At 31.6% G+C, this 55,131-nt stretch overlaps 3 protein-coding genes across 5 annotated transcripts in view; 1 reads left to right on the top strand and 2 right to left on the bottom strand.

The window, feature by feature from the left end:
- Positions 1–10,865: 10,865 nt before the first annotated feature.
- On the bottom strand, positions 10,866–23,995 carry LOC134725663 (nuclear receptor coactivator 4-like). 2 transcript variants are annotated; one of them, XM_063589675.1, is made up of 7 exons: positions 23,836–23,995; positions 17,525–17,623; positions 17,037–17,227; positions 16,240–16,489; positions 15,648–15,966; positions 14,976–15,166; positions 10,866–12,118 (listed from the first exon to the last, which is right to left on the bottom strand). In XM_063589675.1, the coding sequence occupies exons 2-7, from the start codon at positions 17,612–17,614 to the stop codon at positions 11,462–11,464; spliced, it is 1,698 nt and encodes a 565-aa protein (XP_063445745.1). In that variant the 5' UTR covers positions 17,615–17,623; positions 23,836–23,995; the 3' UTR covers positions 10,866–11,461. The 2 variants fall into 2 exon arrangements, with proteins under 2 accessions (XP_063445745.1, XP_063445746.1); XM_063589676.1 differs by lacking the exon at positions 23,836–23,995 and adding an exon at positions 17,717–17,740.
- Positions 23,961–37,077, top strand: LOC134725664 (uncharacterized). Of its 2 annotated transcripts, none has more exons than XM_063589678.1 (9): positions 23,961–24,149; positions 32,145–32,269; positions 33,265–33,364; positions 33,822–33,916; positions 34,390–34,444; positions 35,324–35,451; positions 35,736–35,912; positions 36,784–36,895; positions 36,958–37,077. In XM_063589678.1, the coding sequence occupies exons 1-9, from the start codon at positions 24,041–24,043 to the stop codon at positions 36,963–36,965; spliced, it is 909 nt and encodes a 302-aa protein (XP_063445748.1). In that variant the 5' UTR covers positions 23,961–24,040; the 3' UTR covers positions 36,966–37,077. The 2 variants fall into 2 exon arrangements, with proteins under 2 accessions (XP_063445748.1, XP_063445747.1); XM_063589677.1 differs by having other exon boundaries at positions 23,999–24,350; positions 36,958–37,075.
- A 10,163-nt stretch (positions 37,078–47,240) lies between these two features.
- The window catches only part of LOC134725662 (dual adapter for phosphotyrosine and 3-phosphotyrosine and 3-phosphoinositide-like), a 23,127-nt gene continuing 15,236 nt past the window's right edge, over positions 47,241–55,131 (bottom strand). Inside the window, exons 6-9 of the mRNA XM_063589674.1 lie at positions 54,490–54,537; positions 53,484–53,635; positions 52,879–52,966; positions 47,241–50,782 (exon numbers count right to left, since the gene is read on the bottom strand). Coding sequence (XP_063445744.1) covers positions 50,741–50,782; positions 52,879–52,966; positions 53,484–53,635; positions 54,490–54,537 — 330 coding nt within the window. The 3' untranslated portion in view covers positions 47,241–50,740. The remainder of the gene's footprint in view (positions 50,783–52,878; positions 52,967–53,483; positions 53,636–54,489; positions 54,538–55,131) is intronic.

Here is a 55,131-nt window from a genome sequence, read left to right as displayed (position 1 = left end):
GTACCATCATAACGAATGATCAATTGTCAGCTCAATTCTTAACCATCTTGAATCGAAAATTCTTATCAATACCTGTCTTTTGTTTTTAAACCACAAAAAAAAATCGACTAGAAGCCTCGCCTAGATCAAAAGCGAGGAAATAATAATTCTTCCCAAGAACAATGAGAGATTGTAATGCCCTAGCTATCACATAACACCACCAGTGCTGATGATCTTGAGAATTTTTCTAGACAACACATCTACATGAGATGAATAAGACAATTAGACAATTTGTTTTTGACTTCGTTGTACATAAAATGAGAATGGAATATTGGGGAATGTTTCAAAGAGACAACAACCCGACCAAAGCGCAGAAAATAGATCAAGGTCATCAAAGAATCTTCCAGATCCTGACTGGCCATCTTTGCCAGATTAACATTTCTAGCTAGACCAATGTCTCGCATTCTGATATATTCGTCAAAAGCAAGACAAAAAGTGTCTACAGTGGCAGCTTGGGTACCTCAGCTATTCCGGCGATTGCTTAAACATAGTAATACGATGATATTGTTTTGAAGCGAACAAGTGTTAGAAATGTCAATGAAAACTCCCATTTTGGCATACTATACTTGTTATTATCATTTATAAAGTTTATAATAAAACAATGCAGTACTTATTCAGTCACTCTTTGCGTTGGTATTTCTGAGGGATAAACATTTACTAGTGTTCATTACATAAAGTTTAAAGCAATAGTAAAATGCTGCTCCATTTTTTAAGAGTTAATCTTGTTAATCGTTGCTTACTGTGAATGATATTATACTACGTGAAATTTTCTCTCTTTAAAATGTATCTTTAAAATTGTACAGTGACCACTATTAGAGTGTAGTATGACACTCGGGCCTTAATCTAGGATAGTGATGTACCAGCAAAATGATTGTTACTGGTTTTTTAAAATGTATTTACATATGTAATATACCATGGATGATTTAGTATATTTCATAACACCTGTGTATTTTTGAAGGTTCAATTGTTTCCCCTAAAGATTTATTGTGATTAAATTAATAATCTCGTACCAACCGGCGAGGTATTCAAATTCATACGTTGAACACAAACTGACAATGTCATGGAAAAAAAACGTAAAACGTCGAAAGGGACAAACAACAATATACAATGCGCAACTTAGAAGACTAAAAACTGAGCAACACGAACCCCACCAAAAACCGGGGTTGGTATTTGGTGCTCTGGAAGGAAAGCATAGCCGGCGTGTCCACATGTGGCCACATATAGACAGCTTAAAGAAAATTATAAATTGGAAACCTATTTATTGTTAAATATAGACAGAAAAGTAATAGGGCATTTTGCTAAAATTCATATTAGTAATAGTGTTCTTAGAATTGAACAAGGGCGTCACACTAAAACCCCTGTAGAAGAAAGAATTTGTCCTTTGTGTCTTTTAGAAGTAGAAGATGAATTTCATTTCACTTTAAAATGTACAAAACTAAATATAATTAGAGACCAACTGTTTTCCAGAATTAGTGAAATAGTTCCCTCTTTTTTCAATATGACTAATGAAGCAAGATTTAAATTTTTGTATACGTGTGTTGAGACTGATATAATTAGAATTATTGTTAAATTTATAAGCGACATGTACATTTCTAGAAATGCTCTATTAAGCACTAAATAACTTTGTGGTACCACCTCCTCATATAATGTTTATAAATTTGGTATGATATATATATGTTTGTATGTTTGTGTATAACAAATTTGTATTGTCTTGGTATCAATCCTGTAATTTTGGATTTTAAACCAATAAGAATTACTTACTTACTTACTTACTTACTGTGTCACTCATTTATCATCGAAGGGAAATCCCGGTGATTGTTAACTTTGGTAGATCACATTCGAAGAAAATGGGATGGGACTGTGGTTACTGCAATCGGAATATATCTATCATCATTTGTGAAACAGACTAAATATTTCAAGAAAAGAAAGAAGAAACACTATTTGGCAAATGAAACCAACACGTAATCAACGTTGAACTTTTATAATATTACCGACAGCAAGTGCTCTTATATCGGTGCTTTGCCTTGTTTTTGTGTCAGTTATTTTTAGGGGCTTCGTACTTGTTTTCTTATTTTTTACTGTTTTACCACTGTCCCAAGTAAAGGGGAGTATTGGGGAATTTACATATACACACGTTTCACAACGACACATCTGTTATGTGTCTGTTGCAAGTCAAGAGCCTGACACTGAGTGTTTGGCGTTTCTTCATGTCTGTCATATTTGTTTTTGCTTTTCCAATCAGTTGTATTTTACTATATTAGGCAATTAGTTTTCTCATTTGAATTGTTTCACATCAGGGCTATTACAGTTGAGTGAGCGGTAGGGGGTTTTGTCTTTTTTTTTTAAGGCTGTACGATAACCGTCCTATATCTTCGTCAATATAGATTTTTTCTTATTGGCAATCATACCACATCCCCTATTCTCATGGAGTTTGTCGAAATGGACATGTGCATTGGCGGATCTAGGGGTGGGGTCCGGGGGTTGGAACCCCCCTTATTAGCTCACCTGGCCCATAGAGCCAAGTGAGCTTTTCTCATCACTTTGCGTCCGTCGACGTAGTCGTCCGGCGTCGTCTGTTAACTTTTACAAAAATCTTCTCTTCTGAAACTACTGGGCAAAATTAAACCAAACTTGGCCACAATGATCATTGGGGTATCTAGTTTGAAAAATATGTGGCGTGACCCGGCCGACCAACCAAGATGGCCGCCACGGCTAAAAATAGAACATAGGGGGAAAATGCAAATTTTGGCTTATAACTCAAAAACCAAGCATTTAGAGCAAATCTGACGTTGAATAAAATTGTTTATCAGGTCAAGATCTATCTGCCCTGCAATTGTCAGATGAATCGGACAACCCGTTGTTGGCTTGCTGCCCCTGAATTGGCAATATTAAGGAAATTTTGCTGTTTTTTTTATCTTGAAAATATTTATAGATAGAGATAAACTGTAAACAGCAATAATGTTCAGCAAAGTAAGATTTACACAAATAAGTCAACATGATCGAAATGGTCAGTTGACCCCTTTAGGAGTTATTGCCCTTTATAGTCAATTTTTAACAATTTTTCGTAAATCTTTTACAAAAATCTTCTCTGAAACTACTGGGCCAAATTTAACAATACTTGGCCACAATCATCATTGGGGTATCTAGTTTTAAAAATATGTGGCGTGACCCAGTAACCAAGATGGCCGCCATGGCTTAAATAGAACATAGGGTGTAAAATGTAGATTTTGGCTTATAACACTGAAATTGAAGCATTAACGGCAATCTGACGAGGGTTGAATTGTTTATCAAGTTAAGATCTATCTGACCTAAATTTTTCAGACGAATTAGACAACCAGTTGTTGGGTTGCTGACCCTGAATTGGTTATTTTAAAGGGAATTTTGCCGTTTTTTAGTTATTATCTTAAATGTTATTGTAAACTGTAAACAGCAATAACGTTCAGCAAAGTAAGATCTACAAATAAATCAACATGACAAAATGGTCAGTTGACCCATTAAGGAGTTACAGCCCTTTTACAGTCAATTTTTTACAATTTTCATAAATTTTGTAAATTTTTAACAAAATATTTTCCTCTGTAACTAATGGGTCAAGTTCATTAAAGATGAAGATAATTGTAGGTAGCAAGAATATTCAGTATAGTAAGATATACAAACACATCACCATCATCAAAACACAATTTTGTCATTAATTCATCTGTGTCTTGTTGAATATACACATAGACCAAGGTGAGCGACACAGGCTTTTCAGAGCCACTAGTTTTTTGGTCGATCAATGCATTTGAATGGGGACATATAGTTGGAACCCTCTCCCCTTTTTTAAATGGCTGGATCCGCCCCTGATGTGTTGGCCCATCATCTCCCATCTTTTGCCAATTGAGAAAATAAATATAAAAATAAACTTGCTGAAATACTTGAAAGACATTGATAGAATGTATCTGGTAAACTTAAACATAAGTTTAGTTTTTACCAACTATTAACAGTAAGTCAGGATTTATACCACGGAAAGTACTCTGCATAGTATATTGAGTATTCTAAGTACTACAGGTGTGTAATTCTGAAGAACATTCCACTGTTTTGTTATGTTGGGACACAACTTACCCACTGTTTATATTCTGGTAATATTCTAACACATGTCTGGTATGTCTCACATTTTGTCCTATCAAGTTGTGTCGTTATTCCAGGTTGGATTGTCGATTAATTGTATTCAATATAATAGAAACAGCAACGATCACATTAAATGGGTTGGATTGAGTTGAGGTTTGTGCTCACAACTGAAGAATGAGATGGATCATAGATAAAACAAAACCAACTTCAATTTAAGACTTGAGCTATGTAGATAATTTTTATAAACGTACTTTTTGAAGATTGTTTCACCAATAGAAACAGATATCACAGTCTTAAGTTTCAGTAATCAATGTGACCACAAAAGACAGAATTGTTGGATTTGCCAATTAGTAAATTTTATTTAGTGATATTTGATTATTTTTATTGTGTACACTTTTTGTTGTACTTTGTTGACTTATTATAACTCTTTTCATGCTGACCATTTTGCTATTTTTTATTTCCCTCTGTTTTCGAATAGAGGTCAAATGACTATTTTGATGGGGCAATAACTCCAATAATGAGCCTGCTGACAATTTTTACTTTTCTAAAAGTTATTGTGCTGAACATATATGATTTATGCATTTTTTCAATCTATTATGTTTTTTGCAACAATAGATGTACAAAATGCAGAAAAACATCTTTCAAGGGCAGTAACTCTCTTAAGAATTCAAATTACGATTTGACCATATAGATCTCAATGCTATTTACAGTTTCTCTCCATTATGGTTACTGCAAAAATGGTTAAATTCATCTTCAAGGGCAAAAAATCCTTTAAGGGTTTATATATAGACGATTTTGTCATGTTGTCTTATCTTATTTTGCACTAACAATTTCTATTATAGTATTTGGAAGAGAGACCTTGACCTGCTGATGATTTTTACCAAATTCTGTTTTATTATCATCCACTGGCAAATATTTCATGCATGGTCAAGGCAAACACATTTATACAGTAAGGATGTCACGTAGTAGGAGTAGAAAGGAATGTAGCATGGGCAAACTGAATGACCACTGGAAAATGATGTTTTTTGGATAGGAACAGGAATTTAGAGTTGGGACATGCCACTTTATGACTGAAAGTATTTCTGCATGTGTTCTTCACATGCGGAGAATGGCATTCTCTCTACTCAAGGATTTGGATTAAACTTTTTCATTGTTACCAAATGTGGCAGTCTATTTAAACATTCAATATGGCAATGCCACACTCAGAAGATGACTTAAATGTAATTGGTACTTATACTTGCAAATCAACCTAACCAGTAAGTGTTGAAAGTCATATCTTATGTTTTATAAGAATTGTCATTTAATAGCAAGTCTGTGTTTTCTTATTTTTTTATTCACAATTAAAGACTAAGAACAATTTATAGGCTTACCACTTGTACAAAAATCTTCTTCTGTCCTCTATGTCTTTTGATTATTTCTGTTGTTGTGTTCCTGACTCATGATGATAATACTTCAAATCTCCTTTGATTCTTATTTAAAACATAGATAACCAACTCCTTATAAACTTTCAATATTTTACCTATGTTAGCCATCTTGAATCAAGTTAATCTAATGGCAAAAGGTTTATATCATAGTCTTTAACTCTAGATATCTGAATCTTTGGCTTGAGAACGCAATAGAACTCATTTTTTGATAATTAAGTTGAATAATCTTTATGGACATAATACTAGTATTGTTGTTTTTTTAAGGTTAAAAAGAAAATAGTGTCCTGCTTTTCACATCTTCAAACATATGTCACTAAGATTGTCTGTCATATTCAGTTATTTCATCAGTAAACTGGTCATTGGCTGTCTTTCTTTCCAATTCCTCTATCTTTTGAAATATAAGATGTTGAATGCAGATCTTAAGTAGTTATTACTAAAATTATTTCACCACCTTTTTAACCTTAACCAGATGCTTCGCAGGGCGTAGCTTTATACGACCGCAGAGGTTGAACCCTGAACTATTGGGGCAAGTATGGACACAACATTCAAGCTGGATTCAGCTCTAAATTTGGATTGTGATTAAATAGTTGACACAGCATAGGTTTCTGACACAGAATGAATGTGTTCTAATGAACTTAAAATTTTTGTTTTCTCTTAGAGCAATTCACTATGCTGTTTAATATTAATCCTCTCAAAATAATGTTTGAAGAAATTTTCTTTTTATTTATGAAATTTCAAATGAGAAAAATTGAACCCAATTTTTTAATCACATCCCCCTTTCCCTTATTCCAAAACTAATCTCAATTAAAATATTCTAATGGAGTTTGCAACAATAACTACTCATTTAAATACATCATAAAATAAACTGTAAATAAAATGTAAACCAGATGCTCCGCAGGGCGTAGCTTTATATGACCGCAGAGGTTGAACCCTGAACAGTTGGGGCAAGTATGGACACAACATTCAAGCTGGATTCAGCTCTAAATTTGGATTGTGATTAAATAGTTGACACAGCATAAGTTTCTGACACAGAATGAATGTGTTCTAATGAACTTAAAATTTTTGTTTTCTCTTAGAGCAATTCACTATGCTGTTGAATATTAATCCTCTTTTTATTTATGAAATTTCAAATGAGAAAAATTGAACCCAATTTTTTAATCACGTCCCCCTTTCCCTTATTCCAAAACTAATCTCAATTAAAATATTCTAATGGAGTTTGCAACAATAACTACACATTTAAATACATCATAAAATATTAAGATGTAAAAAAACTGCTTGTTATCACTGAATGGTAAAGATCATTTAAATTTATCAGTTGGTAGTTAAAAGTGAATATACATTGTATATTGTATATAACAAAGAATTAAGTTGATTCTGGACAAAGAAAGATAACTCCAATTAAAAATAATTCTTGCAATAAGATATTTCTTGCTTACTATTCTGGACAAATAAAGATAACTCTAATTAAAAAAAAATAATTGCTATTTCACAATATTGTGAAATTAGATATTTCTTGCCATTGCACAATACTGTGCAATTGAAAAGACCTGCTATTGCACAATACTTAATATAATAATTTTAGATCCTGATTTGGACCAACTTGAAAACTGGGCCCATAACCAAAAATCTAAGTACATGTTTAGATTCAGCATATCAAAGAGGCCCAAGAATTTAATTTTTGTTAAAATCAAACTTAGTTTAATTATGGACCCTTTGGACCTTAATGTAGGCCAATTTGAAAATGGGACCAAAAATGAAGAATCTACATACACAGTTAGATTTGGCATATCAAAGAACCCTATTTATTCAATTTTTGATGAAATCAAAAAAGTTTAATTTTGGACCCCGATTTGGGCCAACTTGAAAACTGGGCCAATAATAAAAAATCTAAGTTCATTTTTAGATTCAGCATATCAAAGAACCCCAAGGATTCAATTTTTGTTAAAATCAAACTAAGTATAATTTTGGACCCTTTGGACCTTAATGTAGACCAATTTGAAAACGGGACCAAAAGTTAAGAATCTACATACACAGTTAGATTCAGCATATCAAAGAACCCCAATTATTCAATTTTGATGAAATCAAACAAAGTTTAATTTTGGACCCTTTGGGCCCCTTTTTCCTAAACTGTTGGGACCAAAACTCCCAAAATCAATACCAACTTTCCTTTTATGGTCATTAACCTTGTGTTTAAATTTCATAGATTTCTATTTACTTATACTAACGTTATGGTGCGAAAACCAAGAAAAATGCTTATTTGGGTCTCTTTTTGGCCCCTTATTCCTAAACTGTTGGGACCTAAACTCCCAAAATCAATACCAATCTTCCTTTTGTGGTCATAAACATTATGTTTAAGTTTCATTGATTTCTATTTACTTAAACTAAAGTTATTGTGCGAAAACCCAGAATAATGCTTATTTGGGCCCTTTTTTGGCCCCTTATTCCTAAACTGTTAAAACCAAAACTCCCAAAATCAATCCCAACCTTTCTTTTGTGGTCATAAACCTTGTGTCAAAATTTCATAGATTTCTATTCACTTAAACTAAAGTTATAGTGCGAAAACCAAGAAAATGCTTATTTGGGCCCTTTTTGGCCCCTAATTCCTAAAATATTGGGACCAAAACTCCCAAAATCAATACCAACCTTCCTTTTATAGTCATAAACCTTGTGTTAAAATTTCATAGATTTCTATTCACTTTTACTCAAGTTAGAGTGCGAAAACTAAAAGTATTCGGACGACGACGACGACGACGACGACGACGACGACGCCAACGTGATAGCAATATACGACCAAAATTTTTTCAAAATTTGCGGTCGTATAAAAAACTGCTTGTTATCACTGAATGGTAAAGATTATTTAAATTTATCAGTTGGTAGTAAAAAGTGAATATACATTGTATATTGTATATAACAAAGATTTATGTTGATTCTGGACAAAGAAAGATAACTCCAATTAAAAAAAAATCTTGCTATAAGATATTTCTTGCTTACTATTTTGGACAAAGAAAGATAGCTCTTTTAAAAAAAAATTTGCTATTTCACAATATTGTGAAATTAGATATTTCTTGCCATTGCACAATACTGTGCAATTGAAAAGACTTGATATTTCACAATACTTAATATAATAATTTTAGATCCTGATTTGGACCAACTTGAAAACTGGGCCCATAATCAAAAATCTAAGTACATGTTTAGATTCAGCATATCAAAGAGGCCCATGAATTTAATTTTTGTTAAAATCAAACTTAGTTTAATTTTGGACTCTTTGGACCTTAATGTAAGCCAATTTGAAAACGGGATCAAAAATAAAGAATCTACATACACAGTTAGATTTAGCATATCAAAGAACCCCATTTATTCAATTTTTGATGAAATCAAAAAAGTTTAATTTTGGACCCCGATTTGGGCCAACTTGAAAACTGGGCCAATAATAAAAAATCTAAGTTCATTTTTAGATTCAGCATATCAAAGAATCCCAAGGATTCAATTTTTGTTAAAATCAAACTAAGTTTAATTTTGGACCCTTTGGACCTTAATGTAGACCAATTTGAAAACGGGACCAAAAGTTAAGAATCTACATACACAGTTAGATTCGGCATATCAAAGAACCCCAATTATTCAATTTTGATGAAATCAAACAAAGTTTAATTTTGGACCCTTTGGGCCCCTTTTTCCTAAACTGTTGGGACCAAAACTCCCAAAATCAATACCAACTTTTCTTTTATGGTCATTAACCTTGTGTTTTAATTTCATAGATTTCTCTTTACTTATACTAACGTTATGGTGCGAAAACTAAGAAAAATGCTTATTTGGGTCCCTTTTTGGCCCCTAATTCCTAAACTGTTGGGACCTAAACTCCCAAAATCAATACCAATCTTCCTTTTGTGGTCATAAACATTATGTTTAAATTTCATTGATTTCTATTTACATAAACTAAAGTTATTGTGCAAAAACCCAGAATAATGCTTATTTGGGCCCTTTTTTGGCCCCTAATTCCTAAACTGTTAAAACCAAAACTCCCAAAATCAATCCCAACCTTTCTTTTGTGGTCATCAACCTTGTGTCAAAATTTCATAGATTTCTATTAACTCAAACTAAAGTTATAGTGCGAAAACCAAGAAAATGCTTATTTGGGCCCTTTTTGGCCCCTAATTCCTAAAATGTTAGGACCAAAACTCCCAAAATCAATACCAACCTTCCTTTTATGGTCATAAACCTTGTGTTAAAATTTCATAGATTTCTATTCACTTTTACTAAAGTTAGAGTGCGAAAACTAAAAGTATTCGGACGACGACGACGACGACGCAGACGCCAACGTGATAGCAATATACGACGAAATTTTTTTCAAAATTTGCGGTCGTATAAAAATTGTCTATTGCCCCACATATACCTGGATATTGCTTTTATCATTTCATTTAAAGTGTTGAAGTTTGTTTTTTGAGTTATTCTCATTCAGATCAATTTAAGAGAAATTGTTCAACTTCATAATCCCTCCTCTCCTCAGAAAGATAATAAAATACAAAACCAGAATCAAAACAATACATGATGTATAGCTACTCTGTTCCATATAATTAATGTGAAATTGAATTTCTGACTAACAAACATTATAGCCAACTATACAGTTACATTTTTTTTCATTGTTGAAGGCCACACAGTTGCCTATAATTGCTTATTTCCACTTCATTTGAACAGGATGGATAGCTGTCTCATTGGCCAATCATATCAAATCTCGTTTTCATATTAGTAAGGTTTCACCATGACCCAAAAAAAACAAACTCACATACAATCCAGAAGACATACTTTCCCATTAAAACAATGAATGCTCAAAGGGTGAACAAGAGGGACAGATTTAAAGCAGGCAGAAGGTGTCTAACTTTTAAACAGTGTTCACATATTGCAACTAGTAAGTCCAGATATTGACCAAATATGAAATCATTCTGTTCCAGAGTACTTGAAATAAGTGTGACAAACATATTGTATTGGACCAATGGATGAACAGACAAACAGATGAAGATGGACAAGGTCAACGCAATATAGCCCCCAATTTTAGAATGGAGCCTCTGGTGTATAATATTAATAATACCATGATAACAGAAATATTTTATTAAAGGAACAAATATAACATAGCAAAATTCTTATCAGTAACTTACATGTATATTATTGTACATGATATTTCTTTTGTTTCCAGTCTATGGAAATTATTTGTTACTCTTTCTCTTCTTATATTCATTCACAAACTTCTGTAGCCATATTCATTAACATGCATTCATTTGTATCCCCTTTGGTGTTTGTGCTGTGATACCCTGATTATATCACATTTGAATAGATGAATCATTTCATGAATTTTCATCTTAAAATTAATTATGAACACCAATCACACAGAGACCTCTTGTGAGGTCCCTTCCTTTTTATCTATATCATAATTTATTAACAATTTTTTTAGGAAACTTTGTAAGATTTGTTATTTTTCAAAACCAACTTTTCTCTACATAAAAATGCACAAACATTTAATAAACAAACACCGGTAAATGCTTTAAAATTAGTAAGTTTCAAATGAAAATTAGCAATTGTCAAAATAATCAAAACATTAAAATAAGAATAGTTAACTTGCTGTTCCTGATTATAATTATACTGACAAATTGATATGGATTTTTTTGGGGAAAAAAACAACATTAAACTTTGGCATTCATGGATTTTTTTCACTACCCTAACAATTTGATAATTGGATTTCCGACAGAATTAGAGAATTGAAAGCTGAATAAAACATGGATGAGTCATAGCATGCATTTATAATATGCAATTTTAAGATTAGCGTAAATAATATCAATATTATTCATTTGTTATTTTCTTATCTGTCATTCATTTGAAACTCACAAATATCATAGATAACAGTTTTACTGCAGAATGTCTATGGCATCATCCATTTTAGTGTAAATCCATTGATCGTTTTCACACATCTCATCAGCAGGGGAAGAATTTTTCAGGATCCAAGGGTTGTGCTCTTGCTTGCGAGCTTCTTGAAAGAGCCACTGGTCATTACCTAACTGGCTATGAAAGGTCATAACCTTGTCCCATGATGCACTTGTCTTAAAGGGTGTAGTTGACTCAGGAAGGACATTAGAAGAATCTTTTTTTATCCATACTTTTTCTTCCATTTCTATAGGTCTAGCTTTCCAATCTTCAAGGTTGCGTTGTTGTTTATTACCCGATTTTAACCACATGTTGGATTGTTCATGATTAGATGGTTTTCTGAACTGTTGAAACATGCAAGTGTTGATTGGTGTGGTTGGGGCAATGTTCTTACCACCATTTAACAACCATTGACTGTTATCTGTACTGGGAAATGCATTGTTTGTGTAGAAACAGTGGGAAGTGGCAACACATTGATCTGGTCCCTGGCAAGGTTCATTTGCTTTGCAGACTTCCATCTGACGATTGTCGCTACAGGATGTTGACTTTATCCATACCTTATCATTCAGGTAGTCACAGATGTTTTCTATTTCTAGAGGACCAGTCTTTCCACATCTCTCTTCACAGCTTGATTTGGCATTCTGAAACGAGAACAATCATTTCTTAGTATTATTTTAAGAACAAAGCAATATGTCAATTGCATTGTATAGAGCTAAAAACTTTTCATTGATTAAAAGAGTTTAGCCTTGATTATTTAAAGTTGTGTATAACCCCATTTACCATACATGATCAACATAGTTTTTGAATAGTAAATTGATGAGTATAAAAAAAAGAAGATGTGGTATGATTGCCAATGAGACAACTGTCCACAAGAGACCAAAATGACACAAACATGAACAACTATAGGTCACCATACAGCCTTCAACAATGAGCAAAGTCCATACCACATAGTCAGCTATGAAAGGCCCCGATATGACAATGTAAAACAATTCAAATGAGAAAACTAACAGCCTTATTTATATAAAACTAGAGGCTCTAAAGAGCCTGTGTCGCTCACCATGGTCTATGTTCATATTAAACAAAGGACACAAATGGATTCATGACAAAATTGTATTTTGGTGATGGTGATGTGTTTGAAGTTCTTACTTTACTGAACGATTTTGCTTCTTACAATTATATCTATAATGAACTTTGCCCATTAGTAACAGAGAACTATATTTGGTAAAAATTTACATAAATTTACCAAATTAATGAAAATTGTTAAAAATTGACTATAAAGGGCAATAACTCCTTAAGGGGTCAATTGACCATTTAGGTCATGTTGACTTATTTGTAGATCTTACTTTGCTGAACATTATTGCTGTTTACAGTTTATCGCTATCTATAATAGTATTCAAGATAACCAAAAACGGCAAAATTTCTTTAAAAATTACCAATTGGAGGGCAGCAACCCAACAACCAGTTGTCCAATTCATCTGAAAAAGGACAGATAGATATTGACTTGATTAACAATTTAACTTCTTGTCAGATTTGCTCTAAATGTTTTGGTTTCATAGTTATAAACCCAAAACTGCATTTTACCCCTATGTTCTATTTTTAGCCGTGGCGGCCATCTTGGTTGAATGGCCAGGTCATCTGACACATTTTTCAACCTAGATACCCCAAAGATGATTGTGGCCTAGTAGTTTCAGTGGAGATTTTTGTAAAAGATTACTTAGATTTACGAAAAATGGTTAAAAATTGACTATAAAGGCAATAACTCCTAAAGGGGTCAAATGACATTTCGGTCATGTTGATTTATTTGTAAATCTAACTTTGCTGAACATTATTGATGTTTACAGTTTATCTCTATCTATAATAATATTCAAGATAATAACCAAAAACAGCAAAATTTCCTCAAAATTACCAATTCAGGGGCAGCAACCCAACAACCTATTGACCGATTCATCTGAAAATTTCAGGGCAGATAGATCTTGACCTGATAAACATTTTTATCCCATGTCAGATTTCCTCAAAATGCTTTGGTTTTTGAGTTATAAGCCAAAAACTGCATTTTACCCCTATGTTCTATATTTAGCCGTGGCGGCCATCTTGGTTGGTTGACCAGGTCACGCCATACATTTTTTAAACTAGATACCCCAAAGATGATTGTGGCCAAGTTTGGATTAACTTGGCCCAGTAGTTTCAGAGAAGAAGATTTTTGTAAAAGATTACTTTAATTTACGAAAAATGGTTAAGAATTGACTATAAAGGGCAATAACTCCTAAACAGGTCAACTGACCATTTTGGTCATGTTGACTTATTTGTAGATGTTACTTTGCTGAACATTATTGGTGTGTACAGTTTATCTCTATCTATAATAATATTCAAGATAATAACCAAAAACAGCAAAATTTCCTCAAAATTACCAATTCAGGGGCAGCAACCCAACAACCTATTGACCGATTCATCTGAAAATTTCAGGGCAGATAGATCTTGACCTGATAAACATTTTTATCTCATCAGATTTCCTAAAAATGCTTTGTTTTTTGAGTTATAAGCCAAAAACTGAATTTTACCCCTATGTTCTATTTTTAGCCGTGGCGGCCATCTTGGTTGGTTGACCAGGTCACGCCACACATTTTTTAAACTAGATACCCCAAAGATGATTGTGGCCAAGTTTGGATTAATTTGGCCCAATAGTTTCAGAGAAGAAGATTTTTGTAAAAGATTACTTTAATTTACGAAAAATGGTTAAAAATTGACTATAAAGGGCAATAACTCCTAAACGAATCAACTGACCATTTTGGTCATGTTGACTTATTTGTAGATCTTACTTTGCTGAACATTATTGCTGTTTACAGTTTATCTTTATCTATAATAATATTCAAGATAATAACCAAAAACAGCAAAATTTCCTCAAAATTACCAATTCAGGGGCAGCAACCCAACAACCTATTGACCGATTCATCTGAAAATTTCAGGGCAGATAGATCTTGACCTGATAAACATTTTACCCCCATGTCAGATTTGCTCTAAATGCTTTGGTTTTTGAGTTATAAGCCAAAAACTGCATTTTACCCCTATGTTCTATTTTTAGCCGTGGCGGCCATCTTGGTTGGTTGACCGGGTCACGCCACACATTTTTTAAACTAGATACCCCACTGATGATTGTTGCAAAGTTTGGTTTGATTTGGCCCAGTAGTTTCAGAGGAGAAGATTTTTGTAAAAGCTAACGCCGGACGACGGACGCCGGACGCAAAGTGATGAGAAAAGCTCACTTGGCCCTTTGGGCCAGGTGAGCTAAAAAATGAACAAAAAACAAATATGTAACACAACGACAACCACTGAATTACAGGCTCCTGACTTAGGACAGGCACATATATAAATAATGTGGAGGGGTTGAACATGTTAGAGGGATCCAACCCTCCCCTTACCTGGTTGGTGTTGGTTTGTTAATTAAGATGAAATAATGGGAACAGATGGCTATAATCTGACGGATCTAAAGGTATCACCTACCCTCTTCCATTTTTTGCAGAGCCAAGTTTCTGTTCCACTGTTTTCTAAATGAGATGGTAGCTTGATGGATTTTGGAGCACCAGCTTGAGTTTGGCTTTCTGGTTTAAGCCATGTTTCTTGGTCCATATACTTGAGGTCTGGAGCAGAGTTGGAAATTGGCACTGTTACTTTTCTCTGAAACCTGTCAGCTCCTATAAAATAATATGGTATAAATATATCCTTGATTAAGATTTATAACTATACTATGTAAAACTTCTATAAAATGATGACCTATAGTTACTGATTTCTGTGTCATTTGGTCTCTTGTGAAGAGTGGTTTCAATGTCAATCTTACCACATTTGCTTATTTTTATATAAATATATTCTTGGTTTAGATTTATTCTTGACTTATATTGTAGTTAACATTTTTTATTGAGGTCAACATCTATTGCTATTCAAGATTATGATATTTTTTTTGTGCTAACATTTTTTATAGTTAAATTGGTATTTTTCATGATTTTAATTAAGTTTCAAAATTTAGATGATTTTGAATGATTTATTTTACATAAAAAAAGTTCATGTGATTTTGAAATGACATTAGTTCAATTCATTGAGTTTCACATATAAGCTCATTTGATGTGAAATATCCTTGTGTACTGATATATGTAAACTGTATTACGTTTTGTTACTTACCCATGAACTCCTTCTTAGAGATGACTTCAAAATCATCCTCATCCTCAATAACTGGGTTCTGTTTGATGTCCTTTAACCACATCTGTATATTGACATCAGTATCATCTCGTGTCATCTGCCAGGAACCAGTAGATTCAGAGGACAATGGTGAAATAGAGTCAGCTGTGGTGGAACCAGTCAGCCATTCCTTGTCAGAAGAACTCATGGCAGGGAATGAGATTGTCTGTTTGTCACTGGTGTTAGATGACACTGGAGCAGGATTGGAGTAAGCCAACCAATCTTTTAATGATGAGGACAGAATCGGGAGAGTGAAAGTAACCTGGAAATATTTCATTACATGTGTAAAAAATCAGTATACCGATATCATCCCTATTTTCATTCACATTTTTTTGTCTTAAAAGTTATAAGAAAGTCATTATCTATTCAGTTTGGTTCTGTGGCTTCAACTGTATTGAGTATAGAAAATTTTCCATTTTTTGCTATGTTGGAAAAAAACCAACTTTCATTCATTTTTATATTGACAGGTGAGAATTTTTGGTGTGCAGTAGTAAAAATATAAACAGGAGATGAAATTGACATAGAGGACCCTTACCACAGTACTTTTTGATGATTTGGTTGCCCCCTCTACAGTCTTGTACAGAACATGATGGTCAGCGTCATCATAGTCCTCAAAATGTGGTGGTAGACTCCTAGCTGGGTGTCCTGGCTTTACAAACACTGTATTAGGGGGTCTATTACTGGACTCTACTCTTCCATAGGATGTTATACTCTCTCTCAACTTAGCAGCATCATATTTGAAAGAAATCCATGGATTCTCATCAGGCTTCAGGTCAGTGGAATCACTGAAATCAAAGGAAAGAATCTATATATATACAACAGAATGAGATACATGTATTTATCTTAACTCATTTATACCTAAAGAGTCTATTAAGAAATATAGAGGCATATTAAAGAGAATCTATAAACAATATGGAAATAGATGAAACCTGTGTTTATAAAACTTCTACAGTCATATTGGACATGATTTTTTTGCAAACATAGGCTAATTATTATCATCTAAGTCACTTGCATGAACCATGAGTATACTAGTAATATTAAGTGTTTCTCACAAAGATAATCAGAATACAATCAAATCAGAAGAATGTCTTATCTTGTAGTTAATCTAATATTGAAACTAAGATTATGTTTGGTAACGTTCTAATAATCAGTGATGATTATGTGTGTCGGGTTTCAGTCTTATTTGCTTGAGAAAACTTCCAAGAGTTAACAGCAAATGTTAAGTGATTACATAAAATGACATAGTCATCAACCAACTAATATAAATAAGTATTATATTTAACTAATATTAAGCTTAATAATCCATGTAACTTTTATGTTAAGCAAACTTACAATTTATTTCCCAGACTTTCTGTTAGACAGCTCTGTGCCACACCTAACATCTTGTTAAGTCTGGCTTGTTGAATGTGTAATACTTCATCCTTCATGTTCTGTATCAACTCTACTTGATTCAGCAGCCATACCTCACGGTTTCTCAGAGCTTCTAACTGACGGCTTATACTTGAGTGAATCTCAGATTTTACCTAGGAAAGGATATATTTATCTATTACTAACAGTTTTAAACTATAATAAACATGTATTATATCAGAAAGAATTTCAAAAATCAAGAAGCAAGCACCTAATCAAAATCATTTTTTCCAAAAGCAAAATTTAGAAAAAGCAAAAAATACAATCATAAATAAACTGACCACATACATTTGTATAATATTGAAATGTTGACAATTTAACAACCTGATCATACCCTACATTGGTTATTTCCTTAAATTTTGAAATTAAGGGTTAAATTATATATGAATGAAACAAATAAATAAACATGTCACCTCAGCAGCATTTCTTTGTAGCTGTTGTTTTATCTGGTTAACTTCAGTCAGTGCTTGTTCCATTTTCATGATATATTGTTCCTTCTCCATTGTGATCACCTACAATTTAAATGGTCATGATATCTAATACGTAATAATGTGGTATTAGTATTGTATAGATTGCCTTCACCCTTAATCTAACACCTTGTTTACTTTTATCTTGAAGGACACTGTCTGGAAATCATCATGTTCCTCATGTCTGTTTAGTTAAGATACACAATGTACATGTACATGTATAAGTATGTACATGCATTATATAATTCGAACATATGCTTTATTTTTAAGTATAAACCCTGTCAATATACTTTGGATACATGTAATTTACAGGAAGGATATTATATTGCACAATTTAAGGATATTGTACATGTTATAAATAAATGAATTCAAAAACTACTTTTTTATAAACATGAATTTGATAAATATTCAGTACATGTTAAAACAACAAATCTTATATAATGATCGAGTTAGTATCCCCAAGTTAACCGTTCTAAAAAAGTTTGATAGATTAACCTCTGATCAAGTTAAGAAATCTGGTAAATAGTTGTGTAATATATATATACAGTTGCATAATATACCAACAACTACATGTTTAATAATAACGTGTCAAGTTAAAGTCAAGGATAAATGTTAAATTTACAGACCATAAATGATAAAGTACACCTGTGGACATTTAAATGGATTATTATTTGACCTGTGTAATTAAGTAGTTCATACAAGTATTAATATCTAACAATATTTTTAATCTGAAGTTAAATAGATAAAACTTTGGAGTTAAGTTGACTGCTTACTTAAGAAATAATTCCTTCATGTCACACTCTATGCTCATTTTAACATGGGTAGGCATTATATTTGTCGATATTTTACATTGAGCATTAGCGAGGTGTAAAATGTTGTCAAATATAATGCCTACCCATGTTAAAATGAGCATAGAGCATGAAATGAAGGAATTATTTCGATTCTAATATGACAAATACAATATATTTATAGGTAAAGCGTACGAAAAAACCGTAAGAATGTTTGGCTGTTCCCGTTTCCTCCCCGAGTCTGTATATTACATTTCATATTTGATAAGTTTAAAAACTGCGAGCAGGGCAAAAATATGTTGTTTGATAAAAATATATAATAAAAGTTTATGTTAGCTGCTTAAATGTAAATATTTAAAAGGATAAAGATGGAAATAACGTTACTATAAACAGTAAGTCCGTGCGCATGTGTCAAACATATTTTGTGTGCACATTAGATTACGGCTTTGTTAACAAAGCGTAATAAGGACGTCATATTAGAATTATTTCAATTCTTATATGACAAATATAATATATCTATAGGTCGAAGCGTACGAAAATACCATAAGAATGTTTGGCTGTTCCCGTGTCCTCCCCGAGGAGTTTATATATTACATAAAATACATTTCATATTTGATAATTTTAAAACCTACGAGCAGGGCAAATATATGTTGTTTGAAAAAAATATATAATAAAAGTTTATGTTAGCTGCTTTAATGTAAATATTTAAAAGGATAACGATGGAAATAGCGTTAATATAAACAGTAAGACCGTGCGCATGTGTCAAACATATTTTTTGTACTCATTGGAACACGGCTTTGTTAACAAAGCGTAATAAGGATGTCATATTAGAATCATGTATATTACAGGCAAAATTGAAAATCGTATTCCAGTATGTATACAAGGCTCTGATTCTGTCTGTAACTAAGATGATAGAGTTATATTAGGTTCTTAGTTTTTTACCAATCATATTGTGCTTTATGTTGTTGTCATTAGCACTTTATGGGTTCTTGATAATAATAAAACTCTTATTCTTATACAGTAGTATTATTATCTGATTATTCAATATATTTTATCTTCATGTATAATTAAATCAGATATTCAACATGAACATAAAAGTTGCACATACATGTAGAATTGATTACTACATTTGAACGAAAATGACAAAATAATAGTTAATTTTTTCTTCTTTTTTTCTTTTATTAGATAATTGCATATATGGACCATAATTTGGTATTCGGCCTTTGGTTTATTTTTGTATCCTTTTTTATAAGTTAATTTTAAATTTTATTTTGTGGGTTGTGTTGGTGTTAGAATAGTATGAATGGAACAATTGAGTTTTTCGAGAAAAAATTAATACATTTTGATTCACCGTTTACGTGACATGAAACCAAACAGGAAACCAATCTTTATTTTCTTTATTTTGCACAATCATTGGCAATGTAACATTCTTTAAATCCAGTAAAGAAAAAAACTTTTAAATTGGAATTAAAATCTTTAAAATAGGCACAATGTGATACTTGTGACCTGTACACCATCTACATGGTTTCCACATTTTAACCTACTTTAGTGGGCTAAAATTAATAAAGTACTTCCTTTCAAGTCATGCATGGTAAAAGTTAACTTCTCCTTTGACAAGTTTATTGCGTTTCTGATAAGTGTTTGCAGAACATGGATAAAAAATATTAATTAAAAACTGTGACAAAGATTCCAACTTTGTACATTCCAAGTGAAACGGTATATTAACATGTATTTTTAAATAAATAAATTTGGTGTTTTTACTGTCTTCTGATTGGTTAAAATTATTAGTTTTATTTTCAATGTTGTCAATTTTGATGGTGACACGCCCACTCTGACGTTGTGTATTCATACGTCAACATGTGTGTGCGTTGTTATTGTTAATATAAATAATATAAAAAGTTTTTTGAGCTTTATTTTGGATAGAATTTTATTTATAATGAATGGCAATAATTTATTTTGATTTTATTGAACCATAAAACTAATTTTTGACTCTTCACATTTTACATAATCCGCTTCGCGGATTATTAAATATGAAGAGTCAAAAATTAGTTTTATGGTTCAATAAATTCAAAATAGATAATAGCCATTCATTAATTAAATTATATTTATTCACCTAAAATATCCAGTAATATTTACTGCTGAAGTTAAATCAACCCAACGAGCATTGGTACAATGATAAGAGACGTAATTTCGATTGATTTTTCCAAGGACTCTTCACGTCATTATCGGGAAACGAAGTGTGTTCTAACGTCTGTCAAATATGAAATCGATTTTGTCAAGTCATTGGGCATTTATTTTCACACAGGATCGTATGTAACATTATGCACATAGGAAAAATAACAGACCACCGGCGCAATCTCTTTGACAATTGTATTTTCCTCTTTTAAATGAGATGAAACAAGTCTACAGATTATGTTTGCTAACATCCCGTTGGAAACAAGAACAATGTTTAGACCTAGTAGTTCGTACATCCGGCCGTAATGGCGTTATCACATGTTAGTCACATGTTTCACGTATGACCGGAAATGATAAGAACTTAAGGACAAAAACAATTTTAATAAATAACTGGACTTCTGTTTCGTGTGAAATGTAACGCATAACGATAACGTAATTTTCTTACTTAATTATTACGAAGATCAAAACAAGAATGTAAATGATAAATCATCTCGGATTTACCTGTTTGAACATCTCGCGAGAGTTCATATTTGCATATTGTTTTTAAGAATTCTATTACGACAAAAGCAGATTACATCATCTAAAAATTGCGTTACGAAATCGGACACAAAAATCACGCCACTGTTCTTACATCTGCTACATAAATACTTATAGTTCTCTGCATTTTCTTCTCACTATTCTTATTGGTCGATGTTCTTTGTTATTTGAAAGCAAAAGTTACGAATTTGCCGGTGATGATTATCTATAAATCAGTCAGCGTTATGCTCTTCGGAAGCAAAAAGTCACGCGAGAAACGACACAAAAATACGGTTGTAGAATCTTTGAAATTCGTATATTTTAAAAAAAATTCTAGGGAAGAGTAGCATATACTTGTATGTTGATAAAAATAATGGCATCTTTAGATGACGTTGCAACTTTTCTTACAGTAATTCACATTTTATCACTTTTCTATAGTTATAGGAAACGGAGCCCAATAGCAAATTATGGTCCATATTTTAATTTTTCCAAGGGCAATAGCTCAAATTATTTTTTTCATTCAATAAGTATTCTACCAAAAATGTAAACATGAGATTGCTGACTTATTTTTTTTCACATATTAATTATTGATTGCTTAATGTCCAGTGGCAACTTTTCATATAATTTCTATTTCCAAGGGGAATAACTACTGTCAACACTGTTCTAAGATCTTTCTGATATAAACTATAATAAACCTTTCAATTTCAATATAAAACTCATACAAATCCTACAAAATATGAAAGTGTAAGAGTGCTTAATATAAATAACATACATGTATTTCATCTTCATGTATAATTAAATCCTATAAATATATTCAAAATGAACATAAAAGTGGCACATTCATGTTATGAAAATGAGAAGAATTAATTACTACATTTGAACGAAAAATGACAAAATAATAGTTATTTTTTCTTCTTTTTTTTCTTTAAAGACTTTTGGTAGATTTTTGCATAAATTTCATTTTTTTCCAAAGGCAATAGCTCAAATTGTTTTTGTTATTCGATATTTTAAAGAATTCTACAAAAAATGTAGACATGACATTGCTGGCATGACTTAGTTTTTTTCACATATTAATTATTGGTTGATTAATGTCCAGTGTCTACTTTTCATATTATTTCTATGTCCAAGTGGAATAACTCCTAGGCCTGTCAACACTGTTCTAAGATCTTTCAGAACCCTTTCTGATACATTGTGTATAAACTATAATAAACCTTTCAATTTCAATAAAAAAAATCATAAAAATCCTACAAAATATGAAAGAGTGAGAGTGCTTAATATAAATAATATTTCAAAGGGACATAACTCCTGTAAAAATAAATTATCAGAGCTGATATTTTGTACTTTAACAGGAAATTGTTGATATAAACCATGCACTGATGTAAAATTCATATAAGAATACATGTAGGTGTGAGAGTGCTTACAATGGAATTTTCTATAAATATATTTCCAAGGGGCAAGACATTTAAAAGTGAGGGCACTTGAAACACCAGATGGACAGACTTCTGGCTATGTCCCCTGCATCATGTTTTTCTCAATGCTCAGTACAAAAACTCATCACTCAGATGACAGATTTTTGCAGTTGTTGTTGCCCAAGAACCTTCTTCAATGTTCCATCTTATTTTTTTTTGTATGAACATTTTTAGTCTTTTTATCTCTAGGCCAAAGACATGATAGATGGTGCTCTTAGATTTAGTATTGGTCTTATGCAATACAGCATATGGGTTTAGTTTTCCCCAAGTATTTTTCATAACAATTATGTACATGTATGTTTACTATTCTGACCAAGCACAGACTTTTTTAACCTTTTTTCAAATCTTTAATCAAGAGTCAGAAAATTAAGTTATTTTGTTTGAGCATCATGTATTCCATATCATTTAGTTTTAACTCTTCCTTTCTGTCTTTTCAATTTACCAGGTAATGTTTTATAAAATCAGGATAAGATATTCTTCTTGGTCTGTAGTTACAATACCTTTTCTAAAGTTAATACAAACAGCAAAAATATACTTATTGAAACTAGAAATTTGCTTTCCATTTGTTTTGTTTTAAATCATAGCTACATACATGTAGTATGCTGTCCTGTACATGCTGTATGACAGTATCTGGCTACAATTTGTTCATGTGAAAGGTAATGGGTAATGATTGATCTTAAAAGTTGCAGCACCATCTACATGTACATGTATGTATGACATCAAGAGAAAATCTTTTCTTGAACCTCTGAAATACTTATTTCCTGTCGTGTTTTTAAGCACAGGATTTTGGGATCAGGACCCCTCCTACCCCCTTTTTCCCCTATATAGCTAGTCCGGAAATCCAACGGCCAGTCCAAGCTAATCTGGCAAAACAGCCCTTGGACGTCAGATCTTGGATGTAAGGCGTCAAAGAAAAAAAAATTATCATAGCCTTTTAAGACCTCATAATTATTTGGACTAAGGACTTTGCTAAAAAAAATATCATGATATGCTGAAACTAAATTTACATGTTTTTTTTCTGAAATATGTCAGATCTTCGCTTCTGGTATGAGACTAGTATACTGTTAAGCAATTACAAATAGGGCTTTTTCTGTCTAATAAAAGAGTTAGAGTTTTAATTTTTTTTTATGCTTTTGTCCGCCATTGAATGTTGTTATTCTGTCACGTCTGTCATAATAACGTGTTTTTTTAAGTCATAAACTCCAACATACAAATTTATATTTTTTTGCTAATTAGAAGAATGTATTCCTTAATAAAGGTGACAAAAGCCGAGTCGTAACGCTATATGGGATCGTGTAGAATAACTTACCAAGATATTGCGATCCGTCAGCTGGGAAATGTCAAAGTAAGTACCCCTTGTGGTGCCTCTTTATTTGAACCTCTAGGATTTAGTGAAAAAGGATAGAGCCAGGGGAAACCAAATTAATTTGCTGACAGGAAACCAGTTCAGTCGGAAGTCAATATAGATTTGCGGAAGTTTACATTGGAAACCAATCAGCAAATGGAATGTTGAAATGGGACAGGATTTGACATATTTTTCAGTCACAGAATCCCAACCCGTCTCAAAATACACGAATCCTAAAAAGAAAAATTGGATTACACTCCATGCTGTATCAACAGAGTGTATGAGTACCATTTGACACTGTGTACCACAAGATTTTTTTCCTTGCACAAAAATTTTATCCTTCAGTCAGTTTGCAGTTCTCCCTTTACCTATGGGACAGTATGCCAGTAATTTCACTGTTCCTGACAAGGATGCTGTCACCAAGCACACAAATCCTAAAAAAGCTAACTGGATAACAGTACACGCTGTTTCATCAGAATGTATGATTTTAACACTATTTGTCACATAATTCACATATATTTACTACGGTCGTCGCTACATATAAATGATATAAGATGTAGTCCAAATAATTATGACGTCTTTGAAGGCTCTTTTAAATTTTTGCTTTGAAGCTTTCCTACGATTTAAGGCCTGAAAGAAAAAAAGATATAATAATTCCTAGACGTTATAATACACCTTATCGCAATTTATCCGCCATTACATGATATCACACAGGTTCCTGAAAATTTTGACATCATAAAACAAAATATCTGATGCCACAATGGGACTGTTGTATGCGTCAAAATTTCAAGCAGATGGGATAAGCGATAAGGTGTATTATTGGACTATTAATATAACATGATGCAGTCTGGTAAATTAACCATGCGCCAGTCTATTAAATACTTTTACAGCTATTACATTAATGCTAGCAAGACAAATCTTTGTTTGACTTGCTTGCTTTGCTTGTATCAATGTTTGCTCATGCATGGCAATTAAAATAGGAGGGGCTTCAGCTTGTAAACATCATACTTAAATTTTATTGGACGTTATGTTTGAAGTTAAGGACACTAAATTTTAAAACATCACAGGATGACAAATATAAAGCGCAATCGTAGAAATGGAAGCCAAAAAAAATGTATTTGTGTTTTCTCGAAGAGATGCATTTTTTATCATCCAACTGAAAAGACTGTCGTCAAGTACTTTTAGTAAAACAAAAAAGCTATTCGAACACATCTAATCTGATTTTGTGATTCATTACATAGGTATTTCATCTTTTAGTACTGTGATTTTTTTATGTAATGAAGTCAACCTGTAGTTTTGCTATATAAAAATGATAGAATCTTCTTGCTTTTTACGTTTTCAAGACAAAATATTCATCTCAAACACACCCTAACATAAGAAGGTGCACTTGATTTTCTAATAAAAGGGATAAATTAAGTAAGGGGAGGAGACTTAATTCATCCCTTTTATTTGTTAAGTCTATTGTTATTGAATATTGCGCACTTTGGATAAATTTTTGCTTGTAAACCTTCAAACTAATTATTCTTTGTTTATAGAGAAGGCGATAAATGCTTTCTGTAATGTTTACTATAGTAAGAAATTTTTTAAAAGTGAATAGAAACAAATAAAATAACAATTTTCTTCTCAAATACGAAGTGTTTTATTGTGAAAAAAACAAGCATTTGAATAAGTTTTCAATTTATCTATTACATAGTTAAGCAGAACAATTAGATATCAAGTCGACGACATGGTTATCTATCAAGTTGGTTGAAGAAAATGCATAACCTCTATTTTTTTTTTAAATTAATACGGACGGAGAACATATCAATTTATAAGTTTAGTTATTTCCGTGTCTGTCCTTCCATTATGTGACTCGAGAAAAAAAATAAAAAAATTGGTAACAATTGTATCAAAAAGGTAAAATCGAGTGGTACCTTCTTATGTTAGGGTGTGTTTGAGATGAATATTTTGTCTTTAAAACGTACAAAGAAAGAACATTTGATACATCATCTCGCTTCAGATTCTATCATTTTTATATAGCAAAGCTACAGGTTGACTTTCTAACATAAAAAAATCACAGTACTAAAAGATTAAATATATGGGTCAAATGAAATACCTATGTAATGAATCACAAAATCAGAGTAGGTGTGTTCGAATAGCTATTTTGTTTTTCTAAAGTACTTGACGACAGTTTCTCAGTTGGATGATAAAAAATGCATATCTTCGAGAAAACACAAATACAATTTTTTTGGCTTCCATTTCTACGATCGCGCTTTATATTTGTCATCCTGTGATGTTTTAAAATTTAGTGTCCTTAACTTCAAACATAACGTCCAATAGTATGATGTATACAAGCTGAAGCCCCATCTATCTTAATTGCCATGCTTGAGCAAACATTGATACAAGCAAAGCAAGCAAGTCAAACAAAGATTTGTCTTGCTAGCATTAATGTAAAAGCTGTAAAGAAAATGTCCATATAGCACTGTTGTCAAAAAGATTCTTGGATGCATATGATAAAACCTTGTTGCATTGAAAAATCAGTTTTATGAAAATAGTAAATTTTGAAAAAAGCAACAATTTTTAATCAATTCAAAATTTAAAAAAACATTTGTGGGTTAAGCATGTTTTAATATAAAGTAACAAATTTAACATTTTTAGCTCACCTGGCCCAAAGGGCCAAGTGAGCTTTTCTCATCACTTTGCGTCCGGCGTCCGTCGTCGTCGTCCGTCGTCGTCCGTCGTCGTCCGTCGTTAACTTTTACAAAAATCTTCTCCTCTGAAACTACTGGGCCAAATTAAACCAAACTTGGCCACAATCATCATTGGGGTATCTAGTTTAAAAATTGTGTCCGGTGACCCGGTCAACCAACCAAGATGGCCGCCATGGCTAAAAATAGAACATAGGGGTAAAATGCAGTTTTTGGCTTATAACTCAAAAACCAAAGCATTTAGAGCAATTCTGACATGGAGTAAAATTGTTTATAAGGTCAAGATCTATCTGCTCTGAAAATTTCAGATGAATCGAACAACCTGTTGTTGGGTTGCTACCCCTAAATTGGTAATTTTAAGGAAATATTGCTGTTTTTGGTTATTATCTTGAATAATATTATAGATAGAGATAAACTGTAAACAGCAATAATGTTCAGCAAAATAAGATTTACAAATAAGTCAACATGACCGAAATGGTCAAATGACCCCTTTAGGAGTTATTGCCCTTTATAGTCAATTTTTAACCATTTTTCGTAAATCTTATTAATCTTTTATAAAAATCTTCTCCTCTGAAACTACTGGGCCAAATTAAACCAAACTTGGCCACAATCATCATTGGGGTATCTAGTTTGAAAATTGTGTCCGGTGACCCGGTCAACCAACCAAGATGGCCGCCATGGCTAAAAATAGAACATAGGGGTAAAATGCAGTTTTTGGCTTATAACTCAAAAACCAAAGCATTTAGAGCAATTCTGACATGGGGTAAAATTGTTTATAAGGTCAAGATCTATCTGCTCTGAAAATTTCAGATGAATAGAACAACCTGTTGTTGGGTTGCTACCCCTAAATTGGTAATTTTAAGGAAATTTTGCTGTTTTTGGTTATTATCTTGAATAATATTATAGATAGAGATAAACTGTAAACAGCAATAATGTTCAGCAAAATAAGATTTACAAATAAGTCAACTTGACCGAAATGGTCAAATGACCCCTTTAGGAGTTATTGCCCTTTATAGTCAATTTTTAACCATTTTTCGTAAATCTTATTAATCTTTTATAAAAATCTTCTCCTCTGAAACTACTGGGCCAAATTTAACCAAACTTTGCCACAATCATCATTGGGGTATCTAGTTTAAAAATTGTGTCCGTTGACCCGTCAAACCAACCAAGATGGCGACCATGGCTAAAAATAGAACATGGGGTAAAATGCAGTTTTTGGCTTATAACTCAAAAACAAAAGCATTAAGAGCAAAACTGGCATGGGGTTAAATTGTTTATCATGTCATGATCTATCTGCCCTGAAAATTTCAGACAAATCGATTGTCAATTTTTTAACAATTTTCATAAAATTTGTAAATTTTTACTAACACTTTCAACTGAAACTACTGGGCCAATCATTATAGATGGTGATATATGTACGCAGCAAGAATGTTCAGTAAAGTTAGATGATTAGATCTACAAGCACATCACCATCACCAAAACACAATTTTGTCACAAATCCATCTGTGTCCTTTGTTGAATATTCACATATACCAAGGTGAGCGACACAGGCTCTTTAGAGCCTCTAGTTTTGTAACTTGGCCAACACATAAATATTGCCATTGAGAATAAGATTTTTTGGATTATTATGTATAAATAATATAAGATTTCATTTGAAAAAACGAACCAAATCAGGAGTTCAAATTAGTGGTGGTCCGAGGTCCGCGACCTTCCAATTTTGTAATCAGACGTTAATTTTGATTGCTACCTACCCCGACAGACCTTCGATTTGAAAGAAAATAAAGATTAACTTTGCCGAACTTTTTAACCAAAATTGCCAAACGATCACAAAATTTATTTTTATCTTTATTATTCATGACAGAGATGTTCATTTGTTCAACCGCTGGGTTAATACCGAAAAATCGACAACCAGTAATGTGTAAATCCGAGTAAAATCGTATCTGAATCTGACTGACTGACAAAAACAACATTGAAAAACAATGGATGCCATAAACAATGGGACCCATAAGAAATATTACAATATCGGATCAGATTCTGGGGAGGATAATGGTAATTCCGGGTTTGCCGATCAAATACAAGGAAAAAATAATACTTCTAGGCAGGAGTCAAAACACATCTATGATGATGAAATATAAACACTAGAATTGAAAACCAAAAGATACAATTCTTAAATAAAAGAACTAGAGGCTCCAAAGAGCCTGTGTCGCTCACCTTGGTCTATGTGAATATCAAACAAAGGAAGCAGATGGATTCATGACATATTGTGTTTTGGTGATGGTGAAGTGTTTGTAAATCTTACTTTACTAAACAGTCTTGCTGCTTACATTTATCTCTATCTATAATGAACTTGGCCAAGTAGTTTCAGTGGAAAATGTTAATAAAAATTTACAAATTTTATGAAAATTGTTAAAAATTGACTATAAAGGACAATAACTCCTTAGGGGGTCAATTGACCATTTCGGTCATGTTGACTTATTTGTAAATCTTACTTTGCTGAACATAATTGCTGTTTACAGTTTATCTGTATCTATAATAATATTCAAGATAATAACCAAAAACAGCAAAATTTCCTTTAAATTACCAATTCAGGGGCAGCAACCCAACAATGGGTTGTCAGATTCATCTGAAAATTACAGGGCAGATAGATCTTGATCTGATAAACAGTTTTACCACCTTTCAGATTTGCTCTAAATGCTTTGGTTTTTGAGGTATAAGCCAAAAACTGCATTTTACTCCTATGTTCTATTTTAGCTGTGGCGGCCATCTTGATTTGATGGTCCGGTCACTGGACACATTTTTAAAACTAGATACCCCAAAGATGATTGTTGCCAAGTTTGGATTAATTTGGCCAAGTAGTTTCAGAGGAGAAGATTTTTGTAAAAGATAACTAAGATTTACAAAAAATGGTTAAAAATTGACTATAAAGGGCAATAACTCCTAAAGGGGTCAACTGACCATTTCGGTCATGTTGACTTATTTGTAAATCCTACTTTGCTAAACATTATTGCTGTTTACAGTTTATCTCTATCTATAATAATATTCAAGATAACCAAAAACAGTAAAATGTCCACAAAATTACCAATTCAGGGGCAGCAACCCAACAACGGGTTGACTGATTCATCTGAAAATTTCAGGGCAGATAGATCTTGACCTGATAAACATTTTTACCTCATGTCAGATTTCCTCTAAATGCTTTGGTTTTTGAGTTATAAGTCAAAAACTGCATTTTACCCCTATGTTCTATTTTTAGCCGTGGCGGCCATCTTGGTTGGTTGACAGGGTCACGCCACACATTTTTTAAACTAGATACCCCAATGATGATTGTGGCCAAGTTTGGTTCAATTTGGCTTAGTTGTTTCAGAGGAGAAGATTTTTGTAAAAGATAACTAAGATTTACGAAAAATGGTTAAAAATTGACTATAAAGGGCAATAACTCCTAAAGGGGTCAACTGACCATTTTGGTCATGTTGACTTATTTATAAATCCTACTTTGCAAAACATTATTGCTGTTTACAGTTTATCTCTATCTATAATAATATTCAAGATAATAACCAAAAACAGCAAAATTTCCACAAAATTACCAATTCAGGGGCAGCAACCCAACAACGGGTTGACTGATTCATCTGAAAATTTCAGGGCAGATAGATCTTGACCTGATAAACAATATAACCCCATGTCAGATTTCCTCTAAATGCTTTGGTTTTTGGGTTATAAGCCAAAAACTGCATTTTACCCCTATGTTCTATTTTTAGCCATGGCGGCCATCTTGGTTGGTTGACCGGGTCACTGGACACATTTTTAAAACTAGATACCCCAATGATGATTGTGGCCAAGTTTGGTTCAATTTGGCCCAGTAGTTTCAGAGGAGAAGATTTTTGTAAAAGTTAACAACGACGACGGACGCCGGACGACGACGGACGCAAAGTGATGGGAAAAGCTCACTTGGCCCTTCGGGCCAGGTGAGCTAAAAAGCAGGAAATATTTTATATAGAAACTCAAAATAACTTTTAGTTCACAAATGTTCATGTCAAAATAAAAAATAAATAAAATATGACAGTAATTTTCTTTATCATTAGTAAATGTTGATATTCCATGCAGATTTTTTTTATAGTGTTAAAATATTACTACAATTCCAAGAGGTAATAAATTTCTTGTCAATTTTGGAAGGGCCAGTAAAAATCTGGAAGTTTCTTACTGATCACAGAGGAACTTATATATATATATAATAGTGCTACTTGATATGATACACTTAAACAGCTTTGAATTTGAACTGTTTAATATAATAATATAACTAGTATTTAATTACCCATATACTGATAGTTGAGACAACATACCCACCCACAGTGGCACCCTGCCAAATACCAAAAAAAGATTATTTGAATTTATAAAATACAAGCTAAGATAATTACATGTATCAATAAACATATTATGCAACAGTGATTTTGACAATGAAACAAGCTAAAATTAACCTAACATCAAAAGCATGTCATCCATTTTGTATCTTACTGAGTTCTGAAATATTTCAAGTAAAAGTCGGACATGGATTTAGGTTGTGGACCTTTCAGTTTGGAGTGTCAAAGGTCCAGTACTTTCCAGTACCAAATGTTAATTTGAACCCCTGCAAATAGGTTCAAGGTAAAATTTGAGTAATTCTCTATTTGAATTTATATTTCTTTGGAGTTTTAAATTACAAAGGAAATATAAAGTAAATCCAGTCATCTAGAAAATTCCATTCAGCACATATAAATGTCACTCTTAAAGATATTCACAAAGCACAATCCTTACAAAGTTTGCTCACATGAATTTGACATGAATCTCACATGAAATTCATGCGAGATTGACACCTCAATCGAGCTTATACATGAAACTCACATGAACATTTTCATGTGAGTTTCACATGAATTGAGATTCATATCATCCTTTTTCACATGAATTTCATGTAAACTTTAAAAAAAAAAAAAAGAGTAATTTTTCATGATTTGTATTAAAATTAAAAATTTAGATGTTATTTGAATTACATTATTTTCAAAATTCATGTGAATATCACATGAAAAAAGTTCATATGATTTTCACATGAAATTCACATGAGTTTCACATGAGATTCACATTAAACTCACGTAAAATAATTTCACATGAGTTACATTTATAAGCTCGTTAGAGGTGAAATTCACATCAATTTCACCTGAGATTACGATGAAATTGAAGTGAGTGAAATGTGCCTACATTAAAACAAATAAAATTTGTATTGTTTTTTAATCATGAGCAAGGAAAACTACAAAAAACAGATGACAATCATAACTGATTCACTTAAGACAATATAAAATAAGTAGGATGCTTCTCTACTGATAAAAAAAATGTGTTACCTTTCAAAATATTAATTTCTTCAGAATGACTACTCAGTTAAAAAAAAAAACCATTTTGGCAATTTTGTAGTACAATGTAGTAATTTTATTTTCTGTATACACAGGCAATTTTCACTCACATCAATTTCACGTGAAATAGATGCTTCTCTTTGATCGGGTTATTGTCTCTTTGACACATTTCCCATTTCCATTCTTAATTTTATTGTCATTTACTTTTGAACAGTGAGTATAGCTGAAGTAGAGAGACTTTGGTATAGATTTCAGCAGTTGGGTTGTAATGAAAATGGTGAAATACCTGAGGCAGAATTACAGACTTCACCTTTACAAGATGATGCTTTTTCAAGAAATGTAAGTCTTAATAATTATTTTAGATTGCATAACATCAGGAAAATAAAAACGCTCTGCAAACAAGGAACCTGTAGACTAAAAAAAGTTTTAAAAAATGAAATGAAAGCAATAATATTTTGAAATTGTTCAGGTAACATAAGCATATATTTTAGTAAAAAAATGTTGGTCCAACATCATAAATAAAGAACCAAAAATTGACATGGCAATGCTACCAAGTTTAGATTGGATTTATGCATTATCTTCCAATCTCACTCACTCACTCAAAAGTTTGTATTATCATAAGTTTTCTTTAAAAGTTTACACTATAGACAAGAATATAAGAAATTCTTAGACAATGCAATGCCATAAGAGATGCAAAATAAATGCTTATCAACAAAATAATAAGACGTGAGTAAACATGAATTTATGCGACAAATTTAAACCAATACACAAAAACAAATGAAATCCATATACGTGTAAATGTACATGTATACAACGCGGCAAAAAAAAATGCATGCATTCAGCAATTGCAGAAAACATGAATTCAAGGTTATAATGCTTTTATAAAGTAAACTTTGAAATATCTTAATATTATAATGCATTTGGGTGGGAAATGGGTACCAAACATGACTATAAAGGGTAAAATTATAAGAACTCATAACATATACAATAAGATAATGAATGACAACAAAATGTTCACGCTCATTTGACAATTCTACAAAAGCAATAAAGGTCATATTCCAAACCTCACACAGAAGTCACTTATGGTAGCAATGACAGATCAGTGACATATCCAGAACTTTTGATAAGGGAGGCCCTCTGACTGACCTAAGGGGGCCCCTCAAAGTCATGCTTTAGTGATTCCCTATATAATTTAACAAATTTTTCCCGAATAAAAGGGGGGCTAGGCCTCCCTAGATCTGTCTATGCAAATAAATTTCGAAATTAACTTTTTTAGAGAAGTTATTTCAATATACATATGTAAAGGAAAATTAATGTAAATATATCAATTTCAGATATTAAAAAAGTTCATGGTGAACAAGAAAGTAACTTTTGAAAACTTTGTACGTGGATTAAAATGGTGTGAATTAAGTTCTGTAGAGGAAAAAGTTAGAGGTAAGAATTGATAACAATACATTTGCCTTTTTCTCATTGTATATTTAGCATGAATAATCAGCTGATAGACCTTCAGATGTATTTTATATTGAATTTTCTAGCTACATATGAAATTAAGTAGGAATGTTGCACGAGTTTTCTTAACACTGTGAAGTTTAAACTGGTCTAGGTGGTAGTTGTAACTTCACTTTCATCCCAAATCTATAATTTATTTAGTTTTTTAGAAAGAGATAGAGAAATTTCTATGTATGAACTGATATTATTAAAAGTCATATTACATTGAGAGAGATAGGTCATCACTATTATATCTTATAATTTTACTGTTATAAACTAAAGTGTTTTTTTCATACCTCATATTTACATAGGTACATTACCATGCAATAATTAAATTTACCGTCAAATCAAATCAGTATTAATTATCATATAATATTAATTGTTGTTGTTAAAATAAATTCAGGTTTATTTCGTATGTTGTACAATAGTCAGCCAATACCAAAAGCCATATTTACAAAGATTTTAGAAAGAGTGTATTCCCAGCCTCAAGATAAACAGGTAAGTACTTAAGATAAACAGGTAAGTACTTAAGATAAACTATCAAACAAACCATAATGCAGTAGGATGATCTTACTTCCTCTTTCTTTGGTCTTTTATTGCATAATTAATGAAAATAACTGTAGAAATGTTTGCGTCCTGAGTGTTTTTGATGGATTTAACATCACAAAGAACAATTAATACAAAAATTTGAAACCCGGGATTTGTAAATTTTAAGAAACGTTATAAGCTGAATGATCAAAAGAGACCTAAAAGAATAGCCAAATGCTAAAAGGGACATAAAAGGAACAGAAAAAAAATGTATTTATTTAATATCAATTAATGTTGAATCCTGTTGAGCTATTCAAATTTTTACCTTAGTTTTGTCTTATCTTTACCATATGCATGAAATATTTAACACTGTATATTAAGCAAAAATCAATCAATCAATTCATTTGTTCATTTATATTACTGCAGTTATTGTTTAATTTCAGAACATTGGTAAAACATGTGACACAATATACAAATTGATGGATCCAAAAAACTCAGGTAAATGTAAATGTACTGTGAGCATCACTTAACAACATTGATTTGACATATATTTAATCTGTTTCTAAAACATGTATAGGGGCCTCGGTGGCCAAGTAGTAGTTACTACTGTAATCACTAGCCGGTCAACACTGAGGTTATGAGTTGGAACCCTGCTTGTATGGGTGCACTCTATTCCAATCTTAATTGACTAGGATTGTCAGTTTTCTGATCGAAGCTCTTTGTTTTCAACGATCACTCAGGCTTCCTAGGCCTCCACCAATAAAACTGGCTTTCATGAAATAGCCCTAAACTGAAGTGGCGTCAAAACATGAAAAATCAAAAATCAAATCAAACATGTATAAGTAAACTAATTCATTCATTCATTCAATTTAACCTGCTTTGATTCTTAACAAGTGAATCAATTCAACACAGACCACCAACAACTCAATTTTAACCTTTAGATAAAACTAAAATCTTAGAAAAAATATGAACAATGTCTATGGTACATATCTGAAGGCTGGGATATCAAGCAATAAATTAAGTAAAATTCTCTATGTAGGTTATTTATCTCTTTTCATTTGAATCACATAATTAATAGAAATATAAAAAAGAAGATGTGGTATGATTGCCAATGAGACAACTATCCACAAAAGACCAAAATGACACAGACATTAACAACTATAGCCTATAGGTCACCCTGGTCTTCAACAATGAGCAAAGCCCATACAGTAGTTTATTTTATCCTAGATCTGATGTTATCAGATTGCATCTTTTCTAATGTCAGGTCTTACATTGATTTGATCTTTATTAAAGTCGGCATCTCCTAAAAGTTATTCACATCTTAAGGCTTGTTTACAACTTCAACTTTCAGATTATATTTTCAACTTTTTTTTTCAGGACAAATTCAAGAAGATGGGTTTGTGGCAGGATGTATGTCTTTAGAGGAAGACATGTTAGAAAGTATATTAGATTTCCAGATCCTTCCCAATTACATGAAAGAAAAACTCCATCAAAACCTTCCAGAGGTAGAGTATGCTAACTTACACTATGTAGAATTATGTCATGTAAAGATTTAGTTGTTACATATTAAACTGGTTTTTGATGAATTTGAACTCCAGTTTAAACCACCATGAAGACAAAGTTGATGTGCATTGTTTTGAATTTTATTTTTTAGACCTCCATAATGTTGTTTATTATTGTTCTTAAAAATGAGCTGCTTGATTTATCTCTTTTGAAGTTTGTATTTGAGTACCATTCACACAGCTAGAGTTATGTAGAATATTTAATTTAAATTTTATTTTTCTAACAGTTCAGCAGCCAGACAAGCCAGAGAACACCAGGAGGAGACATACCATCAGATGAAACACTAGAGGAAATTTCTGCAAGAATTTACAATAAGGATTTAGAAAGACTGGCCAATAAACTTGGTCTTGTTAAGGATGATATTGATGAAATTAGAGATATATATAATGAAAGACAGGAACAGGTAAGCATCATGAATATGATCAATAGTGAATTTGAAAAAGAATGAGAATTATGGATGCCTTGTAATAGATTTTAAATAAGATTAATTGGACCCAAGACCAAAAGAAAAAGAGTATACCATCAATTATACATCTGATACAAAAAAAGTCTGAACAAGGACCATTATAAAAATTTAAGTTCATGATCCAATTTATTAACTGTTAAATAAAAATAGATGATCACAACTATCCATCTCAGGACGAGGATGTAAACAATCATAGGGGACTGTATGTGCTTCAATAATTAGTAAAACCAGTACTGTTAAGTAAGCTATCACTTTGACAGAGTTGATTTTTAAATAAAGAATTGTTCAATGATTTTCAGGACTGCATTTTCATTTTTATGTCCTAATTGAAAAGGAACCTTGAATATTTTTGCTAATATTGCAATAAAATGTTTGTGGACTGGTGATTAATCAATGTATTATATAGCTAGCTACGCTGGGAATATTAATCTGTGCAACAAAAAAAGCTGAAAAAACCTGGTCAGGTCAGACCAGTATTTCTTAGGAACAGCTTGTTTTTTTAACAGATAGAGTTGTCTCCCATGGGGGAACTCCTACTCACAAAAATAATGATAAAAGTTTACATTTTATCTTTTGACAGTAATATTCTTTTTCAACAGACACATGGACAGAAGTTGTCAATTACACATTATGGAATTTGTCATGAAGTTACTATAATTAAAGCATGCATTACATATTCAATCAACAGTAGGTATTGTTAACTTATTTTATCAGGTTTCACAAATTCAGCAGACTTTGCAAGATTGTGAGCCTTACTATATATAAGATAATTAACGATATCATTTTAATTGGTGAATCTATTTTGCAGGCTTATCAGACGCTTAAGAAGTGGAAACAGAGAGAAGGACCAGAAGCTTATAGTTCTGTGTTAGAGAAGGCATTACGATCATGTGGGATGGGAGATGCTGCTATGTTGTTAGGTCCATAATGTTAGAGAAGGCATTAAGATCATGTGGGATGGGAGATGCTGCTATGTTGTTAGGACCATAATATTATTATTATAGAGGTCATTGTTTTTGGAGATCTCACATTCTAAATTACTGTTATTGACAACATTTTTGAGAAAACTGTACATTTTTTAATTCATCCTGCTGATAAAACTTCCAGTTACTGTAAATTCAGAAATTATCGCGTGCATTTATTATTGCGATTTTGTCACTTTGAGAAAAATCCTGTTTAAGTCATACAAAATATTTCAAAATGCGAGTTTAAATTATTGCGTTTACAACTCTGTTGCAATTTTCGCAATAATAAAAACCTCGCATTAATTTCTGAATTTACAGTACTTATCAATTCTTATATGGAAAATGAATTTTATATTCAAGTTATATGCAATTAATGTGTATTTTTGAATATGGTTGCCTTGTTACATTATCTGTAACATTGTAAATTTTTTTATAATTATTTCAAATTTAGTCAAGGTTGCAGTTAAATGTCACTAAGCAAATTAATTTGTGGAAATACATCCAGCATTTACAAACATTAAACAGCAATATTTACTTCTTAATTAAACCTACATACCTAATATAATGGATAAACTTTACTCAAATCAGAGATGCTTGAATACATGATCTGAGATCAAATGATAGAAAATTAAGTAATTCCGTCCATTATGTGCAATGATATAAAGATTTATATATATTTATTAATAAAAATATCATTGAAAGATAATTTGTTCATTTTGATTGCAATCAATTCAACAAGATGATACCTGCTGCATTTGTCTTATAAAGTCTGGAACCTGATATTCAGATGTCGTTGTTTGTTGATGTGGTTCATAAGTGTTTCTTTTTTTTTTTTTATCTGGCAGATTAGACTGTTGGTTTTCCTGTTTGAATGGTTTTACACTATAGTCATTTTTTTAGGTTCTAAATACCTTGCTGTTAGGTGTGAGCCAAGGCTTGGTGTTGAAGACTGTTCTGTGACCTATAATGGTTGACTTTTAGTAGTTATTATATAGTATTTCCTTTGAAAGAGTAGATTCCAAAGGAATATTCAAACTCATAAACTGACGCCATCTACCAAAACAAACTAGAGGCTCTAAAGAGCCTGTGTCGCTCACCTTGGTCTATGTGCATATTAAACAAAGGACACAAATGGATTCATGACAAAATTGTATTTTGGTGATGGTGATGTGTTTGAAGTTCTTACTTTACTGAACGATTTTGCTTCTTACAATTATATCTATCATGAACTTTGCCCATTAGTAACAGAGAACTATATTTGGTAAAAATTTACATAAATTTACCAAATTAATGAAAATTGTTAAAAATTGACTATAAAGGGCAATAACTCCTAAAGGGGTCAACTGACCATTTTGGTCATGCTGACTTATTTGTAGATCTTACTTTGCTGAACATTATTGCTGTTTACAATTTATCTCTATCTATAATAATATTCAAGATAATAACCAAAAACAGCAAAATTTCCTCAAAATTACCAATTCAGGGGCAGCAACCCAACAACCGATTGACCGATTCATCTGAAAATTTCAGGGCAGATAGTTCTTGACCTGATAAACATTTTTATCCCATGTCAGATTTCCTCAAAATGCTTTGGTTTTTGAGTTATAAGCCAAAAACTGCATTTTACCCCTATGTTCTATTTTTAGCGGTGGCGGCCATCTTGGTTGGTTGACCAGGTCACGCCACACATTTTTTAAACTAGATACCCCAAAGATGATTGTGGCCAAGTTTGGATTAATTTGGCCAAGTAGTTTCAGAGGAGAAGATTTTTGTAAAAGATTACTTTAATTTTCGAAAAATGGTTAAAAATTGACTATAAAGGGCAATAACTCCTAAACGGGTCAACTGACCATTTTGGTCATGCTGACTTATTTGTAGATCTTACTTTGCTGAACATTATTGCTGTTTACAGTTTATCTCTATCTATAATAATATTCAAGATAATAACCAAAAACAGCAAAATTTCTTCAAAATTACCAATTCAGGGGCAGCAACCCAACAACCGATTGACCGATTCATCTGAAAATTTCAGGGCAGATAGATCTTGACCTGATAAACATTTTTATCCCTTGTCAGATTTGCTCTTTATGCTTTGGTTTTTGAGTTATAAGCCAAAAACTGCATTTTACCCCTATGTTCTATTTTTAGCCGTGGCGGCCATCTTGGTTGGTTGACCGGGTCACGCCACACATTTTTTAAACTAGATACCCCAATGATGATTGTGGCCAAGTTTGGTTTGATTTGGCCCAGTAGTTTCAGAGGAGAAGATTTTTGTAAAAGTTAACGACGACGGACGACGACGGACGACGGACGACGACGACGACGACGGACGCCGGACGCCAAGTGATGAGAAAAGCTCACTTGGCCCTTCGGGCCAGGTGAGCTAAAAATAATCAAAAGACAATTGCAAACAACAGTATACATAATTCTATATAAGGACTGAGCAACATTAGATTCTTCCAAAGGGTAAGCAGATTCTGCTCATTTAAGTCCAATAAGTGACAAGTTAAAAATGGTGATGCCCCACCAGAAAAAAAGTTTAACTGGAATGTAAAGTCATTTATTATTAAATGAAGCTGATGTGGTAATGATAGGCAAAAAAGTGTTTGTGTTTTGGCATGTTTTTCTTATACTGTATGCAATAGGTCTCCTATATTTGGTGTATGGAATAATTGTAGGGTGTACATGTCTAGCTGGCAGGTGTCATCTGACCTTCACCTCATTTTCATGGTTCATTGGTCAATGTTTTCTTGGTTAATGTTAAGTTCATCTGACAGTTGTAATAAAGCCTTGTATTTAGGACTATCAAAATATCAATGATTAGTAAAAAAGGTGTGACATTTCACATGTGCACTCTTATATGTATACTTTGTTGGGAAGGGTTACCACACAAATCATTTCTACAATTTGTTTAGAGCATGTCTACTGTACAACTTTAATGGACCAAGTTTATCTCACTCTTGCTGTGACATGGCGGTCATCAATCACTTCTATAATGGAAAGTGACCATTAATAACAAAATACTTCCTATTCTGAATACCTGAATGCAGTTAGGTGTGGCATGATGTTTATTAATGACCTTTTTTCTCATCACTTGGCGTCCGGCGTCGTCGTTAACTTTTACAAAAATCTTCTCCTCCGAAACTACTGGGCCAAATTAAACCAAACTTGGACACAATCATCATTGGGGTATCTAGTTTAAAAAATGTGTGGCGTGACCCGTCAAACCAACCAAGATGGCCGCCATGGCAAAAAATAGAACATAAGGGTAAAATGCAGTTTTTAGCTTATAACTCAAAAACCAAAGCATTTAGAGCAAATCCAACATTTGGGTAAAATTGTTAATCAGGTCTAGATCTATCTGCCCTGAAATTTTCAGATGAATTGTACAACCCGTTGTTGGGTTGCTGCCCCTGAATTGGTAATTTTAGGGAAATTTTGTCTGTTTTCGCTTATTATCTTGAATATTATTATAGATAGAGATAAACTGTAAACAGCATTAATGTTCAGCAAAGTAAGATCTACAAATAAGTCAACATAACCAAAATGGTCAGTTGACCCCTTTAGGAGTTATTGCCCTTTATATAGTAAATGTTAACCAATTTTAGTTAATCTTAGTTATCTTTTACAAAAATCTTCTCCTCTGAAACTACCAGGCCAAATTAATCCAAACTTGACCACAATCATCTTTCTGGTATCTAGTTTAAAAAATGTGTGGCGTGACCTGGCCAACCAACCAAGATGGCTGCCATGGCTAAAAATAGAACACAGGGGTAAAATGCAGTTTTTGGCTGATAACTCAAAAACCAAAGCATTTAGAGCAAATCTGACTTGGATTTAAATGTTTATTAGATCAAGATCTATCTGCCCTGAAATTTTCAGATGAATCCGACAACCTGTTGTTGGGTTGCTGCCCCTGAATTTGTAATTTTAGGGAAATTTTGCCTTTTTTGGTTAATATCTTGAATATTATTATAGATAGAGATAAACTGTACACAGCAATAATATTCAGCAAAGTAAGATCTACAAATAAATAAACATGACCGAAATGGTCAGTTGACCCCTTTAGGAGTGATTGCCCTTTATAGTCAATTTTTAACAATTTTCATGAAATTTGTAAATTTTAACTAACATTTTCCAGTGAAACTACTGGGCCAAGTTCCATATAGATAGAAATAATTGTAAGCAGCAAGAATATTCAGTAAAATAAGATGAACAAACACTTCACCATCACAAAAACACAATTTTGTCATAAATCTATCTGCGTCCTTTGTTTAATATTCACATAGACCAAGGTGAGCAACACAGGCTCTTTAGAGCCTCTAGTTGTTTCTTAAATGTGATAGTCAGATAAACGTAAGAAAATGAGTTAATAAACTGTCTTGTACCAATCTATGTCAGCAGGAAAGTTTAAAAGGAAAGATTTTAAATAAAATTAGCCTACCCTCAACTTGATTTATTACTGGTAATGATACTTCACTTTGATAAGTTACATTATTCTGTTTCAAAGTTTTATCGGTAATTCGTATATTTTCCCTTTGATCTTACTGCCTAATATTTTCCAGTATCAACGTACTGGCTGTTTCACTGAAAATATAAAGCAATACATTGTGTGATGTCATAATTACAGATAAACAGTATAATAGGTAGTTTCGTTTTTGATGCTGACTATATCATGTGGAATATCTTAACTCGCCCTAAAAGGCTCGTCTCGATATTCCACATGATATAGTCAGTATCAAAAACCAAACTACCTATTATTCTATATTTATGCAGCTTTTGTCTGAAATAAGTGGACTTGAATACAACCATTTTGGTGTGATGGTCCTGGCAAACACTGCTCTGCAACAATTACAACAACTTTATATATTTTTCTGATATAATTTTAATGACATAACCACAACTGAATCTCAGAAACATATTGCAACCTTTTATAATAATATACTACCATATAAAGCTGATTCACTGCTCCAACTTAACAGCATAACATGCACCAAAAATATATTACAACTGACTTATTTCCTCTCATCAATAAGTTTTTTATACATAAAATACCTTAAGGAGGTACCCAACACTTTAACTAAAATTAATTTGGCTCATTTAATTTGAATAAAATTTTGACAAGTATTTACTTTGACCCTTTAACAAAAATATAAAAATTTCAAAAAAAAAATGAACCAACCGTTTAATCAGAAAAATTACACTGGTTATATAGCAGTTTGACAAACACTTATTTTGATCTTTGAGAAGCTTAATATTCCCTTAACAACACAACGTAATTAAAACATTTATCTGATTTAACAGAGTTATCTCCCTGTAGTGTTAGGTACCACCTTAAGTATCCTTTAAAGATAACAAATGATATCTCTTTGGCTTTTACCTATTTCTTTATTACGAATTAAGAGGTGCAGTAGTACTCCAAAATGTTTTTTTTATTATTATTCTGATAATATCTTAGTAATTATGAAAAAGACTTTCATGCATTATAACTTTCTTTTAACTTTTGTCTTAAACTTAACAGACATTAGCCAGATGTAAACATATGTCATAACAATAACTGTATCATGTAGTAAATATGTTTAATTAAATCAGATAAAAAGAAAAACATTTTACTGAATAAAATTATCAAACATAAGAAAAATTTGAGAGATAACTAATTATCATGACATACTGCTATGAATATTATTTATCAGTACTTTCCAAAAATAATTCAATTTATATATTGTCTTTCAGCTGTATTTTAACTTAAATAAGGAATGTAAAATTTACATCATTTTGAAAATCTATCCTTGAACCCCATTTTAAACCTATCATATTTATTAGTTTCATAAAATTCATGCATTTTTGGATAAAAGGTTTTGAAGTACATTTTATTGGTTCGTTAGTTTAGCTAGATATAGTTCATTTTGGCAAAGATTTATCCTAATGAGGCCTTCAATTTTCCATAAGTAAATGCAAAAAGGCAGCAAAACACCTAAATATATCTTGTAATTTGGTCCTTATGGGTGAGTGAGAGGAAATAATCTTTGAACACTCCATATATGGTAATATATTTGTCATGTGACTAGAGATTTTGATTGTAACAAAACATAAAACAGCACTATACAATCACATGATAGAAAGGCACTACATAAAGTTCTAATTATTATAATGTGTCATGGATTGTTAAACAATGAAAGCTATTCTAACACTCTAGTTACAACTAATGAAGTCTTGGGGAATATGTTTATAATAATGAAGAATTAGATAATTGAGATAGGTTGATCCATTAATACTTTTAATGTAATGCCAGTGACCCACATGTTACAAGACAAGACAGTACAAATAGACAATAACCTTGGATAGCATGGATTCTGTAATTCTTTTCTATAAATCTATGAATACAAATGATTAAATAATTGTTGAAAATTCCAAATTTAACTGATTAGCAAAAAGGAACTATGAGTATGGGTATACAGTCATATAATAACTGGTGTAAACTTTGAAATTTGTGACTTTTGCTAAAATCTCATACAAATATGCTAAATTCATTAACACTTTCCTTACTGAATTGTTTTTTTCCGCGACGTTGTGTGACCTGATCAAATTTCCGCGCGCAGTTTGCCTGGCCTGAATTAATTTGACGTGTGAATGGGAAAAAAAATGACGTTTTAATAAAAACGTGTGTATCTTTGTTGTTTCTCATCAAATCGGTTTCAAACTCGATATTGTTACACTTGAGTATGGAAGGAGTGTTGCAATATAAATAAATTTACATGACAATACCTACTTTTGATTTTTTTTAACCTTTTGTGGAAAGAAAATGACGTTTGATTTGAGAAATCTTTTTTTTTTTTTGTGACCGGTTTATATTTTTGCCTCCGATCTTCTAAATTAACAATACAAATGGTAATTAACAATTTCGAGTGTTCCTTTATCATAGTTATTTAGAAAAAATAACTCCAAAGTCAAAATTCTAGCTTATTAGTCAGAATAAATACGAATAAAAATGGTTTGACAAATTCCGCGGCGGCCATTTTTTTACCTGTACAATGCAATCACCAGATAGGAAGTTGTGTCCCTGGATAAGTTGGAGTTGTCTTTCTTAGTACGATGTTTTCTTTGAATTTTTGCATGAATATTGATCTAAATTGACTATTGGGATCTTTTGTGGAATTTTTAATATTTTAATGGAGATATCTAAGTATATTTTTTTGTGGTAAAATCAAAACTTTTGAGATTAATATGTGCTTTTTTTTTAATGTGCAAATATTTTTTTCTTTTTTTTTGTGTGTAATAAACCACTGAGTGCATGGAAATATTAATTAAATGTAAGATGACCTGACACACTTATCCATGTACATTTAACACTTTAATAATGTGTTGATAAATTAAGTGAGACATAATTAAATGTTGAAAGACAATCATGAACTTTTAAAAATAAAATTACTTTGAAAAAGTCAATGATTTATTTTTAAAATTATTTATTATAAGTGTCCTGACTCCATGGGATGCTAGAATTTCCACTGTCTTTGGTTTTGTATTGTTCAATGATAAAAATAATTTAATGTTCCTTATTAAAAAAAAAATTTAATGAAAATGTCAACTGTAACAACAAATATAAATTATGAATATCCTTTCAACAACTTATCTGTGAAAACCTTTTCAACAAATTATGTATATATAATATCCTTTCAACTTAAAAATTGTAACAAAGTAACTGTTTATTTAAGAAGTTTAATTTTTGACTGAGTGGGAGACAGTGAAGCAATGGGGTAGGCAAAGTGTTTTTCTACATTCAACACAACCATATTTTCAAACCTTTTTTCCTGTGTACCTTGAATAGATACCCTAGCCCAGCATATGTGACACCTTATCTTGTTTCCCAAAGTCTACTGGCAAACACATGTGTTTGATCTGTCTCGACATGGTAGATTTCACAATATGACATACACCGTGTCTGAGGCTACCAAACCCAAAGTTTGATGGCCCATTTCTTAGTTTTAGAAGGCATGAATTGCTATAATGCATCCCTCCCTTTGTAAGATATCATGAATCATCACCTATCGTTTGGGGACATGTTGGTCTCTCATTTTTTGTCTGTTAAGGGGGTCTTTAATTTCTGAGTTTGTTAGATACATCATTATTAGTCTCCCATCTTTGCTCACCTCGCTGGTGCGTATCAGTGAAGAGAAGATACCTAATTATCTGCATAATTTCGTCCATTTCTTTGAAAAATTAGAGACCATGACTTATATTTTTAATAACTATAAACATGAAAAAGCCTTCAAGTGTTGGGATTAATAAATTTCAGGATAAAAACAATATATGTACATTGTCAGAAAATATAACATTTTTGTCCTAAATTCTAAAGCTCATACAATTATATTTTATTTTCCGTCAATGTACATCCATATTGAATATGAGAATAATTGCCTGTTAAAATAAAAACATAATTGTTATGGCTTTTTTACTCTAATATATGTGTGTGGCTCAGATCTGGCTGCGGTTTAACATCTTAAAATTGAGATGATTATATTCATATTTATATATGATTTATAAAAACATTAACGGTTTTATGTTAATTATCAAATCATTGCAATTTTACTTTGCTCTTCATGGGTCCTTTAATTAGAATAAAAATATCTTATCTCTGGAATCAAAATATCCTATCTTTGGAATAAAATGTCTTATCTTATCTAATTATAACTATCAATTATTTGGTTGTCAGATAGAAAACATCTGGAAAAAATATCCTTCTTTGGGTCTCATATGTTTTGTGGACCAGTTACTTCTGGGATAAATGGGGAAGACCTCTTTTAAATTTCAATATTTAAAATTCTTGGTGCCATCAGTCATTGTTGGGGGACATCAGGGGCATTATTTACATCTGTCAGCTGTCATTATTTTCGTCTGAAAGTTCGCTGACCCCTTCTCTTTCAACATCACTTCAGGAGTGATCATGAAATCATCACCGATGTCATTTTTAGGTCAATGCATTTCATACCGTTGACCAAGAAGATCTACTTCTCCCACCAAAAATCCCTCAAACTCGTTCTCAAAACTATCGGACATTTTATGTCTCAGAATGTTACAGACACGATACAGACCATGAAACGACATTTTACTAATATTTACTATAATTTTGCGTCCTTGACATCGGCAAGTGAGAGAGGAATGTGATTGGATTGTTTTATTTAGAACTTCCATAAAAGGAGTGCGACCTTTTGCACTCGTGGGAAAAATCCAATTACCGCGCCGACGGAAGTCGGATTATTAATTGATTTTATTCTCCGTGCAATTGTTAAAATCGTTTTTCGTAATTTGTATCATAATTTTAATCAAACTATTCATGAAATTAAATTTAACTTTCCTTCCAAATAACCTTTTCTCGACGAAAAAAGTCACATGTTCGCATCACATGTTTTTGTACAAAATGGCGGCGGCTTATTTTGTTTGTTGACGCTACCGATCTTTCATTGTATTGAAGTATATATAAGGTATCAAATTCAGTCAGAATTGGTATTCTTTAACTGTGATATACAAGCTTCCTGAAAACCTATATATGTATAGGTTAAACATAGCTTTACGGGGTGAAATGAGTTAAAAAACAAAAAAAAATATGATTATCACGTGATTGTCTATGCCTGAAAGCATTGTTCGGCCTGGCTACGGGGATGCCTCAACACATTGTTCGGCCTGGCTACGGGGATGCCTCAACGCATTGTTCGCCTTGAAAGGGTTAAATTCAATAATACAAAAATAAAAATAATTTTGTGAAGTTTTTGCAGAGAACGGATGTATGGTAAATTCCTTTTATCTATAAAATAAAATTAATTCAAAATAGCATTGGTTAAAAAAGATGACATAAAAACTTGGTGTGCATCTGATTAAAAAAATATACCATTCAAATTGGAATCACAAAAAATTGAATTGAAATACATGATAGACAAAAGGCTTTTACATAGTATCACAACATGCATACTTATCCTTACTCCTTAATCAATTATACGTATAAAGAAGATAAACAATTGGTATATTGTAAGAATAGCTGTTAAAAAAGTTGATATAAAAGTATTTAGATAATACACTTACTACAATTAAATATAATTCTTTTAAAATCCCACAGAATACAACAGTTCTAGTGAACTGCACAATCAGTTTTCTTGAAACATTTTAAATTCTTAACAATAGTTCATTCTTCTAATTGAAATGAGCTCTGTAAAACTTTACTAAATTAAATCTGATTATTTCATTAGTAAGGAGTAAGCCATTGACTAAAAAAAAGGGACAATAACAACTGGATTATAAATGCCATGTTTACAGTTTATCATACCCACCAGTACTAAGGAGAGATAATAAATAGCACATTTTTTTTTCAAAGTATGCAGTCAATGAAATATGTCTTAATAATCCACAATGTTAATGAAACTGCTTCTCTCATACAATGTTTTCATACAACTTTTCCTAAAAAAATGTTGACTCATTATTTTCACTTAGAAAACTATTTATAACCTTATATATTAAATTAATCTTAATGTAGAATACAAGAATGAACATATTAGTAATGTACATACCGTTATGTTGTAAATTAATTGGCCTTTTTTAAAATTTTTGGTACTTTGACATTAAGATATCATATTGAGATCAGTGGTGGATACAGAAATTTTCATCAGTGGGGGCCGCTTGACTGCCTAAGAGGGGGCCCGCTCTAGTCATGCTTTGGTGATTCCCTATATAAGCAACCAGAAAAGAGGTGTGGGCCCCCTGTCCCCCCTAAATCCACCCCTGGAGATTTTTTATGGAGGATGTGGTTATAAAATCAAACCAAATTGATAAGCAATAATATAAAGAAAACTTGACCATGGTAGATCAAGCAGGACATATAGACAAAAAATGACTTTGGCATTTCAGATGTTAAGTTTAAGCCTATCTTTTTACATCACAGTAAGAGTTGAGTATAAATTGAAGATCATGCATGGTGACCTTATTTTAGTGTGGACCTTTGTCACTTATCATGTAAACAATAAAATGATTTCTCTATGAATTGGTGTTGCATAGATCTGAACTTTACATGTATTACAAATCTTTCTAATGGCAATTCATGTGTTGCCTGACAGCCAATGTGATCTACTTTAACTTTTGACCAACATCTAACAGCCTTAACTGGAATTAAGGTACAAATGCTTTATCATCTCTCCTAATAACTTTTCCTACAAGAGGAAAGAAATAGCCAGTACCCAGACATTTCAGGGGTAAAAGCCCATCAGCATCAAAAGGAAAGGTTTATTACTATAGAAATTTGTATTTTATAATAATGTTTTAATGTTTAAACGTTGTTAATTGGGGGGTGTTCAAAGATTAAGTTCACAAAACACTCTTTTCTACTAAATATATATACATACATAATAATTCATCTAACATATAAGAAAAAACAAAAATTTTAAAACTTGGAAACAAAAATATTGTGATAGAAAATATATAAACATTACTAAGAAGACAATGCCTTGTAAGTTACATGGTCACAAAACAAACACAACACACATAATATCATACTACAGCTAGGATATAATCACAGATACAAAGGAATTGATTAAAAAAATAAGAGATAACAAATTCAAAAGACCAGAAATAATTAACAAACTTATTTACCAGCAACAGATGGTTTGAGCAAACAGATATAATTATTTGTTGTGGTCTAATGAGAATTAACAATGTTAACAATAAAACAAAGTAGGTACTGTTTTAACAATATTTATTTGCATTTTATACATGTGTACTTCCAAAAGAAGGATATTTCATTTTGCAATTTTTGGAGGAGTTAAAAGTTACATTTGTAATTTTTCATATTTATATGCAGTTCCACACACTAGATAAGCTTGTAAAAATCTTTTACAGCATACTGAGATTTATAATTTCATTTTGAAAGGCTCCATTTAAAAACTTATATATTTTTTTCCTTATAAGATGAGTCAAGTTTTATTTTCTTATTTGTCAGGCCTTGCAACATTTCATTATTTATAAGATTAGAATTTCATATTTAACCCTGTCCTCCATGGATTTTTTTTTTACATACTTGATTTGCATAGGAATTTTTCAATAAAAAAAATCATCAGGTTTGGAGTATGCATCACAAAATTGAATATTTCGTCAATACAATTCCAGTCAGATATTCTCATGAATATACTTTTTAATTAAGATTCAAGTTTTTTTTTGTTTTTTGGGGGCATTTTTCATATAAATACTTCTATATTACGCTGGGGAAAATTTTCAACCAATTTTTTTGTTCTTTGTAGTTAAATTAGCCCAAAATGAACCCCCAACATAAAGTCCAATTAAAGTTATAAGATTGTGCATAGCATATTGATTTGACAGTATACTGTCCAAGAGAATAAATGTAAAACAAAAATAGCATCATTCAATGTATCAACTTCTCAACATCTTAGGATAAATACTTGTACTATAACATTTCATTGCACTAGATACTGACCCGTACATTAATCATTTGACTACAGGGTTATTAGAGAAGTATTCTGACAAATAATGAATAATGAAGTAAACTATTTGTACACAATTTAAAGAGAGAAAATATGATATTACGAGCTTATGTTAATTTAGCTTTTCTTTATATAGGATTTAGCATTTTCATTTATTATAACCTGTTTAATGTCAAAATAAAGATATAATGAGAAGGAGAAACCTTCCATGTAATTTCTTATTAAACAATTTTTTTCTCTTTTTTAAAATTTCAGCAAATTATTTTGTGTGCATAAATCAAAATAAAATACAAAATGCAGGCTAGAAAAATGTAAAACCAAATAAGTAATGAAAAAAATAACCTTATTTAAAAAAATGCAAATAAACTGATGGCTTAAAAAAAATACCAATAATTTTGATTAATATGAATAGAGTATCCATAAAATCAATTACAACAAAGTTTTTTGCAGTTAAGACATATTTGGTCGAAGCCAAAAAATCAATAAATATACATGTATTATGCTTTTCGTAAATTAAAAATATAAAGGCAAGTGAATATGAGACGAGTAAAAATAGTTTTTGGCATAGAATCATTAAAGAATTGTTTAAGCAGAAAAATATTTTACCAAGAAACTGGCATCAAGGATCACAGCTACATTTAACACAAAAACAAACATAAAAAAGCAATACTGGAATGAAATTGACAAATATTGAGCTAGCCATCAATTTGCTTAAACTGAGATATAATAAAACATAAGTGATATAAAAGATTTCTGACATTCATTACAATAAAAGAATGATTAACTTTTATAAAGATTCTAAAACGTTCTATGAACTAACAAAAAGCAAAGCTGCTTCATTATTATCTCTGAGCAAAATAAAATAAATCAGCAGATTCTGACAATAGGCAGTTCAGATTGCACATGATTTCTGAATACATTTTATGATAGGCAGTCCAGATTGCACATGGGATTTCTACATATATATAAAACAAAATTAATAAAATAAATTTGGGCAGTGCTTTAAAAAATATGTGAATACACCTTATATTATTTAAAATTTGGTTTTTGCAAAATGTAAAGAAGTGGTTTTATTCATTTAATATACATCCATTTAAAATTAATACTCTGCCTTCAGCTGAACATACATGGTTTACTAAGTTATCAATCTTAGAAAATAAATGCTAAATGATTAAGATCATGAAATAATGAGTTATCCTGTATACATGTATATCTACAATTTCAGTTAAAGAATGATGTTCCATAAATAACATGTCTGTAGTTAACAATATAATTCACAATTGTGCTCACAAACTAAATTTCACTAACAAAGTTAACTGTTTGGTCAGCTATTCCTGGGAAGATAACCTGCTTCTCTTATCCGCCTCTGTCAAAATAGAAAACTCATTATTTAGGAAATAATTGATGCAAGCTATACTTTATTGTAGTTTTTACATGGGAAGGCATTTAAATTCAGGGTTATTTTTGCCTGAGAAATAGTGATCAATTATTTTAATTCTGATAAGGACAATTAAAGTAATCTATGTCCGATGTGTATAAGTGTAGAGTGTTTGTGTAGGTTCTTCCATGAACCTCCCTTTTTTTTTTTTTGTTAATAAGCAAACGACTGACAATGTGATTTTTTAGAGGGAGGAGTTTGAACAGCCAGCATGAACAGTTGTCATATCTAGGTCAAATATGTCAATTTCCAATTGCACCACATTACAGTCATATTAAATGAATTAGTAACAACATGTGCATCATTAAGAGTTTGGAAGTGTTTTCAGTTAATGAAATATATTAAATGCATGCAAATTTGATAACATTCTCTATTCTACAGTAGTCAATATATGCATGTGCCAACACATTTTATTGGATTTAGAGCATGGGTTTATTCATAGATCAAAGACGCACGTCATATTAGAATAGACAGTTAATGTACAAGCTCTATGTTTCAACAGATGATAAGAAGAATTCCTTTAATTTACATGACAATTTTTTTTATACATAATCGTTTGAGAGGAACAAAATTATGATATTGATCTTTTCAGATGCCAGAAGTGACACATTTCTTTTGTAAAGAACATGGATTTTGCCTCCTTTCAAGTACTGTACATTCAGAAATTATTGCGTGCATTTATTATTGCGATTTTGTCATTTTACACTTGAATGCGATTTTAATTTTTACGATTTTGAGAAAAGTCATACTTAATTCAGTTAAAATATTACAAAATGCGAGTTTTAATTATTGCGTTTACAACTCAGTCACATTATTCGCAATAATAAAAACCTCGCAATCATTTCTGAATTTACAGTATTAAAAACATCTAACTTAAATTTTCAATGCTGTTGATATCATTTGTAGCACTGAAGCAGAATATCTGACAAGTTGCAAATGACTCTATAAAGCATAATTATGGATAGGACAACCATCAATACAGTATCTCATTGACCAAGGATTTCTACTGAATCTTTATCATCAAAACTGACAGTTTTCAACTCTACGGAATAATTCTATATCTTACAGTTGTATCAGATATCTGAGCTGTGTTTTGAATTAAACTGTTCAACAGTATACCAACTTTATGTAGACTAAGAGTTTAAATTTATAAAAGCCATAAAGCATTTATTTTTACAAAATGCAAGAACCCACAGAAAATATCAAAGAGACTGCCTATGAACTAAACAAGAATGTGTCCAAAGTACATGGATGCACCACTCACATTATCATTTTCCATGTTCAGTGAACCATGAAAATGGGGTCAAAACTTTAATTTGGAATTAAAATTGGAAAGATCATTTTATGGGGAACATGTGTACTAAGTTTCAAGTCGATTGGACTTCAACTTCATCAAAAAAACTACCTTGACCAAACTTTAACCTGAACTTTGCACTATTATTTTCTCTGTTCAGTGGACCATGAAATTTGGGTCAAAACTTTAATTTAAGCAGGACGAATAAACGGAAAGACAAACGGACGGACGGACAAACAAATGGACCGAGGCACAGACCAGAAAACATAATTCCCCTCTACTATCATAGGTCAGCGTAAATTCAACATGTCATGTTGTGGCCCTCCCCCTACAAAATCAGACACGTGTTGTCGTCTTTATTTTTTTTGTAGTATGTTGGATGCTGTCTCACTGACACATACATTCACAGCTTATACAAGTTAGTTATTTCTGCAGTGTATATGCCATTTTTGGAGGCATATCTTTACAACAAACAATAACTTCAAATGTTAGTGTTGATATATAAGCATGGTTGCAAGTAACTAAAGGTAATTTTATATCAAACTTATATTAGTAATAAAGACCATTTTGCTATGGATGTACACATAAACACATTGTTGTGTCAGAAAAGAATTAAAAAAAATATAATAGGACTTAAAATATGTTTAGATACTGTCAATAGAATAACAAGCAAACTACAAAATAAAACCAAAAAATTATTTTTTCATTGATATTCTATATATTTTCTTACCAATTTCCAGTTAATGAGCTGCACCCAGTCATTGGATTCTTGATCTGTGGAGGAATACATGTAAAAAGTTCTCCATGCAAACCCTAACCTAAAACAGAATTATTATTGTCATTCATTATTGAACTTGATTTTTTTAATCAAATGAATACAGTCAGTTTGAAGCATAATAAAAATGTTTGATTTACTTTCTTTTGTGTAAACTAATCTATTTATGTCCTCGCATCAGCTTGTTATTTTACAGTTCATGACATTACTGCATGAAATTTAAATGGATACAGGACAGCTTATATAAGAGTCTACGATAGTTTGATTGATTTTTGGTGTTCAACGCTACTTTCAGACTATTGGCTATTACACTTCAACCAATTTTTATAGGTGGAAGATGCTGGTGTTACCATTGAGAGATACAAAGAAGGCATGGTGTCTATATGATCATTTTTTTTGCTTCTTTTTTAGTTATAGCAGCAGCATATATATAAACATATATTATTTAGTATTGTAATGTGATCAACAAAAAATGTTGAATGCCCTTTATATTACTGTGTATACTGTGTCAGGGATGAACATTCCTGTATCAACTAAATCATGTGAATAAAACTACTAACCTGAATACATTAAATTTTCCTTTAATACTGGAGTCTCGTTCACACTCGGTACATTCATGTAAATCTAACGCTCGTATAGGATGCTTGTCAAACTTGTCCTTGAAATATCTCAATTCATTTTTCTGAAGGACAAACCATCTGATTCTCCATGTCTGAAATATCAAATATCATTTGTTAAGTGAGATATATATATATTATTTCTCCATTTATCCTTACCTGACCTGCTGAATTTTTTTTTCATCTGAGTTTTTCATTGGTAGAAATTAGAATTTAACTCAAATTTTCTTGCTGTCCAATGAAAATGTAAAAGACAAAATGTCTCAGGTTGTTCAATAAGAAGAATTGAGTTTGTCTGCATATTGTTAAAAATCATTAGAGAAACAGATTCTATCACCAGATCTTGTGCAATACGATACTCTCGACACTTAAATTTTAAATACTGTGGATTCATTTATTTGAGTGGGTATCAATTTTCATGGATTGAGAAAAACTTGCATGTTCGTGGATATTTGATTTCGTGGTTTTGTCATACTTTACAGACAAGCCAATAATAATTTTGTTATTCGTTGAACATTTAATTTTGTGGTTCACCTGTACCCTGAAATCCATGAAAATTGGTATCCAACGAAAAATAATGAATCCACAGTATGTAACTGTCTAAAGTGGCTAAATATCATAACACACTGATGTACAAAACAAGAAGCCTGGTATCTTTGATAAGTTTTGTACTTATATTCTAAGCCAATATCTTTGAGGGGTAGAGGCAATCTTAAACTGTAATGCCTTGTGTTTAATAAATCTAGATAAGAACAGTTATAAAGAGAGAATTCTTTTATTTGAGGTTATATTTTCTGAAATTAATACTAATCCCATTTTTTTTTTTAAATTCACAATTCAATATCATCATGTTAAAAAAATATAATTTAGCATTACCTCAATCTTATTACCAGGGTTGAGATAGCAACTAAGTGGTGTTTTTTTTTGTATATAATATGCATTTACCTACCTTAAACAAGCCTCCAAGTTTTGTGAGATATCCTTCTTTAGAATTAATCTACAAAAGAAATCATTTTAGTGAACAGCACTTTAAGCAGACTAATTATAAATTTACAATAAGATATTGATTCTAGCAAACATTTATGTGTGTCAGAACAGAAATCTGATCAGTGGTTAGAACTGTGTTTCAATTTTATCTGTTGAGAATATATTGTCATGTAAGATAGTTGTTCATCTCAAGGGAGAAAAAAATCTATTGTGTCTGTACTTGTCATTTGTTGAAAGCTTCCAATTGTCTATTTTCATTTATTTAGGTATTTGTGGTGCTGTATCATTGACATTACACTTTTTTTTAAGAATTGAATGCTTCTTTTTGTAACTTCATTTGGGTGTAAAAGCGTTGACCGAGGTACATTTTGTATGAAGCGCTAAAATGTGTGCACTTTCAACCCTTTTACAACCCTATGAATTTACAAAAAGAAGAATTCAATACTTATAATTAAATTTTTAGCTAGGATCATGAAAACACAAATTTCATTATTTTTTTTATCTAATTCACTTGTGCACTTTATTTCGGGACCTTGTTTTATTATCAAAGAAAAGTTTTATTGAGTAATGCAATTGATTAAGGAATAACACATGATTTGCAGTT

The sequence above is a fragment of the Mytilus trossulus genome, chromosome 7 (assembly GCF_036588685.1).
Source record: "Mytilus trossulus isolate FHL-02 chromosome 7, PNRI_Mtr1.1.1.hap1, whole genome shotgun sequence".
Lineage (NCBI taxonomy): Eukaryota > Metazoa > Mollusca > Bivalvia > Mytilida > Mytilidae > Mytilus > Mytilus trossulus.
The sequence above is the reverse complement of the archived record's forward strand: the minus strand, read 5'-3'. Positions and strand labels throughout refer to the sequence as shown.

Excerpts from the sequence above, each read along its gene's own strand:
- LOC134725663 (XM_063589675.1), bottom strand. The coding sequence starts at position 17,614 with ATGGAGAAGGAACAATATATCATGAAAATGGAACAAGCACTGACTGAA. Across the intron at positions 15,967-16,239 it reads AATCATCAAAAAGTACTGTG|GTTACTTTCACTCTCCCGAT; the intron begins GTAAGGGTCCTC and ends AAATATTTCCAG. Across the intron at positions 15,167-15,647 it reads CTCTAAGAAGGAGTTCATGG|GAGCTGACAGGTTTCAGAGA; the intron begins GTAAGTAACAAA and ends ATTATTTTATAG.
- LOC134725664 (XM_063589678.1), top strand. The coding sequence starts at position 24,041 with ATGGGACAGGATTTGACATATTTTTCAGTCACAGAATCCCAACCCGTC. Across the intron at positions 32,270-33,264 it reads ATGATGCTTTTTCAAGAAAT|ATATTAAAAAAGTTCATGGT; the intron begins GTAAGTCTTAAT and ends TATCAATTTCAG. Across the intron at positions 34,445-35,323 it reads GATGGATCCAAAAAACTCAG|GACAAATTCAAGAAGATGGG; the intron begins GTAAATGTAAAT and ends TTTTTTTTTCAG.